The sequence below is a fragment of the Quercus robur genome, chromosome 1, assembly GCF_932294415.1.
Source record: "Quercus robur chromosome 1, dhQueRobu3.1, whole genome shotgun sequence".
NCBI classification, from domain to species: Eukaryota; Viridiplantae; Streptophyta; class Magnoliopsida; order Fagales; family Fagaceae; genus Quercus; species Quercus robur.
Window position 1 is genome coordinate 4,294,924 of NC_065534.1, and position 58,804 is coordinate 4,353,727.

Consider the following 58,804-nt stretch of genomic DNA (forward strand, 5'->3'; position numbering starts at 1 on the left):
TAGCCCCTCATGCAATTAGAGAGAGAAAGTGAAAAGTTTTTTTTAGAGAGAGAAAGAGAGGTGGACAGTGTGGCATTCTTATTAATGGGCGAAAAAGCAGAGGCAAAATGACAAAGAAAGAGAGAGAGAAAAACAAATAGGGATAGTTTTTAATGGAAAAGTAAGTGAGAGAAAATGACATAGTGTAGAGAGAGAAAGTTATTGGTTTTTTTTAAAGAGAGAGAGAGGTGGGCACCGAGCACTAGTGGGGTTTTGTTTTTATTGGGTTTTTTGTGGAACAAGAACCAGTCCCATTGCCAAAGTTGTGGGCTTTTGAGGTTTGGTGAGATAAGCAAAAAAGAGGGAGAGAGCTTCTTCATATTAGCTTAAGGTTGTAATGGTTGTGTAACTAGTAACAACAAAGCCTTTGCTTCAAACTGCACTGGTTTTGAGCTTTGTGTATAGTGTGAGAAAGCTACTAACTTTAGAGGTGGTGTTGAGAAAAAAAAATGGGTCTTTCTCAGTTTAGTAGTAGAGGGAGAACAAGTAGAGGCTTGGCAGTGGCTTTCTGCTTATGGGGTTTGATCTCAATGTGTTGTGCTGCTAGATTGAGTGCTTCAAGGCAGAAACTTGAGGTCCAGAAGCATTTGAACCGCTTGAACAAGCCTGCAGTGAAAAGCATTGAGGTCCCATTCTTTTCTCTACACTTTACTTTCTCTTTTCTCTAACTTTCTTGTATGTGTGTGTGTTTTTTAATTTTTAAAATACCATTTGGCCTCTGTTTGGACGGTGAGAAAATGAAGGAAAGTGAGAGAAAGTGAAGGACAGAATACCCTTTTTCTGATTGAAAGTTGGTGTTTCCTGTTGTTTTGGTGAAATGGGTGCCTTTTGTTTTTGCTATTATAGACAGTGAAGTATCAAAAATGCTTTTTTTTTTTTTTGTAATTTTTTAGTATGATGCATATATGCAAATGGGTATTTCTCAAGTTTCAGTCTTGCTCTATAATTTCCACCTAAAATATGTAGCATTTTTCGTGGGAATTCAGGCTTTTGAGGCAGCAATGATTTTCTGATTATATTTCGTTTTTTCTGACTTTCTCTCTCTACAATGATTTCTCTTTTATGTATTTATTGAACTTGAAACAATAATGAAAATCACCAAAATATATGATGGGGCAATATTCAGTATTTTTTTTTAATAAAAAAAATACTGTAATGATAATTGATTCACTGTCTCTGCAACCAAGCAGAGATGTATTGCATAAATACAACTGTGTACTTCAGTCAAAGTTATTTATTCATTTTAATCCTTGTAATTATTTTTTTCTTTTTGGGTTAATTTAATGGCTTCTAATTTATCCCCTTCACATCACTTGAAAGTAACTTCTTCATATTGTGAGAAAATTTGTGTTTCAGAAATGTTTCATCATAGTGTATCTCTCATGTTACTTTATTGACATTTTGTGTTTAAGCAGAGTCCAGATGGGGACGTCATAGATTGTGTTCACATGTCTCACCAGCCAGCTTTTGATCATCCATTCCTTAAAGACCATAAAATTCAGGTCCAGAATCTTCACCTATGTATCTCCTTGATTTTTTTCAAATTTTTTTTGTAAACTGCTACTAATTTGTTTGGTCTTTTTGGTCTATCAGATGAGGCCTAGTTACCACCCAGAAGGGCTATTTGATGAGAACAAAGTGGCAGCAAACCCCATAGAAAGATCAAGCCCAGTTAAACAGCTGTGGCACCAAAATGGCAAGTGCCCTGAGGGCACCATTCCCGTTAGGCGCACAAAGGAGGATGATATTTTGAGAGCAAGCTCAATCAAAAGATATGGAAGGAAGAAGAGAAGAACCGCCCCTCAGCCCAGGTCAGCAGATCCTGATCTCATCAATCAGAGCGGTCATCAGGTAATTAATTAAAGTTGTGACCTTTTTCTTCTTTTTAAAGTGGTAAAGTGGCTTTTCTCATTGTTATCATGTTTAATTGTTTCTAATTTCTTTGTTGCTTTTGTTTGGTCTTTTTCTTTTGGGGTTGTTTAGCATGCAATAGCTTATGTCCAAGGAGATAAATTCTATGGAGCAAAAGCAACCATCAATGTTTGGGAACCCAAAATACAACAGCCTAATGAGTTCAGCTTGTCTCAGCTTTGGATATTAGGAGGTTCTTTTGGCGAAGATCTTAACAGCATTGAAGCTGGGTGGCAGGTATTATTATAATAAATACTTGGACTTGACAAAAAAGTAATTAAACTGACAATTGGAAACAGGTAACACTGTTTCAATCTTTAAGCCCATTGCTAAATTACTACCTGAACATGCATGAAACAGGTTAGCCCAGATCTATATGGTGATAACAATACAAGACTTTTCACCTACTGGACTGTAAGCTACTAAGCTTTCATATTTCAACTTCTCCTGAACTCCAAGTCGTTTTGTGTATGCCTTTTGTTGATTTTAATAGATATGTTGATGGATTTTCCTCTCACACTTTGCTTTCTGTGAATGTATTTCAGAGTGATGCATACCAAGCCACAGGTTGCTACAACCTCCTCTGCTCAGGCTTTATTCAAATTAACAGCCAGATAGCAATGGGAGCAAGCATCTCTCCTGTTTCTGCGTTTCGCAATTCCCAATATGATATTAGTATACTTGTCTGGAAGGTAAAGGCCAAAGCACCCTCACTCGGCCCCTGATAAAATACTGATCACCCTTTATAATAATAGGATTGAGAAAGGTAGATGGAGCTGATACTGCCAAGGATGGATGCATGTGAGCGTCAATGTTGATTGTCCTTGTCATAGGGTACTTCCATTAGATGTGCAAATTGATCCTTGGCACTGTCAGCAGCAAAATCAGTACCTCCATGTATAATTGAGGGTAGGGAGTCAAAAGGCATCATTGGACAGTTCTGATGTTTAGAATCTTTTGCCAATTTCTTTTGATCATTGATTTGGATACTCACTGTAAATGATGAAAGAAAACTATTACTTACAGACATTGAAAAGTTTAGAGTTGCCTTTTTCTTTTTTTGCACATCATAAAACATTTTATAACACTATAATTTTATTCTAGCTTTTCATTGCCTTTGGTTAACATAGTTTGGGTGCCCCTTTTGAGTGAAACAAGTGCCCTGACAAAATCCTTTTTTTTTTCTTTGTTAATATCTTAAAAAAATTGACTACTTTTATAATTTGTTTTTGGGAACTTCTGCAGGATCCAACAGAGGGGCATTGGTGGATGCAGTTTGGCAATGACTATGTATTGGGTTATTGGCCTTCTTTCCTATTCTCATACTTGGCTGAAAGTGCTTCCATGATTGAGTGGGGTGGTGAAGTTGTGAACTCACAGACTGGTGGTCAGCACACCTCAACTCAAATGGGCAGTGGTCATTTTCCAGAGGAGGGGTTTGGCAAGTCAAGTTATTTCAGGAATGTCCAAGTTGTTGATAGCTCAAACAATCTCAAGGCTCCCAAAGGGATTGGTACCTTTACTGAGCAATCTAACTGCTATGATGTCCAATTAGGCAGAAATGGGGATTGGGGCCAGTTCTTTTACTATGGAGGCCCTGGTAGAAATGCAAATTGTGCTTGAAGAAAAACCCCATTTCACCCTCTTAATCTTCTTATGTATCATTCAATCTAGTGTAATGCCTCTCTCTCTCTCTCTCTTGTATACCCTTCTCTTTTTACTCTTTAGGTGGGGCTATAACCAGTAACCTTTTACCTTTCTGTAGTGGGAAGTTTTGACTCTGTTTTTTTTACTTAAAAGATTCTCCATGTAAGTGGTGGGAAGGTGGCCAAAGTTTCTCAAAAGCCTAAAAGAAACAGGCCTTTATAAATTTCTGTATTCTATTTGTTTGTTTACTCCTCTCTTGGGAGTGGTTTGTTAATGAATGAATATTGGTGTTTGAGCTGAAAAACCTTTACTCTGTTGCAAATTGGGATATTCTAATTCCATCTGTGTGGAGAAGCTTATATCTTGTTTCTTGAAGCAATTTCGAATTTGCTTTTTGATGAGAAGGGCCTGAAGAATACTGAAAAGATATTTTGATCAGTCTTGCATGTGAGTGGATGGCAGAACTTTTCATATCACTTGTGCATCTCCTTTTGTAAAGAGCCCCACTTCTGTTACCACCACACCCTAGCCAGTCACTTGGTATTAACAAATATTTATCCTTTCCGGCTTTCAACGTCTATGCTAAGTTCCTCCATTATCTGATCAGAAATGGGGCTAACAACTTAGATTCCTTCACCAAAAGGATCTTAAAAGCTAAATGCATTTATAGGATGATCTAGGTGTTTGTCATTTTCATCCAACCGCCTAAATTATATTGGAAGACAAGTGGCTACTTCATTTTCCTCAAAATAATTATTTGATTGAGAAGAATAGATGGCTCTATATGTGAATTAGTTTTAAGCAGTAATGATACTTGGGTTGACAGAAGCTCGTTTACGGTTGAGACCTACCATCGTCCATCATTGTTAGTTGAACTATGAAATTTATTAGTTTGCTTGTCTTAGAAAGTTTACATTCATTGCCTTATTAGACTTTAAAAAAATTAGTTGGATAAAAGTACAATTGTACCTTAAAAAAAAAAAAAAAAACCTTTAAAGGAGTTGTATGAGTTAAAAAAGCACCGAGCAAAAATCTTAACATGCTTTCCAGCATACCCATCAAAGAAGTAGTTTTGAGTGAAATGGGGTATTTCTTGGTACCTTTGTCAGCAGAAAAATGGCTACCTAGTCCTTATCAAAAAAAAAAAAATGCCTCTAGCAATAAATATTTATACTGAAAATTTGAGCAAATAGTACAAGTCTTCCCCATTTTCCTCTATAAGAGATGACAATTTGTTGTTTGTATTGGTAGAAGGGAAGAAACAACAAAACACTTTTTTAGCAAACAATTTTACCATATACATATAAGCTAAATAGTAAAATAAGTTGACTTTTTTTTAAAGTACTATAAATAAAGCTAAAAACTAGTTGAAATAGTACAGTGAGACCCATAAATAGTACCAAAAATTGTAATGAGACCTATGAATAGCAGCAAAAATAAGCTATATAGTAAAAAAAAAAAATTAAAAAACTATATTTTTCAGCCAGTACCAAACGCAACCTAATCCCAAACTGATTTTAAACTCTAAATAATAATCTAATCCAAAACTAAATAATAAAATGATTGATTTTAATCTCTAATCCCAAACGCAACCTAAGTGTCGAAAACTATTTGCTATATATAAAATACTTCTCTTATATATACAGAGGACCCACATGTATAAGCTCCCATACGTGTGACAACGATGCCTCTATATTCTTTAATAAATGCCTGATTTTGAAGCTTCGTCTCCCCCAAGTGTTTACACTTGGGAGGTGTGCTTCTCTATGCTATCGGTAAACACTTGGGAGGTGTGCTTCTCTATGCTATCGGCTTTGGAAAAAAGTGCATCTCAAGCCCACATAACCATTTTGTGTCAATAGAGTGGGTTTGGGTCCAAATGGCCCTTTTGACTCTCCTTTATCATGTTTGGTTGTGAACTTTATGATGCTCCACGAGGCACTTACGAGTAATTAATATCTGATAGTGTTCATATGGGCCAAGTTTAGATGTTGACTCCAAAGCCTCTATTTGGAAACCCACCTTCGCATGCAGTCACCTTGTTTATTTATGACATTGAATAGAAGGCCTTTGCGCCCTTGCCTTCTTGTGCAGTTCAAGGTTTTTTGTTTTGTTTTTGGAATTAGCATATGACACTTCATTGCATATTTATGTGCAAAACCGATAGTAGAAGCATTATTCTCTCTTTCTCTCTCTGCCCAATCATTATCATTGTCATTGTTCAAAATTTATTATTGTCCTAAATTTTCCACATCGCACTTGATCAATCATTCTACCCGCACCTTATTTATCCAATATAATATGATATGAAATGATTGAATCTAAAACAAAATTTGAAGTGTAGAGCACCTTGTAATCGGTTTGGGTGTTGGGTTTTCATTAACACATGTTAAACCCAACTTGATATGTGTTTTCTCTAAAAACCTTTCATTTACATGTCACATTCTAATTGGTTGTTCAATTTACTTCTCTCCAAAGAGTGACTTGTATCCATTATTATCCCCCCCACCACACCCCCCCCCCCCCCCCTTTTTTTTTTTTTTTTTACCTTATTCTCTAATGACTACCTTCATAGCCATCTTAACACTAAAGGACATGTGTGCTGTTAGCATCCCTACCAACCAGCCTTATATTGTTCTGCTTGTGTTTTCTCTGCCCATAAGAGAGGACAAGGTGAGAACATATTTTGCTTATCTGCCTACCCCAACAATTGCCTTAGTTTCTGATGTATCATATGACCATTCTCAACAGCACCCCTATACTCTTTTTCTCTAATATCTTTAACTCTCTCATAGTGCCTATGCCAAACTAGAAATTACATTTGCTCATCCAGTATGACGTAAATGCCTTGGATTTTTGAGGATTTGCTAGAGTGTGTTGGTCTACATTTTTATCTCTTAACAAAAAGAAAAGAAAAAAGTAAAGACCCTCCAAATTTCCTAGTCATGGTTATAGGAAATTTTGTTAGTGCATGACCATAGAAGATAATTTAAAAAAATAAAAAATAATTTAAAAAAAATAAATACCGTAGAAGGTAATTTAGATTTTAGATAACAAAAGGACAATCTAGTTTATACCATCGTATTTTAACTTATATTCATTAATTAATTAAAACGTGTTCAATTATCATGCATGGTGTCTATGTAACATTAAAAGAAACCTTCGACGACACGAATGAAGTTTTCTGACAGTGAAATGTTTAATTACAAAGTTGCCAAGTCAATTACTTTTTTCGCTAATTAATTCATTCACTTTTATTGTCCGTATTGGAATTAATATAATGATTGTTTCATGCTTTCGCAAGCCATAAATCTCTATTATTCATCCATCTTTTTGTTAAAAAAATTATTGTAGATGCTGTCTATGTACACAAACCCGTCCTTCAATTGTCCTATAGATGAAATAGCCAATCTTCTTCTTTATTTATTTATTTACTAATATTTATTAGATAAATTAATAGCCAATCTTACTCTTAATGCTAAACTACCCAATTCTATATTGAATACCTTCATAGCTACATTACTTCTATTCCAATTGTTTTAACAAAAAATGTCTTATTTTTTTCAAAATAAAATGACTTTATTTCTAGAAAATTGATTCAAGTGCAACATATAAAAAATCCTTGTCTCATCAAACATTGAAGGAAAAAAAAAAAAAAACATGGTACATATTTTGAATTTTGAATTTTTTTTTTTGGTGAAGAAATTAAACTATATAAATGATTTATATTGGATAGAAATGGATGCATAACTCATGGAAAACATTGATGTCTTCATAAAAGAGTGTACATTTATTTCTTTGTTGCGTGGTAATTTGATGGTCGAGACGTCGAGTTGCTTCCAAAAAAAGAAAAAAAGAATGGTGGTCGAGTTGGAACATATATAAATGCAATTTACTACTTAGGTGCAAATCATGATGTATTTAATGTTATGGGTCTTCCTCGAATACATACCACTCCCCGGATTTGAAGTGTCATTAATTGTAGTGTCTCACTATTCCTTAACAAAATATGAAAATGTTAACAATTTTATGACACAGTTGCTACTGTTGTCGCCAGAAAAAATGAAAAGGAAAAGAAAAAAAAAAATCTAATTTTTAAGTGGTAAAATTTTAATGCCACATGATCTCATTATTATGAATTTATGATATTTATAGGTGAACAGAAAAGTTGAACAATGCCACATGAATTATCCACTTTATCTTTCTTTTGTTTTAGACAAATGCTAAAGATATTATTAACTTATTATTCATTTTACAATAAAAATTTATAAATGAATGTAAATTGGGGTTAGATCTCTTGTCGTCGAATAAAAGATATAATGTTTAATTTTTACTTACATTAAAAACTAATTGATGTCATAATCTGACGATAAATAGAAATTATCAGAAATGGAACCCATAGTTGAAACCATCTCTAAAAAAAAGATATAAATTGATCATATTAATAACATAATAATAAATCTTTTAATTATTTTTTTGTTGTTGATTTAAAAATTCATACATAAATTTGTAAGGCTTACCTAATAAATTTGTAACATCCCTAATATAATTATTTGTTTATATTTTGCTTGAATCAGAGGATTACTTTGTCTTAAATTTAGATTTAGTCGTGTGAAAAAATAGTGGATTCATGTGTAAGTAATAAACAACCACTCACAGTTTGCTACATCACAATTGTGGCAAAGAAGTTGTTGAATAGTTTGTTATACTAGATTTTTTCAATTTGATTCGAATAAGAGCTTTATATATATATATATATATATATATATATTGATTGATAGTGCAAGAAGGGGAGGTGGGATTATCAATTGAACAAGAGAATTACATCATGATTTGGTGTCTTAAATTAAGGTTTAGTCATAAATAAGGATTTTGAAAAATCATTTCATATAGCTGACAAGCTCATAATTCAAGCATATTAATGCATTTCTCAAGGTTGAATTATTATCTATACCATTCAAGGGGCTTAACATGTTTGGACTTCCACTACACTCAAATCCACATGTTTAGAAAGTATATATATATACACTGTGGTTAAACATGTAAAATTACTAATTTAAATACTCTTAAATTTTAAATAAATTTTGAAAAGCAGTTTTTTTTCATCCAATTTTACATCTCCAATAAGTTTCTCTCTCCCAATATCATCATTTAGCAGTTACCAGCAGTTTCAATGTTATCCACACACCCTGCATTTTAATTTAAATTCAAATAAAAATAGTTACAACAATTTACATCCCAATACCCTTCTTATCTATTCATTTGTCTTCAAATTGAATTGAATTATTACATGGCTAATAGTCTTGGGGGCTCTTACAATGAAATTATGCTACTCTTTTAAGTTGTGTTAATAAACTGACTCTTAGAGCACCCACACTAGATGTGGGATATGTGCCAAATGTTAAATATTTGGCACATATCCCACACCAAACCCAATTTTAGCCCATTTAGTAGATGTGGTAAATTTTTTTTTTTTTTGCAACATTGAACAGTACCGTGGCAAATTTGCCACGGTACGGAAGAGATGTGGTATATTGTTTGTTGTTTGTTTATTGTATTGATATGTAGTAAATATTATTTTAATGTGTAGTAAATATTATTTTAATGTATAGAATTGAATTATAAAACATCTAATAAATAGGATGTTGTAAAATGATGTGGTAAAATAATAAAGTAGGCATTTGATGTGGTAAAATGGCATAATTTTTGGAACATCTGCTACGGATGCTCTAATAAGGCGGTTTGTAATATAAATAATATAGTCAATTACAAAATAAAGCTAATTTTGATTCATGGTTAAATCTAATATTCTGAAAATTTAGGTAGCTTTATCATTGATGACTATGGAAATGGTCATTGGCAGCAGCGGCTTTGAGAGAGGCAATATTGTGGTTTGGTTGTCTGTAGAGGAAAGATGAGAGAGAATTTTACATAATGCTGTAGAAAGTTTAATAATTTGCAACAAAAATAAATAACTACGTGGCAGCATTTTTGTTGAAATTGAGCTACACTGTTATCTATTTTACATTGTAGTGTTTTTGCATTTTGAGACGTGAATGCTCTAAGCAGAAGGGATAAAACCGTCAAACTCCATCATGGATTGTATTAAAAAAAAAAAAAAAATCACATATGCACTTATAACTTTGAAACAAACTTGATACATATTACGAGATATCATTAAAATTACATAGTTTATGATAAAATCCTCTTAATTGATTGTTTTAGCAATAAAATAATTTAAAGTGCTTTAAGTTTTAAATTTAAGAGAATTTTATTCCCATCTTTTGTTGCTGGTTAATTCGATAGTGGTATTTTATTCCCATTGTTTCAACCAAAGCTTAAATTTAAATGGATAAGGTTTTGCTTCACCTGTTTATTCACACAATATAGAAAAATGAGCAAAATATAAGTCAAACCTAACTAAATAGTATTCTTAAATTTGTATTATTTGAATCAAAACTTAAATGGATAAAGTTTTTTTTTTTTTGAGAAAATAAATGGATAAAGTTTGTATCGTATGTCTATGCACATAAGGTAGATCACGAATAAGATGTAAGTTAATCTATCTTAATCTTAATTTGTAAAACCTAATGTTTAAATTTTAAGTGCTAAATTTCTTAAAATTGTTAATGACATTAATTTGATGCTCTCTCTCTCTATATATATGATATACCAATTATTTTATTCTCTATATTTTCTCATATACTGTACTGTGACATGAGTATGTCTTACCAATTATAATTATTGGTTATCAATCTAAATAAATATTTGATCTAAAGCATTTTTTTAAACCAATGAATATATAATATTGGTCTTGATAAAATTAAAAACCTTCTCATCAAAAAAAAAAAAAAAAAAAAAACCTTTTATGATGGGTACAGGGCAAAATGGGAGAATACAAAGACCTTGACTGTCCATAGATTTGCACATTATTATATCACCCTCTGAGTCTTTTACTTCATAGAAGACCAAAAAATAGAGGAATAAAGTTTTTGTGCAAATGACCAAAGCTGTCAGCAAGTCAATTTCTATACAGGAAACAAAAACCAACCATCCCATATTCTTCACCTAATTAAACAAATGATGTCTGAAGACTTGCAAAAATTCTTCACCTACTAATTTAAGAAATTACTTTCCCACATCAACAAAAATTGACCCCATAAAATATTAAAAAGTAATATTGAAAGGTCACTTTGTGGTAAAAAAATTTTGTCCAAAAAATTATTTAATCCTTGTCTGTAAAATGGTTCCAAAAAATTTCACACACAGTCCAAACATGAAAAATCCCAATCCCACTCTCACTCAAAAAACTAGCGACACCACCCAGCAATCATGACCCACCAGGTAGACCCTTATGGCCTCATCAATACAACATCTTATTCCCAATTGGTGAGTGTTTTACAGTTGCATAGTGTTGGTGAGTGAAACCTCAGTCACAGCACAAAGATAGCTGTTATTGTATTTTATAGCCACTCTCCTATCTTTTCTCATTTTCTTAATGTCCTGTCTTTCTCTCTCTACACTTTCTCTCACTAAAAATCCCCTTTTTTTCACTTCACAGTTCACACCCACATAGAGACTAGAGTGTTAGAGAGAGAGAGAGAGAACAGTAGGGTTTAATCTGAAGAGAAAACCCAAGCAAGAAAATTCTAAGCCAAACCCTAAAATTCCCATCTTCTTCTTCATTTTACTTTTGCTAAAAATCATAGCTTTACTTTTGTTTGTTTGACTATTCAGCTAAACCCTTACTCCTTAGACTTCATGCCCAGCTCAAATTTCAGCTCCAAACCCTAGTTTCAGACTTCAAAACCCACTTACAAAATGACCCATTTGCCCTCAATTCACCATCATGTCATTGCCATTTCGGGCTAGGTAAAGCTCACCCACATTAATGTGCTCTATAAAGTCTTTAATTTTGATGTTTGTTTGTTTAAAATTTTGATCTTTATTTATTTATTTATTTTTAAATTTTTTGTTGTGGGGTTTTGATTTGGTGCATGTGGGTGTAGCTGAAAGAGAAAGAAAGAGGTGGGGGAAGCCATGGCAGGGGACGAGCATGGAGTTCTCTTGGCGTGTGTGATTTCAGGGACCCTTTTTACAGTTTTGGGTTCTGGTTCATTTTCTATTCTATGGGCTGTGAATTGGAGGCCTTGGAGGATTTATAGGTAACTAGTTTTTTTTTGAACTTTGGAAACTTTTGTGTTTGTTGCTATTATTGCCAAGATGGGATTAAATTTTAATCTGAGGTTGCATTATTAGGATTTATTGTATTTGGTTCTTAATTATCAGTTAAAGGTAGTTATGTATCTAAAATTTTTGGCTTTAGTTTTAATAGAATTTAAAGGCATAATTTATTGAACACTAAAAGGCTGAATTTGTTGAGACTCTACTTCCTTTTTTAGTTTTAAATTTTAATTTTTCTAATCTTCAATAGAATTAAGAATTTGCAATGAAAAGAACATAAAAACCAATTCCATATGTTTTTGGAACATTCTGGCCCCTTTAACTATCAAAATGACCTGAACATAATGAGTTTATTATTTATCTCATATATGGGCATGTAATTGGTTTTCTCAGAACTGTTTTTAATTCATGGATTTGATGATCCCAAAGTTTGATTGTTAGCTTCCTTACCATAACCAGAAAATATAATGGCAAGGGCGCATGTAAGAGGGGTGGAAAAATTGCAGTTTAAAGAAACAATTGGGTGAGTAAAATTGGAAATTACTTAGAATTTGACAGAAGCCTAGAGGAAAGCTGTTTGGAAATGTTGGCAAATGGATGTGGCACGAGAAAACAGTTCATTCCCTGTCCTTGGCTATTGATAAGTAATAAACTTTATACCAGTGTGCAGGATTCTTATATACAGTATAATTGGTTTGATTGTATCGTTTTTCTTGTTAAGTTGCATTATTGTATTGGTTTAACACAAAATTTGGCAGCCTTTGTCTTTATGTGTTTTAAATGCATAGTTAAATATTAAGGCTGCATATGGCTAGTGATCTGGAATTTACTTTAGATTTTTGTAAAGTGCTGAGAACAGAATATGGTATTGCGAACACATTTGGCAGGGCATTTTTGAGAAATGTTTTTATGAAGTCTTCTGGAGAAACATAGAAAATTGACAAGCTGTTTTCTATCTTTAGAAAAATAGTCCCTTTTTAGTAACTAAAAATTTATAATGGGCAAGTGCTTCAAATTTTTTTTTTTTTTGAGGGGGGGGGGGGGTGTTGCAATTTGTTTTCTGATCACCATATTTGAAAATTGTATTTGAAGAGCTGAAAATTGCATTTCACTTGCTTTCTATTTGTGAATTATTTCCTCATTTCCTGACTTGTGCTGCTACGATGGTAAGAATAGAAAATGGCAGCGAAATGGTAACAGAGGCAGGTAATTAGGTCCATACTTTTGTAGGAAAATGTAAAATTAAGAAAGACCTTGCATTCTAATAAGGAATCTTGAGGGAGAGATGATGGAAAAGATTGAGAGGAGGATATGATGGATGAATATGTGAGTTTTCTTAGTGGGAAATTTTCTTAGATTAGTAAGTAATGTATTAAAAAACACTAAAATGGGTGCAACCCTAGTACAGGGGAAGTATACTTAAATGAACATCTTCTGAGAATGACTGTAAAGAAAACTAGTGAGGAACTTTAGCAAAACAGAGGAGAAAGAGTAAGGGTTCAGTAATTGGAAACTATAGCAGAATATTTAAGGATGAACTTTCTGTTAGGTATATGGAAAGACTTGAAAAATGAGAACGTATGAATTATGTTTCTCTGGTTTCCCTTAAACTTGATATACTATTGCTGATTGTATTGTTTTTTTTTTTTTTTTTTTTTTTTTTTTTTTTTTCCAATATTGAAATATTCCTTGCTCATCCTGTAGCTTGCCCAAAATACATTATTGTGGCTTTTGTACTCAGTTTGTTTGTTTGTTTTTTTTTTCCCTTGTTTCTCTTTCCAGTTGGATTTTTGCCAGAAAATGGCCAGATATCTTGCAAGGGCCGCATCTCCGTTTACTTTGTGGTATCTTGAATCTGTCTGCATGGATGGTTGTTATTTCTCCAGTTGTGGTGCTTATTTCCTGGGGATGGTGGTTGATTGTAATATTGGGTCGAGATATAATTGGGTTGGCTGTAATAATGGCTGGTACTGCTCTTCTTTTGGCATTCTATTCAATCATGCTTTGGTGGAGAACACAATGGCAGAGCTCAAGTATGTATTCTGTTGACCTTTTTATTGTTGAACTAATTAAATTACTAGTTTTGGCTACTCTGATTTGTTAATCTTATTTAGTTGGCGATCAAGTTTCCTAAGTTAGCGTTTGTACTGAGTTTCTAATGTTTGGTAACAAAAATGATATTTTGCTTCAACTTAACAATTGGGCTTGTTTCGCAAGATGCATGCTGTTTTGGATGCAATTCCCGCTTCCAAAGTGATATTTCTGGTTGCTTGTACTTGTATGAGGTTCATATATATATGTTAAATAATTTTTATTTTTGGCTTCTTTTGAATAAGTTTTCAGAAAATGAGAATGTTTGGTAGTTCCTTTCAACATTTATTCTGCATAGTAGTCTATTAAATTTGAAATTACAGATGCCTTTTAAGTGATTGGAGATCATTTTTTAATGGAACTTTCGTAAAGGGATTTCAAATATTTCATCTGCAATGGGCTTTTGAATATTTCGTCTGCAATGGGAACTAAATGGAGTCAATTTACATGCTCAAATAGGCACTAAAAACCTGGAATATTTTTCTTTTAATAAGTTGTATTAGAATGAGAAGAGACCTCATGCATGCACAATGTTTACATAAGATTCTCCTAAATTATTTTCTTATTTTCATAAATAATTAAAAAAATTATTAAAGAAGGGGGAACTAAAGTACACAGTATAGTCCCCAAGACACAACTGCATGAATAAGGAATTCCAGAAATAAAAAACAAGAAGACATAGTGACATACTGCCTAAAGGAGCAATCCACTGATACAACAACCTCGGAAACCTATACTATGCCTGTTGAAATGTCTTATTTAGTTCCCCACCATATTGTCAACATTAGGCACAATAGTACCACTTTCCAAACACTGTGCTGTGTCACCCAAACCTCCATTATCAGCAATAAAAAAGAAAAACCCCCTGAATTTGGAATTTTTAATTTCAAACAATAGGAAAAATAACTACCACGTCTCTCTTTCAATATGGCAGCTAAGAAAATGGTGATCCCCACCATGCACTTTCAGTTTTACTTGACTTGCAGCACCAATTTCAGAAATCCTTTCTCCCTTAGTCAAATTATCTGCTCCAATGAGCTCTAGTTCAAATGGCACCTTCTTCCTTGTAAGAGCATGGTGGGTGAGGTCATGAGTTAAAGACCCCCAGCTTTACAAATAATAATATATAAAAAAATTCACCGTATTCTCATAGATGCTGTCCATGGACAAAAAAAGTCAACTTTTGGAGGCACCTTAGCCTGCAATATAGCATTCCAAGGGAAGCCAAATGCTGTAGTATCTAGCTCAGTAATGGAGGCTAAACGGTTAGACTTTAGTAGTTTATAGTTGTGCTGCATGACTCTAATTTGTTTGCTTAAACTGTGGTCTCTTTCCATCTAAAAACAAACAGCACCAATGTAAAAAAACCTTTTTTCCTCTTGATCAAATTATCCACTGTGCCAACGAACTCTTGCTTAAATGGCACTTCCTCCCCATTGTAAGAGCAGGAAGGTGAGCTCATGGGTTCAAGGCCCATCAGGTATGTGTAGCTTATCAATAAAAAAAAGTTTACCTGTAATGATTTCCCCATAGATTATGTCCATGGGGGTTAAAAAATTAACTTTTGGAGTTAGGAATTAGGATCTAGATCTAGCACAGTAATGGTGGCTCCACTTAAATTTTGGTAGTTTATAGTCCAGCTGCTTGACTATAATTTGTCTGCTCAGAGTGGTCTCTTTCCAACTTGAAAAACAGAAAGCATATGAAATAGCGATGGCAAAGTGATTATGAAAGCCTGCATAAGCTTTCTGAACATGAGTGGAATGGATCCTTACACTTTCAAATAAAGTGTGGTAAGAAAGCCCACCTCAGATGGCATATTTGAACTTTTATAGATTCATAGTGGGTAAGACAAGGTGAACATACTGCCTTAAGTATTTAGAGAAAAACATACTATTAAGGAGCAACTACTTACTATTTTATTATTTGTTGATTATGGTTTAAATTTTGAGGTGTGGATACAAAGAGGGATAGGTTAGGAAGAAGAAAGAATGAGAAAGGCAGAAGAAAACGGATAATAGGGAAATTAACAAGGATAATTGGTGGGTGGAGCAACCTATTAAGAAAAAGGAAAATGAAAGAATGGATAAAACGAGCAAGCAGAGAATTTTCTTTGTTAATTGTTGTAAAAATGTGTTCTTTGAGTAATGGTTGATGGGAGGTTATATTTTATTTTGTTAAATAGATTTATTTCTATCTCTCTCACTCTCTCTTTTATTTTATAGGTTAGTTAAGATCCCCGTGGGTCTTGAACCCATGACCTCACCTTCCACCTTAGTCTTACTAGGGAACGAGGTGCCATTCGAGCTAGATGTCATTGGCATAGATTTGTTTCTATCTTGTTGTTATTATCTCTAATTTAGTTGTTAAGCTTTCTTTTCAATGCTGATAGGGAGAATGAAGGATAGAGGGTGGGGGAATAATTTCTGTTATAGATTTATAGTATGTCTTATAAAAAAAAAAGATTTATAGTATATCTTAACATGTTTGCACACACACACACACGGATGCTTATAAAGTTGACTTTATCCATGCATTTAACTTCCTCCTTTTTGCTTTAACAGGGGCTGTTGCTATTCTACTTCTTCTGGCTGTCTTCCTACTCTGTGCATATGAACTTTGTGCTGTGTATGTTACAGCTAGTTCAAGTGCATCTGAGCGATATTCTCCTTCTGGTTTCTTCTTTGGTGTATCAGCAATTGCCTTGGCAATCAACATGCTCTTTATTTGCAGAATGGTATTTAATGGTAAGCCTTGTAATTTCTCATCCTGATGCTTGTTTCTTCACTTACGTGATTACAGGGGTATAATTGCACTGTGGTACTTTGAATTACTCAAGGCATGAATCTTGTAGTTACTGCTATTATTTTTCTTAATGACTTTCTTCCCTACTATACAGGAAATGGCTTAGATGTGGACGAGTATGTGCGGCGGGCATACAAATTTGCTTATTCTGATTGTATAGAAGTTGGTCCTGTGGCTTGTTTACCAGAGCCACCAGACCCCAATGAATTGTATCCTCGTCAATCTCGTAGGCAAGTCATTATTTTTGCGCTGAAGTTTAGCTATTATATTTAATCAGCTGTTGCTGGATCTTCATATTGTAGATAGCTGTTGGTTATTACTAGGATGGCAAGGTTCTTTAAGTTTGTGATTTAAATAGTTGCATAATTTGTTTCACAACCTTCTTCATGGTTCAATTTAGACGAGTTGAAAATGGGGATTTGTGCAGTATAGAGTAGGTATTATCATTGTACTTCATTGAGGTTGACATGTTTCTTCTCTCTTTCTGGGAAGGGAGGGTGTGGTTGTTTTAAAATTAGATTGGGTGTTAGACTTTGACTTGTTTAAAGCTTAAATTGCATATTTGGTCCTCAACCTTTGACATTTGTTTCAAAATCATCCTTATACTTTAAAATGTTTTAACAAGGTCCTTACCATTATTACTTATTAAAAAAAAAAAGGTCCTTACCATCATCTGATGGATGGAAAATGCTGACGTAACAGACAGAATTTGTGAAACTGTGATCACTTTGATGAAATGGCATGAATTTTCTCTGTCACATCAGCATTTCCATCAATCAAACGATGATAATGACCTTTTTGAAACAATTTTGAAAGTATAGGGACTAAATTTAAACAATTTTTAAAGAATAAGGATGATTTTAACAAAGATCAAATATTGAAGACCGAATATGCGGTTTAACCTTGCTTCAATTTCTACTTGACAATTATGGTGCATATTTGATTTATCTGAATTTTATTCTTCCTCTTGAATCTTGTTCCATTGTCTTCCATATTTTAATTTTTTTGCTTTGTATTTATAGGGCTTCACATCTCGGTCTTCTCTACCTCGGCTCACTTATGGTACTTCTTGTGTACTCCATCTTATATGGTGTAACAGCAAAGGAGGCACATTGGCTGGGAGCCATTACATCAGCTGCAGTTATCATTCTTGGTATGTTTTTAATCACCTCTATTAGTATGTAATGGGCAATTTGTATTACTGTCTTTGCTTCAACAACAAGATGTTATTACTTATTATGGTGCTAATTTATTCAAATGCATTTGTTGTCATGTAGATTGGAATATGGGTGCATGCCTGTATGGCTTTAAGCTTCTTAACAGTCGTGTTGCAGCATTGTTTGTAGCTGGCACATCTCGGGTTTTTCTAATTTGCTTTGGAGTGCATTACTGGTTTGTTATAGACTTTCTGATCTCAAACATCAATTGTAATGTCACTGGTTTTTATAATTGTTGTCACAGTCATTGTATTTTCTCTTCATTTTAGGTACTTGGGGCATTGTGTTAGTTATGCCGTTGTAGCATCTGTTCTATTGGGGGCTGCAGTTTCTCGTCATTTATCAGCTACGAATCCATTGGCAGCTAGGAGGGATGCCTTACAGAGCACAGTGATTCGTCTAAGAGAGGGATTTCGTAAAAAGGAACAGAACAGTTCATCTAGCTCTTCTGAAGGTTGTGGCTCAAGTATGAAACGCAGTAGTAGTGTTGAAGCGGGTCACCTTGGTAATGTAATTGAAGCAAATAGCAGAAGTATGGCACAATGCACAGTTGATGGTGGTTCTTGGAATAATGTTGTCCTGTGTCGAACAGCTAGTTCACAAGAGGGAATAAACAGTGATAAGAGCATAGATAGTGGAAGGCCAAGTTTAGCATTACGCAGCAGTTCCTGTCGTTCTGTCATTCAAGAGGCTGAGATAGGGACGTCGTGTGCTGATAAAAATGTTGATCACACTAGCTCCTTGATGGTTTGTTCTAGTAGTGGGCTCGAAAGCCAAGGATGTGAGTCTAGTGCTTCAACTTCTGCAAATCAACAAGCGTTAGACTATTTAGCTCTTGCCTTCCAAGAAAGGCTGAATGACCCTAGGATTACATCTATGTTGAAAAGAAGGGCAAGGCATGGTGACCTAGAATTGACTAACTTATTGCAAGATAAAGGATTGGATCCTAATTTTGCCATGATGTTGAAGGAGAAGAACTTGGATCCAACTATATTGGCATTGCTACAGAGGAGTAGTTTGGATGCAGATAGGGATCATCGTGACAACACTGATATCACTGTAATTGACTCAAACAGTGTTGACAATGCTATGCCCCACCAAATTTCTTTGTCAGAAGAGCTGAGACTTCATGGGCTTGAAAAATGGCTTCAATTGTCTAGACTTGTATTACACCATGTAGCAGGTACTCCAGAGCGAGCATGGGTTCTTTTTAGTTTTGTCTTCATCCTTGAAACAATCATTGTGGCAATTTTTCGACCAAAGACCATCAAAATCATTAATGCTACACACCAACAGGTAGTAGGATCTCTCTTCCTTAGACTAATTTTCATTTTATTTGGTGGCCGTCTGATGGGTTTTTAAATCATTCCAGTTTGATGGTGGGAACTAAATGGGTTTTTATACTTTAGAGGTGATTTTGGTATGACATTGTTTCACCTCATTTAGACATTTGGTGGAAATGTTGTGTTTGTAGTTTGAATTTGGCTTTGCGGTGCTGCTGCTCTCTCCAGTTGTATGTTCAATCATGGCTTTCCTACGATCACTTCAAGTGGAAGATGTGGGCATGACATCGAAACCCCGCAAGGTATGAGTGCATGTATTGGAAATGGAAATATGGTGGTTTTTATGTCGAAAGTGGTTACAGTTGAATTTTCTGCAGTGTGGAAGTCTTTGAAGTTGAGTTGGATATGTATATAGTCTTGTAATTAACCTGTAAAAATGAATAAACTGTTCGTTCTTGAAGGAAGCCTACTTGCTTGTCTTTCTGATCAGTTGTTTTCTGTAAGTTGAATGAAATTGCTTATCTAAATAAAGGAATATGTAGGAGAAAAGCTGCTATGAGCCTACAAGCATTTTGCGTACTTAATTTTTTTTCTTTAACCCAGCTTTCCTACACAGAGTAAAAGCCTTTTAACAAAGGCTGGCACTACCACTTACTCCATCTCTAATCTAAGGTGACTTTATAAATATGGTACTTCAGTTGCAAATTCCTGTACCAAATAGTTTATCTCCATCATAAAACTAATTGTTACTTCTAACTCTAATACTTAAAAAAGCTATCTATTGCAATTTGTAATTATGAATGCGTTTAACTTTGTGCATTAGTATCCATTATCAGCTATTTCTAATAGCATTATTGGGTGTTTTATCTTTATTTTGCAATTTTTTGCAGTATGGCTTTATTGCTTGGCTACTCAGCACTTGCGTTGGACTGTTGCTTTCTTTCCTGAGGTATGGTCCATATGTTTCAATAGATCATTGTTATCTGTTCGCATTCTTTCTACTGTGCTGATAATGTTTAATGGAGCGCATATCCTTTGATGTATAAACATAATGATTCTGTGAATTTATGCAACTGTTTTAGAGGTTCCTTTGAATGGTTGACTGATGTCAGTAGATCCTGACATCCAAAATTTGCTTGCCTTTTTTAATTAGCATATAATTTGCTTTCATTTTTCATTTTTAAAAATATTAAATTTTGTTCACATGTTTATCAATGTGAACAAAATGAATCCTCCATTTTCATAGTTATTTGTAGTTCCAAAATCGAGCTTTAATGCAGCATTTTTGAATTTGATTGTTTATCAGCTTAATTGATTATCTTACAGACACTTCATCATATATGAGATTATAACTGCAATAGGTTCTAGATGGTTGTGTAGTATGTTCATTGAGTGGCCTCTATCAATGCTTAGGCCATTGTCACAATGCATGGTGAATCAATGAAAAGACTGCAGGAATTGTAGTGGAGTTCCCTTTCATGTATGGTTCTTGATTTTTGCCCCCACGGTACATCCCCAATGTACTTGGGTTGGCTTCTTTTTTAATAAAGTTTTTTGTTACCTATAAAAAAAAAAATATGGTGTTTGAATTTGTGACAGCATTTTATAACTCAAGGAGAAACACAACAATAGTGAAGAAATTATTTAGTAACAGTAGAAATATTGCCAATCCAGCTGGACTTCAAGATTGATTCTCTGTTGTTATTTTTGTAAAAGATGGTACAGCTGAAGGAAAGATGCATAATACTCATCAGCGTCCTTTTTAATTTTTATTTATGGTTTATGTATAAATACCTGTGGCCTATCCTGACTAATCTATTGAGGATTCATAGTTTGATCCCAAAAATTTGGGACTAAGGCTTTGTTGTTGTTGGTTTACACATAAAGTAGAGGTATATAAAAGTGAGGTTGATAGAGAAGAATGATTAAATTAGAAGTGCATCATTGAATGGTGTGTCCTATGGATAAAAACCATACTAAATGGAAGAACTTATTAAGAGGCTACAAGGCTAGGCTCCAATTTATGTTCTATGATATACCGCAGGGTGTGCAGTTAGGGAGATGTATGTCTATAACAATTATGGGTAATTGGTCATGTTTGATTAAGATCAGTAAAGGCACCACATGGCTAGAGGATGGCCAAAAAGATAGACAAGTGAGGAAGATAGTCGAAGGCACCGCATGTGGCTTGAGGTTGAGCAAAGTGGCCAAAAAGGATCATGTAATTGATAAAATGTGTTCGGAATGGGGCTTGCTGCACCTTTACATATGCATCTAACTATTTATTTATTTATTTTTTTTGGGGGGGGGGGGGGGGAAGGGGTTAGACTCAATCTTTTTCTTCCTTATTAGGTGTTTCCATGGTTCTGTTTCTTACATGTTTTAGTGGTCTCTCTTTCTTTAGCCTAGGTCAAGTAACAACAACACTTTTTGGCTTGAGTGAGAACCGTGAGAGTTCTAATTTCCCAATCACCCCATTGTACTAGGCTACTAGCTATATGGTAGCATGGGAGTTTTAGGATAATGGTTAATACCCTTTCCTATTAGCTTAAGTCTTTGGGATTGACGGTAATTTGTTATGGTATCATAGTAGGTGAACTTGAGCTTGAGGGTGAGTTTGGCATCAGCTTTAAGCTTTAGTTTTTAGCTTTTAATTTTTATGTATAGCTTTTTAAAACTTCACTTTTTCCCGCTTTTTCTCTCTTTTTCAATGTACAATTATACTTTAGCACACTTAAATAAAAAAGGTTTCGGCAAAAAGCTAGATAAGCTGTTCTCAAATGGACCTTGAATCTTGTCTCCACTCTACCTTCCACTTAAATGGTTAAAATTTCCACTTGTTGGGCACTACTTATTGAGTGGGAATTTAGGCCCACATATGTGGGGCAGTGTAGGATTAATAGTTAAGTGATCAAAATCATTAATTTTACCCTTTGATTATCAGCTTGAACTTTTGGAATAGCATAATTTATCAGTTGGTTAATGGTCACTTTATACTGGCTAGTTTACATATGTTTTTTGTATTTAGGTCTTGAGGAACTCAAACAACTAAATTATAATTAAATATGTTATTAAGTGATTGGGGTAGATCATAGGTTCAAACTTACAAACAAGACAATACAGAAATGCAATATGATTACTAAGAACATTTTTTTAATCAGATTCTTTCGCATCCTGTTTATATTCATGAATCAATTTTGATGAGTGATTTGTATTTAAAATCTGAAGTAAAAACTTTTGTTTCTTTTTATTTTTGATGTGGCTGTTTTATTAGCTGAATACAATGTTTTGATTGATATCTGTGTTTGTTTTGCAGCAAATCTTCAGTTCTTCTTGGATTGTCTTTGACTGTTCCACTAATGGTTGCATGCCTTTCTGTTGCCATTCCTATATGGATCCGTAATAATTACCAGTTCTGGGTTCCTCGAGTACAGTGTGCTGGTAATGCTGGAAATCATCGAACTCCTGGGACAAAGGAGGTTTGATCTTTATCTCTCACCCTCCCTGCACTTATGTAACTACATGATTATTTTTAAAATATACAGTTGTAAATGAGATCTTGATATGTGTTCTTGTATGAAATCTCATGCACGCACTTTATTTTTATTTTTCAGTTGGTAAGATATTTCTATTAGTCATAATTAACATTTTTGGCCTTTCCACTGCTTTTAAGGTTCGTTGTCTTCTTATTTATTGATGTCCTATTGGAGAGGCTGGTGTTGGCTACATTGGTATTACCAGATGTGCTTCTGCTGTTTATATTAACAAATGTACAGAACATGTGCTCAAAAGTGTGGCTAGTGTAGATAGGATTAGTTTTGTTGAATGCGTGTTCATTTATTTTATGCTATCCATACATGTACTTTTCCTATGTAAATTAAATCACAATCCTCTGTTTGTTTGTTCCTTTGTATATTGCTTTCTCTTTTCTTTATTTATACTGCCTCTTCTCCTTCTCCTTGCTTTTTTGCTGATTTTAGATTTGCTACATTTTCCCGATATTTCTGGTCTTGACATGTATATATATGACTTGTGGTGTGGGGATTCCCCTCTAAAGGAGTTCCCGGAGTTATTTTTGATAAGTCGGGATAGAGATTCTTCCATTGCAGATTTACTGCAATTCAACAATGGGGCGATGCATTGGGATCATCATTTTTCCAGGTCGGTACAAGATTGGGAGCTGGACTCGTTGGGTGGGTTTATGGATTTAATTTATTCATCTTCTGTGCTTGGAAAGAGAGATGACAAGATGTGTCGGAAGCCTAATAAGAGTAGGGGTTTTGAGGTATTAGGATATTACCGGCATTTATGTCCCTCTAATTCAATCCATTTTCCATGGAAATCTATTTGGAGATCTATGATCCCTCCTAGGGTTGCCTTCTTCTCTTGGATTGCTGTGTTGGGGAGGATTTTGTGGAGGAGAGGTATTAGCATGATTGATGGGGACGTCATGTGTAAACATAATGGGGAAAATGTGGATCATTTACTTTTACATTGTCCTATAGTTTCCAAGATGTGGTCCTCGGTTTTTTGTTTGTTTGGTATCCATTTATGCCACTGAGGGTTATGGATCTTCTAGTCTCGTGACAAGGCAGTTTTGGTCGGCACTGTAATGCTGCAATTTGGAAGATTGTACCATATTGCCTAATGTGGTGCATGTGGTGGGAGAAAAATGCTAGAAGTTTTGAGGATCGTGAGTGGTCCATCTTAGAGCTTAAATCTTCTTTTCTCTCTCTGTCTTTTTTTTTTTTTTTTTTTTTTTTTTTTTTTTTTTTTTTTTCTGGATTCAGTTATTGCTCTTCAAGCTCTCTCTTGTGATTCTTTTTCAGATTTGTTAGAGCTATGTTCGGTGAGACGTTGATGTTGGTTTTTCTTTGTATACTCCGTGTACCTGAAAGTTTTGCTGCTTTAATAAAGATTTTTATTTACATAAAATCTAATAATATAGGCAGTAACAAATCTTTATTTGTTGAACGCCCATGTTACACTTTTCTTTCCACTTTGTTGTTTTCCAATTAAATTTTTCCATCCTTTCTTTCTTTATATACTGCTGACTGAGAGATCTCCTTGCTTCATTTTTCTTTCTCCATTATAACTTCTCTTTATTACTAATTACTTCAATAATCTTATCTGGCTGTTTACATAAAGCGCCTTAAATATAGTCTTTCTTGCAGAACTTTATTAGCTGTTTGTATTTTAGCTGTAACATCTAATGACACATCATATCATTCTTTGAATTTTAAGGCACTTGTGCATTTGAATTAATCCAATAAGTTTTTCACTCTTTACTCTTTCTTTTATCCTGGAATTTGTTTTAAAATATCTAGCTTTCCTTTCTCAGTTCTTGTTATAAATTGTTCTCTTTCAGGGTGTTGTTCTGGCCATTTGCATATCAGTATTTACTGGATCTGTATTAGCTCTAGGTGCAATAATATCGGCAAAGCCTCTAGATGATTTAGGATACAAGGGATTGAGTGGTGACCTGAAAAGCTTTAGCTCTCCTTATGTATCATCCGTGTACCTTGGCTGGGCGATGGCATCTGCAATTGTTTTAGTGGTTACTGGTGTGCTGCCAATTGTTTCGTGGTTTGCAACATATCGGTTTTCTCTTTCCTCTGCCATCTGTGTTGGGATATTCTCAGGTAGATTGTCTAAATTTTCTTTGGCTTTGATTTCTGTACCCTTCAATTGGAACTCCATTCGGTTATATTGACATGTTAATCCATGTCTTCTTTGCTGCTGCGATTTCTTTGTAGTTGTTCTTGTGGCATTTTGTGGTGCATCCTACTTGGAAATTGTCAAATCAAGGAATGACCAGGTTCCAACAAACACTGATTTCCTGGCTGCTTTACTGCCTTTGGTTTGTATTCCAGCAGTGCTATCACTTTGCTCTGGTTTTTATAAATGGTGAGTAACTGCTCATGTGAATTTAGTTTAGTAACTTAGTTTGTATTCCAGCAGTGCTATCACTTTGCTCTGGTTTTTGTAGATGGTAATTAACTACTCGTGTTAATTTAATTTAGTAACTTAGTTGTACCATTTAAGTTAAACAAACGCATTGTTCAGAAATTTTAAAGAAACAGCCACTCTATAGTATGATGGCTGCTTGCTCTCCTTCTAATGCGCTATGGTAAATTTTGTAGGAAAGATGATGATTGGAGACTTTCTCGAGGTGTATATGTATTTGTTAGCATTGGCCTTCTCCTTCTGCTTGGTGCAATATCAGCTGTTACAGTTGTTGTCAAACCTTGGAGTGTGAGGCTCACTTTGGTGTTTGCAGCTTATTTTAGATTAAAGTTGTAGTGCACTTGTCTAACTTGGTGCCTTTTTCTTTTTAATTGGAAACAGATCGGAGTAGCATTTCTTTTGGTTCTTCTCATGATGGTACTAGCTATTGGTGCTATCCACCACTGGGCTTCAAACAATTTTTATTTGACCAGAACACAGATGTTCTTTGTTTGTTTTCTTGCTTCTCTTTTGGCATTGGCAGCATTCCTTGTTGGATGGTTTGAAGGTGAAAAACAGAATCCACTACCACCCAATATTATTTTGCTACCCCCACATTGTCATAGTTTTCTTGCAAAAAACATCATGATGCTGCTTATGACATTTCCTTTTTGGCCTTTTCTGTTCAGATAAATCATTTGTTGGAGCATCGGTTGGTTATTTCTTGTTTCTGTTTCTTCTTGCTGGAAGAGCATTGACTGTGAGTTACATTGATCTAACTTCATTCAAACTTTGAATCTTTATGTTTGTATTTAATTTTGTCTTATTTCTGGTTGTTTTACCTTATCTACATTTGCATTATAGTAACCTATTCTCTGCAGGTTCTTCTTTCACCTCCAATTGTTGTCTATTCTCCAAGAGTATTGCCTGTATATGTCTACGATGCTCATGCAGATTGTGGAAAGAATGTCAGGTTTGTTGAGTGTCCTGTTTTAATTTTTCTTTCATTTTAGTGTATTCTAACTCTTTTGTAACTTATTGTGCTGTACTTTCGCTATCAAAATGTTGTGTAATGAGTTATCAAATAATTTATTCACATCTAATATCTGTCAATTAAATTTCTTGACAGTGCTGCATTTCTTATGCTTTATGGGATTGCGTTGGCAACTGAGGGCTGGGGGGTTGTTGCCAGTTTGAAAATTTATCCACCATTTGCTGGTGCTGCTGTGTCAGCAATTACTCTTGTTGTAGCCTTTGGATTTGCTGTCTCTCGGCCATGCTTGACTCTTAAGGTTTGTGCATTAACTGTGACCGATATGTTGAGGTCCATGTATGATTAAATGTCTGCCTTGGGCATCATTCCCTCATTGTCTCTTATTTGATTTCTTAGAGTTTTGAATATGAGATTGCAATTCTTTAGGAATGGTTGGTTACGCATCCTGTGTATGTGAACCATATCCTCTTTTGAATAAAATTATATTTATTTCTAAAATAATTTCCTCAATTGGCAGATCACCAGTCTTGTGTCATGATAGCATGAAAGGTGTTTTTGAGATTGTTATATGAAAGAACTGTGTTCATTGATTCATGTCTCTCTTCATATTTTTGCTTCCATTAAGAAGAATTTTTTTACTTCAATCTCCAGACGATGGAAGATGCTGTGCATTTCCTCAGTAAGGAAACTGTTGTTCAAGCAATCGCTCGATCTGCAACAAAGGTGTGTTCGATTTTGTTACAAGTTGGCTTTTGAACCTTATCCTAAGATTTCCAGATAATTACCAACAATCATTCCTTTTTTTTTTTTGGGGGGGTGGGGGGGTGTGGTTGGGATTCATCACTGTGGCTTGAGATTTGTTATATTTGAAGTGTAGCTTGTTCTTGATTATCTTGTCAACTCAACTTAACCAAGCATGATTTTCTGTGACTTTTGCAGTTTGGTATATCAATTAATTTTTTGTTATCTAGAGTTTCTGATCAATGCTATTGTTTGTCTTTGGTTTTCTTTCTCACCGGTACACTTGCATACATCTGTTAACACATGCTTGTGTGCGCACACATACACTTTATGGTTAGTCAGTTTTGTCTGTTTATTAGAACATTGCATAAACTTGTACTTAGATGTTGGTGAGATGCACCTAATACTGTTCTACTTGGTCTTTGTTTATTTCCTTACTTTTCCCATGTGCTTGTGATTATGGTGCTATGCTTGGTGTTCAAAGCTATATTCAAAAAATCTGACTGGTGTTGTCTAATATGGAAGCTTGCATGTACTACAAATTTTGTTATTGATATAACTGGTATTGGGCCAGGCAATATTAAAGAAGGTAGTCATTAATAAAAACTCCTTGACCACGGTATATAATTTGAACTAATTTTACGAGTTCTGCTTCTGCAGTGATATAGATTAAACTGCTGTTGAAATTAAAACATTGAAATGAGTGTACCCCACCCCTTCTCTTCCCCTCTCTTTTAGCCAAGGCATATATGGTGGTTCCCTTGCATTTCAACATTGCTCATGATTAGAGGTGGTGATACTGATTTTTTTGACAATGTGATGATTCGTAATGGTTACAAAATTGTTACAAAAGATATCCACCATAGTCAAAAACTTATTAGATACGTTGTTATAAATAATCCCAATGTGCTTTCTATTTGCTGGCACTACAATCATGGAACAGTTTTGGACAAGTTCTTGTTTCAATAAGTTAATAATATACAGATTGTCAGGCAGAGATATCAAAATGTATCTACATTTAAGCACTAAATTTTTTCTTCCAGCAAATGATTGGGAAGCGATACCTCAAACACAAGGGAATGGAGGCACATAGGGGAGTTTTCACCTAAGAATAATAATATTACAAAGGATAAAGATTAAGTAGTCCAAAACCAAAGCAGACTTTTTAGATGCCAAAAATACCAACTTGTGAAAACATATCTGAGAACCTATTAGAAGTGGTGCAACAAGAAAACTCAATTTTTTTGATTAATACAACAATGCTGGTGTTGGATGATGAACTAAACTGCCCAATGGAAATTTATTGATGTCATAAGTTATTATATCCTTGCATGATACATATTCGATGGTAGTGTCATCATAGCATTGACAACGATGTTAGATATTAGCCATATATGGTAGCTATGCCTTTTGCTAACAGTAATTTATATTTTTCAAAATATAACTAGAAACTTGTATTTGCTTTACTAGTTTACCTCTTATTTCAGGATGATAGCTCATTTTTCAGTCACATATTTTATTTTTTAATAATTTTGGCACACTTTTAGAAGGAAGTAATTCCTTTTTAATTGTGAGGTTCATTGGAGTTCAATTTATTTGTCTCACAGACCCGAAATGCACTATCTGGAACTTACTCGGCTCCTCAGAGATCTGCCAGCTCAGCAGCTCTTTTGGTAGGAGACCCTACCATTATGAGAGACAGGGCTGGAAATTTTGTGCTTCCTAGGGCTGATGTCATGAAACTCAGAGACCGTTTAAGGAATGAAGAATTAGTTGCTGGATCATGCTTCTGCAGAATGAGATATAAAAGAATCTTCCGCTGTGAACCTGGCAATGATGTAGATCACAGAAGAGAAATGTGTGCTCATGCACGTATTTTGGCTTTGGAAGAGGCCATCGACACTGAATGGGTGTACATGTGGGATAAATTTGGTGGTTATTTACTTCTTTTGCTTGGTTTGACTGCTAAGGCAGAACGAGTTCAGGTGACCTATAAAAACAAAACCTGAACTGCTTTCCATGCATGGTGTTTTTGATTGTAGATATTGATATAATTGTTTTTGTGCTGTTGTAGGATGAGGTTCGCCTGAGACTATTTCTTGATAGCATAGGATTTTCAGACTTAAGCGCCAAGAAAATAAAAAAATGGATGCCAGAGGACCGCAGGCAGTTTGAAATTATTCAGGAGAGGTAGTTACTTGTTGAAAAAGAAATACTTTGCCCCATGTAAATTTGGGTTTTGCTATTTTCCATATTGGAAAATCCTAAATTTTTAGTGTTTCTAAACCTCTATCTAAATGAATTTTATAGCTACATAAGAGAAAAGGAGATGGAAGAGGAAATCTTAACGCAGAGACGTGAAGAAGAGGGAAGAGGAAAAGAAAGAAGGAAGGCTCTCCTGGAAAAAGAAGAACGTAAATGGAAGGAGATAGAAGCTTCACTTATTTCGTCTATTCCCAACGCTGGCAACAGAGAGGCTGCAGCCATGACAGCTGCAGTTCGTGCAGTTGGAGGTGATGCTGTTCTTGATGATTCTTTTGCACGAGAAAGGGTTGCAAGCATTGCACGAAGGATACGCACAGCTCAATTAGCTCGCCGAGCACTTCAGGTTGAGTTTTTCAATTATAATTTGATTTTTGGTTGGCCAGTCAAACATTAATATATATAAAGTAAACAACAGGAGTGATTACGCCTTTGCCTCTAGGCACAATTACCACTTATATTAGATACTCTTTCTTTGGATTTTTGACAAATTACCACTTGTATTCAATGTCCCACTCTTGAAGTTTTCAAGATCTGTGCAAATTTTGTCCAAGCCATATCCACATTTCTTTTGACAGGAAGGTGATCCACTAACCCCATCTTATTGTCACCATATACATATCTACATGCAACGTTGAATCCAGACCATCACTTACATTTATTTCAATCTTACGTAAATATTTTGCCCGCCTGTTCTAGTCTAATTTATTTGGACCACCCTGATTTCTGATAGTCAATGGAGACCATTCATTTTTGGTATTCTCAACCAGTCTGACTCTGAAACTATTGCTTGTTAATGTCATTGGCAGACGGGGGTTACTGGTGCTGTATGTGTTCTTGATGATGAACCAACTGCAAGTGGCAGAAACTGTGGCCAGATTGATCCGAGTGTATGTCAAAGTCAAAAGGTCAGTTTTTCCATTGCGGTGATGATCCAACCAGAGTCTGGACCTGTTTGTCTATTAGGCACTGAATTCCAGAAAAAAGTATGTTGGGAAATTCTGGTGGCTGGTTCTGAACAAGGTATTGAGGCTGGACAAGTTGGGCTTCGACTGATTACTAAAGGTGATAGACAAACAACTGTTGCAAAAGAGTGGAGTATCAGCGCCACAAGTATTGCAGATGGAAGGTCTGGGCTTTTTCTTTATTAGAATGTACTTAGCACAATTCAGCAAGATTGTAGTGCATATGCTTTTCTTCTCTCTTTCATAGTGTTTATTTTGTACTCATTCATTTCCCATTTTGTGTCTCTGAGTCCTGGTTTCATTGTGCTGTTATTGTCAGTACTTCATTTACTAGAACTCACTCACTGGTGTTCTATAAATGCTTTGCAGGTGGCATATTGTGACAATGACAATTGATGCTGATTTAGGTGAGGCAACTTGTTTTCTGGATGGTGGTTTTGATGGCTACCAGACTGGGTTACCATTGCATGTGGGTAATAGCATTTGGGAGCAGGGGACAGAAGTTTGGGTTGGTGTTAGACCACCTATAGATATCGATGCATTTGGGAGATCGGATAGTGAAGGAGTTGAGTCCAAGATGCATATCATGGATGTTTTCATTTGGGGAAGGTGCTTAACTGAAGACGAGATTGCTGCTCTTCATGCTGCTGTTGGATCAGCTGAGTACAATGCCATTGATTTTCCAGAAGATAATTGGCAATGGGCCGATTCACCTTCTAGAGTATGTGCCTTTCAATGCTTTAATATATCACATCATAGTGTATTTGGTTGATTTCAAAAAGGCTGAAGATAATATTTAATGTGTTTTGCTGAACCTGTTCACTCTTTACTGCTTAATGTGCTCTCTATAGATTGATGGGTGGGACAGTGATCCTGCGGATGTAGATCTATATGATAGGGATGATGTAGATTGGGATGGGCAGTATTCAAGTGGGAGAAGAAGGAGGTCGGACCGTGATGGGGTTGTGGTTGATGTGGATTCTTTTGCCCGGAGGTTTAGGAAACCCAGGATGGAAACACAGGAAGAAATTAATCAACGGATGCTTTCAATGGAACTGGCTGTCAAAGAAGCCCTCTGTGCAAGAGGAGAAAGACATTTCACTGATCAGGAGTTTCCTCCAAATGATCAATCGTTGTTTGTAGATCCTGAAAATCCCCCGTTGAAGTTACAGGTGTGTTTTCCTGACTAATTGATTGCTGTTAGGTGTATTTTTATATTATTATATATATTTATGCTTTTTTTGGAGGGGGGATGGGGGGTCAGTGATGTGTTATTGACATGTTTGCTGCAATCTTATTGGCTTCCCAATATAGGTTGTTTCTGAGTGGATGAGACCTACTGAAATTGTGAAAGAGAGCCGTCTGGATTCTGGTCCATGCTTATTTACAGGGGCCGCAAATCCTTCAGATGTTTGTCAGGTTTGGTCCATTTTGCAACATGTTATGCAAAGCTTTAGTCTGAACCATGTACATTTTTGTTGAGTTACATCTCTTGAAAAAGTTGGTTGAGTGCTTTTCTTGCTTTACTAAATTGCTCAATTGTCTATTGAACAGGGCCGATTGGGTGATTGTTGGTTTTTGAGTGCTGTAGCAGTTTTAACGGAGGTTTCACGAATATCAGAGGTGATTATAACTCCAGAATATAATGAGGAAGGAATTTACACAGTCCGCTTCTGTATTCAGGTAATTAGCTTTGTTTTTTTGTTTTGTTTTTTTTTTTTTTTTTGGGTGGAGGATGGGAACAACCAATGGCATGTTTCCTGTTTTTGACTTCTCTTGTAATGTAATGAACAAATTTAATAACCTTTTCTGGTACAAGCAGAAAGGCCTTTGACGTGTTAGCTGAAAGAACCAAAAGTTCTAAAAGCACTTAAAAAGCTTGAAAACTATCTCTCAATATGTATATTCCCAGTTCCATCATAGAATTTCAGTATATGATTAGAAGGTTCAAATGCTATAAATTTGTTGCAGAAAAGTTATTCAATGTCTATAATTTTGGAATTGAAGTTGTCTCCATGCAATCAAGCAGGGTAGTTTTCTTTTCTTGGTCTGCTTCTTTAGGTAGGATCCTAACTATCAATAATCTTTGGAAGAGACGTATTTTAGTACTTGATTGGTGCTGTATGTGCAAAAGGTGCGTGGAATCGGTGGACCATCTACTTCTTCACTGTCCCATAGCATATAAGCTGTGGTCCATGGTCTTTGGTTTGTTTGGTATTAATTGGGTTATGCTGGAGAGGGTTATTGAGCTGTTTGCTTCTTGGCTGGGTAAGTTCAGTTGACACCGAAATGTAGCTCTCTAGAGGCTTGTGCCTCATTGCTTATTTTGGTGTCTTTGGTGGGAAAGGAATGCTAGATGCTTTGAGGATTGTGAACGGTCAATTTCTGAGATCAAGTCTCTTTTCTTTCTTACTCTCCTTCAATGGAAGCTAGTTTTACCTGCTTTGGGCTCTTGATGCTCTGCCCCTGTAGTACATTTCCAGCGTAATTGGGTGGTTTTATTTATATAAATTTCATGTTGCTTAAAAAAAAAAAAAAAAAAAAAAAATCTCTATCTAGGGCAATTAGCTGATAATTGCATTAAGACATTGGGCAATGCCAATGCCCCGCTTTCCACCAAAGGGACTAGGGGGTGTATCTTCTCTTCACCAAGTTTAGAAAGATCCAATTGGTCTGGTTTTGGTTATTTAGTAGTCGGGGTGTAGACCCATTTTAGAGGAATCCCTCTTGGCTTTGCTTGAAGAATTACCTTGCTAAATTTCTTTCCACGAATATGGATTTTTGCTAGGTTGTGGTTTCCACTCTTGACAACTTATTGTCATCAATCATGATATTGAGTGCTACATTATGTCTTGCCATGATACCTGATGTTTGTTACAATAGTTTCTGTTGGTTATTTTTGTGATTAGTATGGTAGCAACTGCATATTATGGTTTTTTGTCTCTGTTTAGGGTGAGTGGGTTCCAGTTGTTGTCGATGATTGGATTCCTTGCGAAGCACCAGGTAAACCAGCATTTGCTACCAGTAGGAAGGGAAATGAGCTCTGGGTTTCTGTATTGGAGAAGGCGTATGCCAAATTGCATGGCTCTTACGAGGCATTAGAAGGCGGGCTTGTTCAGGATGCTCTAGTGGACCTCACTGGCGGCGCTGGTGAGGAAATTGACATGAGGAGCTCCCAGGCCCAAATTGATCTTGCAAGTGGTAGACTCTGGTCTCAATTGTTGCGCTTCAAACAAGAGGGGTTTTTGCTTGGTGCTGGGAGTCCATCAGGTTCTGACGTGCACATTTCTTCCAGTGGCATTGTGCAAGGGCATGCTTACTCTTTATTGCAGGTATGTTTTGAAGCTACTTATCTGATAATATCTGTCATATACGCACTTAAAAAATTGATGGTGATAAATTTTCTCTAATTAACAATTATTTAGGTTAGAGAAGTTGATGGCCACAAGCTTGTTCAAATTAGAAATCCATGGGCTAATGAAGTTGAGTGGAATGGACCTTGGTCTGACTCATCTCCTGAATGGACTGATAGGATGAAGCACAAGCTGAAGCACGTTCCACAGGTAGTTATACTGCTTCCGTATTATATAAGAGGAGTCTTATGTGGTTTTACTTTTTTGAGTTTTGTTTTTTCTTTAGTGTTCTGCTATAATTTAGATCATATTACATTGGACATAATCTGATTGTTTTTTCTACCAGATAAATGCATGAATCATGATCAGGATTTTGCAACTATTTTAATTTGTTGTCTTTAGTGAAATCTTATTGCTAATTGCCTGAATTTCTACTTCTCAAACAGTCAAAAGATGGTATATTCTGGATGTCTTGGCAAGACTTTCAGATTCATTTCCGATCAATATATGTTTGCCGTGTATACCCCCCAGAGATGCGCTATTCTGTTCATGGCCAATGGCGTGGTTACAGTGCCGGTGGGTGCCAAGATTATGATACGTGGCATCAAAATCCACAGTTCCGATTGAGAGCCAATGGACCAGATGCATCATTACCAATTCATGTCTTCATTACCTTAACTCAGGTATACTTAGAAATGAATCTTCAGTCAATTTTGTATCTATAGAGAGACCAATGGTTTTTCACTGGGTCTTTTCCAACATTTCTGTATGTAGGGTGTGGGTTTCTCAAGAACTGCAGCTGGTTTTAGAAATTATCAATCCAGTCATGATTCTATGATGTTTTACATTGGAATGCGGATACTTAAAACCCGTGGCCGCCGTGCTGCTTACAACATATACCTGCACGAATCAGTTGGTGGGACGGATTATGTCAATTCTAGAGAAATATCATGTGAAATGGTTCTGGACCCTGATCCAAAGGGTTATACAATAGTGCCTACAACTATACACCCTGGGGAAGAAGCACCATTTGTTCTTTCTGTCTTCACAAAAGCATCAATAAGCCTTGAAGCTTTATAGTACGCAGATGGCTCTTCATTTGGTTTTCTGTCCATCAGGCTGAGGGCATATCTGCAGAATTTTTGAATTGCTTGTGTTGTCCGTGGATCATGAACTCCTGAAGGCAGTTTTTGTTGGACCCCCTTGTCCACAGAATCACTAGGTAATTTTCTGTCTTCTCTTCTGCCATTTTATTTTTGATTGGATTATTTAGACTCACTCTCACTAGCATATCCAATTCTTACCCCATAAAAGTACGAGGTTATTGAGGGATGAAGCATAATGTGTAGCAATGGGGGTGTTTTTGTTGACTCCAATACTGGACTTTAATTATAGGGTTTTTATTTTTGTGCAGGTTATATGATGCGATTCTTCTGTATGAGGATGGCCATCAAGTTTTCTATCCATCGGACTAGTGCAACTATAATCTTCATTCTTTCTGCAAGTTCACAACTTGAATGATATGATTCCTGAAAAAGCTGCAGTGCATTTATCTGGACAAGAGGGTGTTCATGAAAATCTTGTGGCTTGTGGCCTGTCTCTTGGGTTATATGCTTCTTCTGCAAGGCTTTGAAGAGGGTTCTTGGGGTTTTCTGTACATAGGTGGGTAGTGTAAGGAATATAGGGGGGGTGTAATCATGTAAATGATGGGAAAAAGAGAAAGTAAAAAAGAAATAGGAAAAATAAGTAGTAAATGCCTAGTTAATGGGGAACACAGTAAAGCATTGTTAGCTGAGAAAGGATTTCAGCTGCAGTTTTGAAAAGTGCTTTCTAATCGGAAAATATTTGTACAAATGTATGTTGTTTCAATATAATCCCCAATTTATTTTTTTAAATGGTGAAAATGTACTTTTGGTTCCTATATTTTGGGTCATTTCTCATTTTGGTCCCTAAACTAATTTTACTTCTAAGTCAGTCCCTGAAATCAGAAAATCAATTCTATTTAGGTCCCTGTCGTCAACTCACTAACAAAAATACATACTTGGAATATACAGTTTGCTAATGTGGCTAATAAAATAATAATAAAAAATTATATTTAGCATTTTCTGAATGCCACATCACATTTGAATTAATAAAAAAATGCCAGCTCAGAAAATTAAAAAGAAAAATCTAATTCTTTTTCTTTTTAAAGAAAATCATTATCTTAGTCTTTTTCTTTTTAATTCATTTTCAATTTCTTCTTATTTCTTTAACCTGCATTTACTGATGTCAAATTCTCTCTTTTCAAAATTCTTTTTCTTTTTCTTATTTCTTTAACCTTATCTTTTTAAGTCTATCTCTTTTTCTAATCTCAAATATTCTCTCTCTCTTCACTGTCCATGGACGGATTCTCTCTCCATTGTAACTCCATGGCCGGAGCTCACAAGTTTGATGCGGAGAAAATGATTTGTCATGGATGATATCTTGATGCGGTCTTGGGTCTTGGTTCGGCGGAGTTTCCCTTGAGGGTTTTAACGTGGGAGGCTCGTTGGTGGAGGTGGCAACACACCTATTCTTGATCTGCCATGGACGAGCCACCCCAAGCCTTATCTCCTCCGCCTACGGCTTCACATGTAGTCCGATTTTCCTCTCATTTTTCAATTGCAAAACTTTGTTCCTCTTGCTCTGGGTTTGTTTTTGGTTTTGTTTTTTTTGGAGAGAATGTGGATTTGTTTGATTTTATGGGTTTTTTGTGTGTTTGTTTCCCAAGAAAATTTCTAGGTTTATGGGTTGTTGGAGATTTGGTTGGTTACTATGTTTATGAGTTTGTTTCTTGGGTTTATTTATGGTTTGGTTTTTTGGATTTATTTTTCGTTTTTCTGGATTTGATGGAGATTGGATTTGGTTGTTGGATTTGGATTTGGGGTTTGCTAGAGATTGATTTGGTTGCTTCTTGGACTTGGGAAGAACATGAAGAATATTTCTTGTTAGTATTTAATTTAATTTTTTCTTCATTTCATTTGTGTTCTTCTGATATGGGTTTGATTTTTTGGTAGCTGGGTTTGTGTTATTGTGATTTGAGTTTTTGGTTGCTGGGTTTGGTCTGTGAAGAACATGAACAACATTATGAAAAGAAAATTTAATTAAATTAAATTTAAGGTTTTTCTTTAATTTTTTTTTTAATAAATTTTTTGAGGTGGCTTTTTGCAAACTAATTGAGCAATGGGAGGGATTATAATATGACGTATTTGATGTTAAAATAATTGCAATTTTAATGTGGAAATTGTTATATGAATCTATGGTATAACCATCAGGTTACTATAAACATTAATTTTTTGTTCAAATATACTATGGAGATTATATTATTTATATATATAATATTATATCATGATTAATATGAAATTAATTAAAATTTTATTTGTTAGTGCTTTATAAAGAAAGCAAATACGTATAATATATTAAAACAAAATTGTTGAACTTTTCCATGCATAGCATGAGTTAGCGACTAGTTTTAATAAAAGAAAAGATTTTACATGGTTTGAGTAGGTTATTACAAACTAGAGAATGACCCTAATCATAACACAATAACGTAATTACATCTTTCTAAGCAATTCAGTATCTAGTCTTACACCACATCCTTACTGAATTTAATATCTTGTTTTTATTCTATAACTTTAAAATCAAATTAATTATTTATATGAAACAAAATAAAACAAAAACTTATAATAATCACAAATTTGTCATGTGTGACTTTTTTATACGTGTAAAAATTCATGGCGGGCTTAGGTCCGATCCAGTTTCTAAAAGATATAAAAATCACAAACGAGCGGAATCCTATTTCAAAATCACAAATCCTATATGCTAATGTAACAAAATAACAAAAGTGAGGAAATTGGCACAAATTATGGAAAGCAAAAATTTGTGCAGTAAGAGTGGCGGTGATAAAAATTAATGGAGGGCCTGGGCCCGGCCCAGTTGTAAAAGACAATAGACAAAGGCGGTTGTTCAGCCTAGTCTATATATATAAAAGGTCAGAAAGAGGCGTTTCAATCCCCGACTGGAAACAGAAAATATCTCTCACTCTCTGTCTCTCTCCCAATACCAAAACCAGACCCTAGAACTAGAAGATCAAAAGCTCCTGAAGATGAAGATACATTCGGAATATGAATATGAATTTGAGATCGCTTTCTGTGGGCGTATTGGTCCATCCGCAGAGTGGTATGCAATGAAGGTGACAGACAGGGGCGGCTTGATGCATTGAGAGGCCTAAGGCGAAAAAAAAAATTGAGACCTTTTATATATTTAAAAATGACTTTTAAAAAAAATAATCTAAATATTGCTTAAAATCTATTCTCTTGTTAGATTCAAAATTACTAATTAATATGAACCACCTAGAATATTTTTTTTAGAATGTCTGTAGACGCAAAAAATTTGACAAAACATTTCACGCATGTTGATGTGGCAGATTAATAATGGTAAGTAAAATAGTGACATTAGTGGTGGACTTGGATGAGAATAAGTAAAAACTTGCCAACTCAATTGTTATGAAAAATCTTGTGAAAATTTTTGTGTATTACTCTTTTTTTTTTTAGAAGTGCTAAATTCATAACATTTTCACAACAAATTCTAGATATTAAGTTGTTACTAGTTCTAATTTGAATTCACCATTGAAATTATTATTTTAACCACCAATAACAGTTAGTAACGTCCTGCTATTTAGAATTTATTGTAAAAATATTGTGAAAAATATTGTGAACGTAGAATTTCTTTTTTGTAAAAAAATACTATTTTATTTATTAGCTAATATTTGGGCTTAATTAATAATATTAAAATGAAAGAAATAACTCTATTGGTTAAAATTAGGGGGCCTTTTTTTTACCTGGGGCCTTAGGCGACTGCCTCTCTTGCTTATATGCTAGAGCCGGCTGTGGTGACAGAACCATATTTCAGTTCATCTTCTTCGGCGAAGTATAAGTATGGGAAGAACAAAGAAGCGAGGAGTATCGTGAGCAAGAAGGAGCTGTTAGTTCCGATTTCGGTAAGCAAATTTAGTTGCAGCTGCAGACGCGGGCTACCCGTAGCAGTTCTAGGCTCTCATATGTATTGTCTTGGTCCCATAGTGTCTAATCCCTCTAGCAATAGCAACCAAGTGTGGACTCTAGACCTTACTAGTACTAGTACTAGTAGTAGTAATTGTTGGAAACCTGGTCCTCACACGAATTTTACCAGATGGAATCCTCATGTGATGGTCCTTGACAACAAGCTATATGCATTGGGTTCTTGTCATCCCGATTTTGAAGCCGAGAGCAGTGGCTGTGGTTGGATGGAGGTTTTTCACCCAAAGTTAGGAACTTGGGAATCCTTGCCCAATCCTCCATCTCGATGTTTCCTACAGAGAATTATGCTTTCCGCACCTCTCCATGATAAAAAACAGATTGTTGTAGCTGAGCGTTGTAATGGTTGTGTTACATTCCATATTTATAATGTGGAGACTCGACGTTGGGCAACACTTGATCCTCCAAGGCGAGATGTTGTGTCTGCCCAGTTCAAGGGACGTGACGGGTTTCCTAATGACGACACCATCACTGCTTTACGACCTGCAGTTGTTGGAAATACTCTCTATTGGGGCTTCCTTGATGACCAGAAGTTATGCCTACAAGCATACAATTTAGATACGGATGTGTGGTTCTATGGTCGTCTCGACTTGTGCTCCTCAGTTTTATGGAAGGGTGAATTTTTGCCGTGTCAATTATCTACTTCTTTGCACCACTTGGCTCATCACAAATTCTGCTTTCTCTTCACGAGCCTCGGCAGAGGAAGCTTCCTTAATTGTCTCATATTTGACGTTTCTCCAATTTCCCGCAAAAATTATCATTATCACGCTAATGACGAAGATGACGACTTTTCCCGTAACCTTTACCGTGATGGTTGGGAAAAGGATCGGCCTTTCTCCAAAGCTTTCTCCAAATTGGGTATTTCCATTGTCTCCATCCATAAGTATCCCGTCCATGGTAGATTAAGAGTCCACCACACCGTGTTGCTGTAAGTTTACTTACTACATTCTTTCTATTTCCCTTTACTTTGTCATGCCATATCATTTTTTTTTTTTTTTGGTTATTGTCTTTTTTAATGCCCAAACAAACAAACATATAGTGGCACCACCAATTGTATCTGGGTGTTTTGACTACCATTAACAACAAAACACCAAGTGTTTGATATCTACACAAAAATTGATCTTGCAAATCCTTTATCACATCCCCCCTTCCCCTTTATAATCTTAAAGCCCCAAGCATTTATTTGATGTGCACCATTGAAGAATAAAACAGTACAGTCATTTATTTGTACACCATCTAACTTGTAGTTTAACTTGCAGGGATGCTGGATTTTATACATCAGAGAAGAAGAAACCAAAGTTGTCACGTAAACCAATTGAGAGCCCAACTTGCAGGGATGCTGGATTTTATACCCCAAAGATGAAGAAACCAAAGTCATCACATAAGCCATAAGCCAAGTTAGACCGTCAATGATATTTATCTTAGTAGGTTGCTTCCTTGAAGACTAAGTTTCTAATGCTTATGATTTTATAGACCTTGATGAAAGATTTAATCTTTGTAGTTTATTTAGAATCATTACGGATAATCTGTATTACAAACTCAGTTAGAACTTAATGATTATGAATGAATCGAGCTTTTGTTTTTATGTTCATTTTGTCTATTGTTTTCCGTGGATGTTAAGAACATTTTTTACCATCAAGGTGATTTAAGGCTCCATTGAAATTAATATTAACATTAGTAATAGCAATCAAATTTTGTTTTCACCAATGTCGTTTTCAAAAATAAATAAATAAATAAAATTTGTTTTCATTACTACTCAATGTTTTCGTGCACAAGCACAGGTTACATGCGAGTATATATATATATATATATCTCCAAAGTTCAAAGAAAATCCAATTAGATTTTAATTGGATTTTCAATTTTGTGTTATGTGTCTTGTTTAATTTTTAATTTTGTGCCATATAAATTATTGAGTGTAAAAATCTAAAAGTTCAAATTCAATTAGATTCTAAATTGGATTTCAATTGGAGTCCAATTTTTTGCCATGTGTCCATCTAAGTTTTTAATTTTTGTGGCGAGTGAATTATTGGGTGCAAAAACCAAAAAATCTAAATCCAATTAAATTCTAAATCATATATATATATATATATATATAATGAGAAACCAGTATATATTTTAGAAATTTATAGTTTTAAAAAAGTTTAAGCTAATGCCATGTATAATTTGAACTTTTTCTCAAAAAAATGTATAATTTGAACACTATTACCTTAATTATTAAACCCCGTCAATCCTTAATCTCCTTGATTAACTTAGATTTAAATCCACACTTAATAACACCGAATGTTAATTACACCTTAACATTATGAATTACTAGTTGTTTTCTAAATTCTCTTATCAATTAAAACTTCATTTTAAGCATAGCACTAACTAATGATTGTGTTAAATTTAATAATCATCCCATTAACTTGCTTAATCAATAATTAGATTGTTACCTATACAACTCTATATGTTCTTAATATACATGCCATTTTAGGGTTGAGTTCATAAAAATAATATATTAATCATGCTTGACAAATAAACATTACCCTTTAATTATACTTAACCTTACATCACTTAGTGATTAAGGATTATTTAGTTTAATAAAAAAAGAAAAAAAGAAAAAGAAAAGAGTTCTCTAGTTTAACTTAAGGTCCTAAATGGTGCGGGGGCGCCATATGTTTGGTCTGTTACCAGCTTCGATGTAGGTTATCAATGAGTTCGCTTGTCATAGGTTGATGGCTAATGGTGTTTGGATCTTATCGAAGTAAAGTTTTACTGGTGCGTTACCTACCGCAGTTCGAAGCGAAAAAAATGTCTCTTGGAACTAGAGACATTTTTCCACATGACCATGTCAAATTAATAAATGGCGCAGGGGCACCACATGCTTGGTCTGTTACCAACTTCGATGTACTTTATCAATGAGTTCGCTTGTCAGGAATCTTCCACTGGATTAGTACACTTTCTAATTATAGCAACTCCCTATGCTATGAGGTTGGTGTACCGAAATTGTAGCAATATACTTTTTTGTTGTTTTATATGTTACTTAATAACAAGGCATAGCTTTGATAGATTTTAGTAAAATTCTTGAAATTATTTATATTCATATTTGAATATTAAAATCCCATCATTGTATTAAGTACGACCATAATAGTTATTGTGACACAAAAGAAGACTATCTTCCTGCTAAAGAATAACAATATTTTTGTTAATTTTTATTTAATTGTCGCCTCAAATTCGCTTTGTTATTCAATTCAATTCTATTCCAAGCTTTTTTTTTCTCTCCTTTATTTTGACAGATTTGTAATGGTTTATAAATTTTGGTAGTTTTGTTTTATAATTCCTAATTATAGGTTCTCTCTTTTCGTCACTTTGGTTTTTCCTACTCATAAATGCATTAAAATGGGTGGACAAATGGACGGAAGGGGATTAAAATAGGCCGAAATGGACTAAAGTGGACGAAAATAGGCTGAATGCATGGATCGAAATGAACTGAAAAAGGTACCACAAAAAGTGCTAATACCACTAGACTATCACATTTACTTTTTTTTTTCTTGTTATTTTTATCATGCGCATATGTTATATACAGATTTTCGTTTATTTTAACACTAAAATATAACAAATTAAATCACAAAAAAAAAAAAACACACACACACACACACACACACAAGGGGATTCATATTTTAAGAGTAAACTACAATTTACTCCTTCCTTCCCCATTTGGAAATTCATAACTTAAACTATTACAAATATAACAAAGTTTAATTATTTTGGTCATTTTACTCCTCAAACTTTAACATTTATGTCAAATTGACTAGTCTGTTCATTGCCATCTATAAAATTACCATTAAGTCCATTAATATGACAATCACAACAAAACAATTCAAAAAAAAATTTAACATAGAGAGCCTGAAAATAAAATACGCATATTGAAGTAGCATAAAATATAATGATCAACATTCATTCTCAAGCTCTTAATTTTGCATACTACAATTTTCTTTAGCCATGGTGAGGAATCAAACACAAGACCAATACTACAAGGACCAAATTAACATGAATGTTAAAGTTTAAGGACTAAAATGACAAAAAAGAAAATTTAGTAATGAAAATGACAATTCAAAGGTGGAATTTGGATTTTAGTCAGTTTTATAAAAAAAAATGAATATATAAAATGGCCTTTTCTATCTTCTGTTAATTTTTTTTTTTTTTTTTTAGAACACATACTTAAAAAATGAAAAGAGCCTTCTTCGAGATGGTCTGGTTTGTGGACTTCTAACTGAGTTGCTTGGATTTTTTAAAAAAATAACTATAAATCCGAAACAATTTTATTAGTTAGGCAACTTTCCAAATTATTTGCATTTCTAACAAATCGAGTCTAATAGACTCGATTTTGCCCTTTGAAAATACACACTCGATTTTCAAACTCGAGTGTCTCACACTCGATTTCTAAGCGTATTTTCAAAGGGCAAAATCGAGTCTATTAGACTCGATTTATTAGAAATGCAAATAGTTTGGAAAGTTGCCTAACTAATAAAATAGTTTGAAAGATTTTGTTATTTTTTAAAAAAATCCGAGTTGCTTCGAGGTGAGAGGGGCTTGCCGAATTGGCTCGAGATGAGCTAAGTCGAGGTGCTGGGTCGGGATGGGTTTTGTAGCTGCGTGAGGCATCTCGATTGCAATGATGGCTGTGTCACTTTGATGAAATCAGGCGGTTGTTCAGCCCGGTCCAGTTGTAAAAGACAATAGACAAAGACGGTTGTTCAGCCTAGTCTATATATATAAAAACTCAGAAAGGAGGGAGGCGTTTCAATCCCCGACTGGAAACAGAAAATATCTCTCACTCTCTGTCTCTCTCACTCTTGGTCATTTTGCTACATTCTTTCTATTTCCCTTTACTTTGTCATACCATATCAAAATTTTTTTTTTTTGTTTGTTTATTGTCTTTTTTAATGCCCAAACAAACAAACATATAGTGGCACCACCAATTGTATCTGGGTGTTTTGACTACCATTAACAACAAATCACCAAGTGTTTGATATCTACACAAAAATTGATCTTGCAAATCCTTTATCACATCCCCCCTTCCCCTTTATAATCTTTGCCCCAAGCATGCATTAGGAGTCCTCCTATCTGATGTGCACCTTTGAAGAATAAAACAGTACTGTCATTTATTTGTACACCATCTAACTAGCAGTTTAACTTGCAGGGGTGCTGGATTTTATACATCAGAGAAGAAGAAACCAAAGTTGTCACGTAAACCAATTGAGAGCCCAACTTGCAGGGATGCTACATTTTATACCCCAAAGATGAAGAAACCAAAGTCATCACATAAGCCATAAGCCTAGTGAGACCATCAATGATATTTATCTTAGTAGGTTGCTTCCTCGAAGACTAAGTTTCTATTGCTTGTGATTTTATAGACCCTGATGAAAGATTTGAACTCTGTAGTTTATTTAGAATCATTATGGATAATCTGTATTACAAACTCAGTTAGAACTTAATGGTTATGAATGAATCAAGCTTTTGTTTTTATGTTCATTTTGTCTATTGTTTTCCGTAGATGTTAAGAACATTTTTTACCATCAAGGTGATTTAAGGCTCCATTGAAATTAATTAAAAGCCTTCTTAATTTGGAGATTAGTTAATATGCTGCAATTGAACATAGCTTAAGTCCAACTATTTTATGGTCATTGTTCTTCACAAAGATTGAATTCAGCACTGTCGACCTAGCCATATCATTGCTAGGTTGTAATCTTTGTAAGACGTCTATCCTTTGTGTTGGTGACAATGGTACTACCAATTCCTTACTGCTCTTGCATCTTGGTTGATAAGGTTAAACCAAATTGATGAATCCGTCAAAATCCTTTTGTTCATGGTTAAAATAGCTTCTTTGTAGTGGTAAGGGCCATAGGCTCTCGAGTAGTGGATGATTTGAGCAGGTCATTTTCCTTCACCAATGAAGTCAGCCCCATAATTTGCTTTCAAACTGCCTGCTGTGTATCAAGCTGCTATCAAGATTCAAACATAGTCCCCATACGCAAAGCTCATAGCCCCTTTGAATACTTGAATTTGTTAGCTATGATAGGTATGTTGAAAACATTTCAAGAGGATTGCTTGCTTGCGCTTCTCTCCTGTGTTGATTTGTTTGGAATATCATTGGTTTGGGTATTCTTTCACCCAGATGCCCCATCTTGAGTATACAGATCAACTGCAACTTCTCTTGTACCATAACTATTGGATAAGCTTAGCAGCAGTATCTTTGCCTTATAGATAAGTTACTGTGAGCCTTCATTTCAGGATGATTTAGATACTTATTTTTTTGGTTCAGCTTGAAATTTTAACATAGGACTCTATTGTAGATAAGTTAGCCATTCTATGGTCTTTACTTGTGGGGAATCTATCGTATCATAACTTGCTTCAGCATTAGCTGTTCTCGGTAATAAATGATTGTTATGCAGCCTGGATGATTGTTATGTAGTTGTTCTTGTGGTATTTTGTGGTGCATCCTACTTGGAAATTGTCAAATCAAGGGATGACCAGGTTCCAACAAACACTGATTTCCTGGCTGCTTTACTGCCTTTGGTTTGTATTCCAGCAGTGCTATCACTTTGCTCTGGTTTTTATAAATGGTGAGTAACTACTCATGTGAATTTAGTTTAGTAACTTAGTTTGTATTCCAGCAGTGCTATCACTTTGCTCTGGTTTTTGTAGATGGTAAGTAACTACTCGTGTTAATTTAATTTAGTGACTTAGCTGTACCATTTAAGTTAAACAAACACATTGTTCGGAAATTTTAAAGAAACAGCCACTCTATAGTATGATGGCTGCTTGCTCTCCTTCTAATGCGCTATGGTAAATTTTGTAGGAAAGATGATGATTGGAGACTTTCTCGAGGTGTATATGTATTTGTTAGCATTGGCCTTCTCCTTCTGCTTGGTGCAATATCAGCTGTTACAGTTGTTGTCAAACCTTGGAGTGTGAGGCTCACTTTGGTGTTTGCAGCTTATTTTAGATTAAAGTTGTAGTGCACTTGTCTAACTTGGTGCCTTTTTCTTTTTAATTGGAAACAGATCGGAGTAGCATTTCTTTTGGTTCTTCTCATGATGGTACTAGCTATTGGTGCTATCCACCACTGGGCTTCAAACAATTTTTATTTGACCAGAACACAGATGTTCTTTGTTTGTTTTCTTGCTTCTCTTTTGGCTTTGGCAGCATTTCTTGTTGGATGGTTTGAAGGTGAAAAACAGAATCCACTACCACCCAATATTATTTTGCTACCCCCACATTGTCATAGTTTTCTTGCAAAAAACATCATGATGCTGCTTATGACATTTCCTTTTTGACCTTTTCTGTTCAGATAAATCATTTGTTGGAGCATCGGTTGGTTATTTCTTGTTTCTGTTTCTTCTTGCTGGAAGAGCATTGACTGTGAGTTACATTGATCTAACTTCATTCAAACTTTGAATCTTTATGTTTGTATTTAATTTTGTCTTATTTCTGGTTGTTTTACCTTATCTACATTTGCATTATAGTATAACCTATTTTCTGCAGGTTCTTCTTTCACCTCCAATTGTTGTTTATTCTCCAAGAGTATTGCCTGTATATGTCTACGATTCTCATGCAGATTGTGGAAAGAATGTCAGGTTTGTCCGAGTGTCCTGTTTTAATTTTTCTTTCATTTTAGTGTGTTCTAATTCTTTTGTAACTTATTGTGCTGTACTTTCGCTATCAAAATGTTGTGAAATGAGTTATCAAATAATTTATTCACATCTAATATCTGTCAATTAAATTTCTTGACAGTGCTGCATTTCTTATGCTTTATGGGATTGCGTTGGCAACTGAGGGCTGGGGGGTTGTTGCCAGTTTGAAAATTTATCCACCATTTGCTGGTGCTGCTGTGTCAGCAATTACTCTTGTTGTAGCCTTTGGATTTGCTGTCTCTCGGCCATGCTTGACTCTTAAGGTTTGTGCATTAACTGTGACCATTATGTTGAGGTCCATGTATGATTAAATGTCTGCCTTGGGCATCATTCCCTCATTGTCTCTTATTTGATTTCTTAGAATTTTGAATATGAGATTGCAATTCTTTAGGAATGGTTGGTTATGCATCCTGTGTATGTGAACCATATCCTCTTTTGAATAAAATTATATTTATTTCTAAAATAATTTCCTCAATTGGCAGATCACCAGTCTTATGTCATGATAGCATGAAAGGTGTTTTTGAGATTGTTATATGAAAGAACTGTGTTCGTTGATTCATGTCTCTCTTCCATTAAGAAGAATTTTTTTACTTCAATCTCCAGACGATGGAAGATGCTGTGCATTTCCTCAGTAAGGAAACTGTTGTTCAAGCAATCGCTCGATCTGCAACAAAGGTGTGTTCGATTTTGTTACAAGTTGGCTTTTGAACCTTATCCTAAGATTTCCAGATAATTACCAACAATCCTTTCTTTCTTTTTTTTTTTTTTTTTTTTTTTTTTTTTTTTTGGCGGGGGGGGGGGGGGGGGGGGTGGTTGGGATTCATCACTGTGGCTTGAGATTTGTTATATTTGAAGTGTAGCTTGTTCTTGATTATCTTGTCAACTCAACTTAACCAAGCATGGTTTTCTGTGACTATTGCATTTTGGTATATCAATTAATTTTTTGTTATCTAGAGTTTCTGATCAATGCTATTGTTTGTCTTTGGTTTTCTTTCTCACCGCTACACATGCATACATATGTTAACACATGCCCGTGTGTGCACACATACACATTATGGTTAGTCGGTTTTGTCTGTTTATTAGAACATTGCATAAACTTGTACTTAGATGTTGGTGAGATGCACCTAATACTGTTCTACTTGGTCTTTGTTTATTTCCTTACTTTTCCCATGTGCTTGTGATTATGGTGCTATGCTTGGTGTTCAAAGCTATATTCAAAAAATCTTACTGGTGTTGTCTAATATGGAAGCTTGCATGTACTACAAATTTTGTCATTGATATAACTGGTATTGGGCCAGGCAATATTAAAGAAGGTAGTCATTAATAAAAACTCCTTGACCACGGTATATAATTTGAACTAATTTTATGAGTTCTGCTTCTGCAGTGATATAGATTAAACTGCTGTTGAAATTAAAACATTGAAATGAGTGTACCCCACCCCTTCTCTTCCCCTCTCTTTTAGCCAAGGCATATATGGTGGTTCCCTTGCATTTCAACATTGCTCATGATTAGAGGTGGTGATACTGATTTTTGACAATGTGATGATTGATGATATCGTAATGGTTACAAAATTGTTACAGAAGATATCCACCATAGTCAAAAACTTATTAGATACTTTGTTATAAATAATCCCAATGTGCTTTCTATTTGCTGGCGCTACAATCACGGAACCAGTTTTGGACAAGTTCTTGTTTCAATAAGTTAATAATATACTGATTGTCAGGCAGAGATATCAAAATTTATCTACATTTAAGCACTAATTTTTTTCTTCCAGCAAATGATTGGGAAGTGATACCTCAAACACAAGGGAATGGAGGCACATAGGGGAGTTTTCACCTAAGAATAATAATACTACAAAGGATAAAGATTAAGTTGTCCAGAACCAAAGCAGACTTTTTAGATGCCAAAAATACTAACTTGTGAAAACATATCTGAGAACCTATTAGAAGTGGTGCAACAAGAAAACTCAATTTTTTTGATTAATACAACAATGCTGGTGTTGGATGATGAACTAAACTGCCCAATGGAAATTTATTGATGCCATAAGTTATTATATCCTTGCATGATACATATTCGATGGTAGTGTCATCATAGCATTGACAACGATGTTAGATATCAGCCATATATGGTAGCTATGCCTTTTGCTAACGGTAATTTATATTTTTCAAAACATAGCTAGAAACTTGTATTTGCTTTACCAGTTTACCTCTTATTTCAGGATGATAGCTCATTTTTTCAGTGTCACATATTTTATTTTTTAGTAATTTTGGCACACTTTTAGAAGGAAGTTATTCCTTTTTAATTGTGAAGTTCATTGGAGTTCAATTTATTTGTCTCACAGACCCGAAATGCACTATCTGGAACTTATTCGGCTTCTCAGAGATCTGCCAGCTCAGCAGCTCTTTTGGTAGGAGACCCTACCATTATGAGAGACAGGGCTGGAAATTTTGTGCTTCCTAGGGCTGATGTCATGAAACTCAGAGACCGTTTAAGGAATGAAGAATTAGTTGCTGGATCATGCTTCTGCAGAATGAGATATAAAAGAATCTTCCGCTGTGAACCTGGCAATGATGTAGATCACAGAAGAGAAATGTGTGCTCATGCACGTATTTTGGCTTTGGAAGAGGCCATCGACACTGAATGGGTGTACATGTGGGATAAATTTGGTGGTTATTTACTTCTTTTGCTTGGTTTGACTGCTAAGGCAGAACGAGTTCAGGTGACCTATAAAAAGAAATCCCTAACTGCTTTCCATGCATGATGTTTTTGATTGTAGATAATGATATAATTGTTTTTGTGCTGTTGTAGGATGAGGTTCGCCTGAGACTATTTCTTGATAGCATAGGATTTTCAGACTTAAGCGCCAAGAAAATAAAAAAATGGATGCCAGAGGACTGCAGGCAGTTTGAAATTATTCAGGAGAGGTAGTTACTTGTTGAAAAGGAAATACTTTGCGCCATGTGAGGTAGTTCAGTTGTTATATAATGTCATCAAAAGCAACCCCCCCTCTTTATGGTCATAAAACTCATGTAGTTTCAATGTGGGATTCTTCTCTTAAGAAACCCTGCTGAATAGGAAAGAGGCAATATCTATAGGACAATTGGATTCAATTACAGTGATCTATCTGGGACATCTTTTGGTTTTATTCTGGATTTGTGGCTTCATGGAAGTATCATCATATTGCTTGGTAACTTTGGATTTGGGACTTGTGTGGTAATTAGAGAAAATGAACTCTTCATAACCACTATTATCTTTGCATACAATTGTTTGCTTGGCTGATTGAATCTCTTGGCCTGCCATTGTGGGGAGTTTTTTTCCCACCAACTATTACACGTTAAAAGGAATCACACACAACTTGATATAGATATATATATATAAAAGAGGTTTCATACTCAGGATATAGACCCCAATCAAGCCAACCCCTCCCAAACAAAAATTAAAAAAAAAGAAAGAAAAAATTGTGACAGGAGAATGTTTTGGTAGTTGAGACAAGAAACATGTAGAGATCATTTCACCAAGGTCATATAATATATAGTTTTGAAAGCCAAATTTGTTGAATTATCCCCCCCCCCCCCCCCCCCCCAAAAAAAAAAAAATAAAAAAACAAAACAATTCATGGATATCAAATTGAGATGCGTAGGATTGACTGGAACAGATATGCACAAATTTGGATGCCATTGAACATATGCGAGGCATTGAACTGAAATCTCAATGGGTGAGGTTATATTGAATGAGAGCTTAGACGGTAGTTCATCAGTGACTTATCTGATAGTTGCATATATAAATGGTTAACCAATTTTAAATGTTCAGTCACTTTTCGACTCTGCTATTCCTCTTTAACTAGATGGCCTATTTCAGCCCCACCCCCAAACACTGTCTAATAAGTAATTGGATGCTCCAAATAAAGCAAAATGGTACAGTTCTGTAATCGACAAGCACTTCCACAACCTGGTTTACACTAAAATAAGCTAGTAGATTAAACACATTAACCTAATTATACACTCCATAAAGAAAGAATTACTCCAATCCTGTTCTATTAATATATAGAGTAGCTGCACAATCACAAGTAGATTGGCGACATTGTTTATGCTGTCGTAAAAAAAAATTATTTCTGAAGTAGGTGCAGCAAGCGAAGTGAAGATCTGAACTTGAGAATGAATAAATTTCCTTCAATCCATAGTGTTATATACTTATATGTATGAGTATACTTTGTTCAGTTTGTGCTCCATTCTAAATTTTGAACCAAATTGAATCACAGTTTGATGCTTGAGAGAAAAGGGAAGAAAGATGTTTAAGTGAGAGGAGTTCAAATTGGCAGTGAAAAGGTATATAGTTTAATTTCAATTTAATTTGAATATGGATTTTATAAGGTTGGTTCAAACGCACAATCACCATTTTGAAAAGCCAATAAATTACAATTGTATATAATACAGAGACAAAAACAATGGAAATTAGATCCAAATGTTAATGATCCAGTTATTCCTACATCATTGGACAATGCTCATGGAAAAAAAATGGAAGGGGGACAATCTGAAAGTAGGTCTTGTTGCTTATATTACAAGAATCATTAGCATGTTTGTTGTCCAATTTTCTATCATGGAAAAAATTTTAGCAGTATATTTTCCTATGGCAAAATATCCAGCCGAACCAAAAAAAAAAAAGTATTCAAGTCACCTCGAAATGAAGGCTCACAGTAACTTACAGGCATTATGGTACAAGAGAAGTGGCAATTGATCAGGGTGGGGCATCTGGGTGAAAGAATACCCAAACCCATGATATTTACAAGCAAATCCCTCTTGAAATGTTTTCAACATACCTATCAAGCTAACAAATTCAAGTATTCAAAGGGGCAATGAGCTTTGCGTATGGGTACTATTTTCGAATCTTGATAGCAACATGATACACAGCAGGCACTTTGAAAGCAAATTATGGGGCTGACTTCATTGGTGAAGGAAAATGACCTGCTCAAATCATCCGCTACTCGAGAGCCTATGGTCCTTACCACTACAAAGAAGCTATTTTAACCATGAACAAAAGGATTTTGACAGATTCATCAATTTGGTAAAAGAAAAAAGAGTTTGGTTGAAGCTCTATCATGCCTAAGGCGAGTATCACATACAAAGCAGGAAAAGAAAAAAGAGTTTTGTTAGAAGCTCTATCGTCTAAAGAGTTTTCGTTTGCCCTAGGCGAACGAAACAATCCTTTCCGACCATATATCAAAGTTAATTCATGTTTCTTTCCTATCCTGCAAAGTTAATTCATGCAAGTACGTATAAAACAAAACAAATAGAAAGAGAGAAAAAAAATTAGCAAGGAGTGTATAAACAAGCAAGGAGTGAAATCTTCCGTTTACACAAGTTCCAATGCTTGCTGGAATTACATAAAACTAATTTTCCACAGAGCAACATTATTCCTTTTCATAAAAGGCTGAGAGCGCATATTCCTTGGTTGAAACTGTTAGAAATACAGAATAATTGTATTGTATTTCATAAATAAAAGAATATACATCACTGCCTTTATATAGGAGGCATATGTGTGCAATACAAGTAGAATGTAGTACAAGTACAAGTGTGCTATACAAGTAACCTAATTGGGCCTAAAGCCCATAACATAATATACATTAACAGCCCCCCTCAAACTCAAGGTGGATGTGAGACCAACTTGAAGTTGTCAACCAAATCACGAGTGCGTCCCTTAGGAAGTGACTTGGTGAAGATATCTGCAAGTTGATCTTTGGAGGAGACGGAGAAAAGCTTAAGAGCACCATAGACAAGATGATAACGGATAAAATGACAATCAATCTCGATGTGTTTAGTCCGTTCATGAAAGACATCATTATGAGCAATATGAATGGCACTCTGGTTGTCACAATAAAGGGGAGTAGCAGTGGAGGTGGACACACCCAAATCCTTAAGGAGCCATCGTAACCAAAGGAGCTCAGATGTGGTATCAGCAAGAGCACGATACTCTGCTTCAGTACTGGAGCGGGCCACAAAAGTTTGTTTCTTACTTCGCCAAGAAATCAAAGAAGAACCAAGGAGAAAACAGTAACCTGTAGTAGACCTGCGATCAGTAGGATCTCCTGCCCAATCAGCATCAGAGAATGCACGGAGTACAAGAGGAGACTGAGCTGAGTAGAAAAGGCCATGAAAGAGGGTGCCCTTCAAGTATCGAAGAATGCGCAGAACAGCAGCATAGTGAGTTGATCGTGGAGCAGACAGATACTGGCTCACCTGATGAACAGCATAGGAGATGTCTGGACGAGTAACTGTGAGATAAACTAGGCTGCCAACCAATCGTCTGTAAAGAGAGGGATTAGACAATGGTTTCCCCCCTGAGGGAGTCAGATGCGCATTAAGCTCAACTGGAGTGTCAACAGTCTTGCTATCAGTGAGTCCAGCTCGAGACAAGAGTTCAGAAGCATATTTAGCTTGAGTAAGATAAAGTCCATCAGTAGAATGAGTGATTTCAAGACCCAAGAAGTAGCTGAGATGTCCAAGATCTTTCATCTCAAATTGCTGACTGAGAAAATTCTTGAGTTCTTGAATGCCACTGAGGTCATCACCAGTTATGATCATATCATCCACATACAGGAGAAGTAAAATAGTGCCTTTGTCAGTGCGACGAAGAAATAAGGCAGAATCATAATGACTGGCCATGTAACCCAAATGAGAGATGGTAGAGCTGAATTTGGCAAACCAAGCTCGTGGAGCTTGTTTAAGGCCATAAAGTGCACGTCGAAGGTAACAAACCTTATTTGAGTCAACAGAGAGACCAGGAGGAGGTTGCATATAAACTTCTTCATGTAAATCCCCATTAAGGAATGCATTTTTGACATCCATCTGAAAAAGATCCCATTTACGGGCAGCAGCAACAACTAAGAGGGCACGGACAGATGAGATACGAGCAACCGGAGCAAAGGTCTCTTCATAATCAATCCCATACTCTTGTGTAAAACCTTTTGCAACAAGACGAGTTTTGTAGCGCTCAATGGACCCATCAGAGCGAGTCTTAATCTTGTAGATCCACTTACAACCAACCACAGATTTCCCGGGAGGGAGTGTCACCAAATCCCAAGTATGGTTTTTAGATAATGCATCAAGTTCCTCTTTCATTGCAATTTGCCATAAAGGGTCAGTGGAAGCCTCACGATAGGTGTGAGGCTCATGTAATGTAGCAAGAGTAGTGTAACAATGATAGTCAAGTAAATGTGTGGGAATAGATTTTACTCGAGTTGAGTGACGAGGTGGAATGTCTTGTGCAAGATCTTCAGGCGGAGCAGGAGCAGGGGACCCAAGCTCAGGGTTGGGGTTGGGTAGCTCGTCTTCAACCTGTTCATCTTCCACCTGTTCATTAAAGGGTGAATTAGGAAAGGGATCAGTGATATCTGGTGGTTGGACAGAGAAGTTTACAAGAGAATTAGGAGCAACAACAGGAGGATCAGGAGCAGCTACAGAAGGAATATGTGCCTCATCTGGAAAAAGATCTAAAACAGAGGAGGAAGATAGGGAGGCACGAAAGTGAGAGAGCTCGACAAAGAGGCGATGTTCCCAAAAGACAACATTGCGGGAAACACGAAGACGATGAGAGACAGGGTCATAACACCGATACCCCTTTTGAGTTTCGCCATAGCCAAGAAAACAACAAAGCCTTGACCGAGTCTCAAGTTTGTTATGCTCATGTGGCTGAAGAAGAACGAAACAAGCAGAACCAAAGGAGCGAAGGTGGTGATAGTCTGGAGATGACCCAAAAAGGCGCTCATATGGAGTTTGATTTTGGATAACCGGACTCGGAATGCGATTAATAGTATGACCAGCATGAAGAGCAGCTTCGCCCTAAAAAGGAGCAGGAACTTTGGCAGAGAGAAGAAGAGCACGAACAGTGTCAAGAATATGACGAAGTTTCCGTTCGACTCTACCATTTTGCTGAGAGGTACCTGGACAAGTTAGTTGATGAACAGTGCCATAGGAATGCAAAACAGCTTGGAAAGCATATTGAGTATATTCAAGAGCATTATCAGATCGAAAAATTTTGATGCGTTTGGAAAACTGAGTTTCAACCATTTTTGCAAAATTAGAATATACTTGCAATAATTCAGAACGATGTTTCATATTAAAAATCCAGCTATAGCGAGAGTAATCATCAACAAAGACAACAAAATATCGAGACCCACCAATACTAGAGACAGAAGAAGGGCCCCAAACATCAGAATGAATAAGGTCAAAGATATCAGTGGATATTGATTCACTAGTATTGAAAGGCAAAGCTGGTTGTTTTCCTAATTGGCATGAAACACAATCAAAATTTTTTGTAGACACTGAACCTAACAAACCTCTAGAAGCTAATTGTTGTACCCGAGAGGAGAATGCATGACCAAGTCGAGCGTGCCAAAGTGCAAGGGAAGGAATTGAAGAAGCTGTAGCAGCTGCAGCAACAGAAACAGGAGCAACAAGTGGAAGACGAAGGTTGTCCACGGGAAACATACGCCCAACTCTGGGACCAGTCCCAGGCTCCTGTCCCGTCCTCGGATCCTGCACAATACACCCAGAATAATCAAAGATAATGCGATAACCCAACTCAGCCAATTGTCCAACAGAAAATAAATTATAAGAAAGATCAGGAATATTAAAGACTCCAGGAACTGAGAGATTGGAGGTCACAACGGAACCTATATTATGACCAGACATTGTGGACCCATTTGCTGTGCGAATATTAAGAGGGTGCGGTGCAGGTTTAAGGTCAGAAAATAAGGACGAGTGAGGTGTCATGTGATTGCAACAAGCAGAATCCATAAGCCAAGAGGTAGGAGACATACCAGATAAAGCTGAGAGAGAAGAGGAATAAGATGCATTACCAACCGTACGAATGACATTGGCGATGATATTTATAAGGTCATCTCTGGAAATGGTGAAAGTGGATTCAGAAGAATGAGACTTTGCAGAGATGGGAGCCATAGGTTGGACACTCTCAGTGTTAGCAACAGTAGCAGCAGAAATGGAAACAGCTGATTTGTTGCGTTGATAGCAAGTCTCAATATTATGGCCAAAACGTTTGCAAAAATTGCAAAAAAGTTTGTTGGATTGTCGGCGACGATTGTTGCAAGAGGTAGAAGACTTGTCCTTATTCTTCATTTTGAAGCAAAATATGCAAAAATGGAGCGCAAAAATGAAATCTACGCGAAAAACTGGGTAAGGAGGACCCGGACTGCAAAAAGTCAACTATGGTCAAAAGTCAACGGTCACTGGCGAAAGTCAACGGTCGGTCAATGGTCAGCAGATGACGTCACAGGATGACGTGGCGATGACGTCAGCAGATCAGTGGATGCTGACGCAGCTAGGGCTGACGTGGCACAGGTGATGACGTCAGCGGACAGATCCGGCGCGTGGAAGCGCGTGACAGAGACAGGCCGCGCGTGGCTGTGACGCTGAGAATTCTGGTGGCGCGTGGGGGCGCGTGGGAGGTCCGATGAAGACGAAATTTCACAGAAAGGCAGATCGGAGAGACTATTTTCCAATGATGCTATCTGTGGTCTGATTGGAGAAGCGGAAGCAGTGGTGGCGGCAAGGCAGTGGTCTTTGATGTACTGGAGTCGCGGTGAAGGCAGCGGTGCTGCTCACAAAAATGGCTACAGAGGACACCCAAGAAAACAAGATTGCTTAAGAGCGGCACACCAAAGGATCAGAGCAGTGGCTCTGATACCATGTTAGAAATACAGAATAATTGTATTGTATTTCATAAATAAAAGAATATACATCACTGCCTTTATATAGGAGGCATATGTGTACAGTACAAGTAGAATGTAGTACAAGTACAAGTGTGCTATACAAGTAACCTAATTGGGCCTAAAGTCCATAACATAATATACATTAACAGAAACAACAGCCATTAAGAACTGAACAAAGGCCGAGAGCACTAAATCCTAACTGAGTTTGATTCATTCATAACCATTAAGTTCTAACTGAGTTTGTAATACAGATTATCCATAATGATTCTAAATAAACTACAGAGTTCAAATCTTTCATCAGGGTCTATAAAATCACAAGCAATAGAAACTTAGTCTTCAAGGAAGCAACCTACTAAGATAAACATCATTGATGGTCTCACTTGGCTTATGGCTTATGTGATGATTTGGTTGTGAGGAGCTTAGAATTTATGAACACCAGGGTAACTGCAAACATTCAAAACATCCATTAATAAACTGCAATATATATATGTACGGTATTATTTGAGTATATAATGGATTATTTGAGTACCTGTACGGTAATATTTTGAAACCACAGTGAATCAAACGCCTCTTATAATATCTATAAATTCAATGGATTGAAACACTAGGAAACAAGAAACACATATATACCACAAGCAAAAAGTTATATAATAAATTATAAATGTGTGAAAACGAAAGTATAGAAACTTACCGTCCAAAATGTAAAGAAATAAGAATACCCAGTAGTCAGTACCATTGAATAGACTTGGAGAAACCTGTTTAAATCAAGAAGTACACACATTATTCTTTTGAAAAATCTGATCATGTTGTTCCATTTGTATTTGATTGTCAATCTTCTGATAACCGTTTCTTTACCAATTCATTTCTCTCATTTTGAACCCATGACTATTAGAACTTGAACTTTTTTTTAACCAGTATGAATGATATCTTATTCATCAAAGAAAACCTCCCTTTTTTACTTTGTTGAAAATGCCAATTGTTTACTGCAAATTCTTGATTGGACAATTTTATTAATCATCAAAGATTAAGGTGTGAAACTGTGAATATCAACAAAATAAGTATAAATTTAAATTACCATCCATCCCGTTGTGATAGAATTCAAATTATCATTTGCGCCATTCGTGACATACATTAGGGCATAGCTGATTCCCCCCTTAAATTGAGGATTATAGACACTGATTCTTCCTTCAACTGCAATGTAACTGTGATGTTCTAGAATACATTACTATTTCCTAGTGAATTTAAAATGGTCAGTTATGATACATCATTCTCACATGAATCCATTATTGACATTACCTTCGTTTACATGCTATTGTCACCACTTTTGTTATTTGTTAAAATGTTTTATTATAAAAGAATTATAAATAATGTTAGGGTAAAATATAGTTAACACCCTTAAAGTTTTGTCTAATGCCAACTAAGTCCAAGATATTTCAAAATTGACCAACTTGGTCTTTAAATTGTTACTTGTTTTACTGCTATGTTACTGTGATTAGAGACCAAATCAGTCATTTTTGAAATGTCTTGGATCTAACTAACATGAGCTCAAACTTAGTTCAAGAAACTTCAAAACTGATCAAATTGGGTTCTAAAACGTTATCCATTTTTCTACTATGTTAGTGATTAGATACAAAATTGATCAATCTCAAAATATCTTAAACCTAGTGAACATTAGCCCAAACCTAAGGGGTTGACTGTATTTAACCTATAATGGTATATAAGAAAAGTTAATGGATGATGAGTTCCAGTTTGCTCAACTAGTGAAGTCTTTGATAACCCAGAATAAGAAATCTGGGGTTCAATCTCCGCTTAAATTAAAAACCGATTTGTGTCTTAATGTGATAATAGATAGCACAATCATTAGAAGCAGGCGCCATAAATTAACACTCTATCAAAAAATGAAAAGTTAACGGATGCCTAAAAATATTGGTTTAGAAAATATTTTTAAAATCTTTTTATGAAAAAAGTAATTAATTTTTTAGGGTTCTTCATATTTTCCATTGTATATATGTGTCCTTATACTTATCTATACTACTATTTAAGTGGTTTCTGCGGTTTGAGATTCTTAATTTAGATGTCCAAAATACTCTTAAATTCATCCGCTTCTAAGGCTTAAATCATAGGATTAAATATGTAAAATTAATAATTTAAAAACTCATAATTTTTAGCTAAATTAAAAAAAAAAAAAAACAATTCTTTCTTCACCTTCGCATTTCTCTCTCATGTTAGTTTTTTTTTTTCTTTCACAAATGTATTTTATTTTTTTATCACTAAACTGTTTTTCTCCACCTCCACATTCCTCTCTCATATTATGAGTCAAGTACTAATACAACTTCTTAAAAAATAAAAAATAAAAAACTTCAAATAAATCCAAAAAACAGTTCTTTACATTTCTCTCTCATTTTATGAGTCAATGTGTTCAGAATTGTATACCAAACGAGTGTTTTCTCGTTCGGCGCCGATCCTCACCTTCTCGAACTCAGTGACTCTCACGCTCTCTTTCTCTCACTCTTCTTGCCTCTCTGAAACCCTAATTTTCACTCCCATTTGTCCTTAATCCCCAAATCAACCACCTACTGTTTCTTCCAACAACACACACTTCGATCAATCTTCCTCAATGTCCGAGCCTCGCGCTAAGCTAGCAAGAATCGAAGGGTCCGTACGCTTCTCACTCTCTCGGCTATATTTATATCGTTGTCTGAGATCTTGTAAGCGTTTTGAAGTCCACGATTTAGTCTGTGATGTGTTTTTGATGTTCCGAACCAGGCAGGTTCCATGGGCTACCTGGCTAAAAGCCAATCCTAACTGTTATTTAAATACACGTTGAGTTATCAAAGTTTCAAAAATCTTATGCCTTTATTTTAAGGCATTGA

At 35.5% G+C, this 58,804-nt stretch overlaps 3 protein-coding genes across 18 annotated transcripts; all 3 read left to right on the plus strand.

Moving 5' to 3' along the window:
* The first annotated feature begins 220 nt into the window (after positions 1-220).
* LOC126716997 (uncharacterized) lies at positions 221-3,901 on the plus strand. Its single transcript, XM_050418135.1, has 7 exons — positions 221-665; positions 1,455-1,541; positions 1,633-1,890; positions 2,023-2,187; positions 2,311-2,364; positions 2,496-2,642; positions 3,196-3,901. Exons 1-7 carry the CDS (start codon positions 489-491, stop codon positions 3,571-3,573), a joined length of 1,266 nt encoding a protein of 421 aa, XP_050274092.1. The 5' UTR covers positions 221-488; the 3' UTR covers positions 3,574-3,901.
* A 7,190-nt stretch (positions 3,902-11,091) lies between these two features.
* LOC126717005 (calpain-type cysteine protease DEK1) lies at positions 11,092-35,333 on the plus strand. The gene is made up of 32 exons (XM_050418145.1): positions 11,092-11,469; positions 11,607-11,762; positions 13,564-13,814; positions 16,437-16,619; positions 16,772-16,907; positions 17,700-17,830; positions 17,955-18,069; positions 18,164-19,190; positions 19,369-19,479; positions 20,068-20,126; positions 22,494-22,656; positions 24,546-24,819; positions 24,934-25,084; positions 25,321-25,432; positions 25,526-25,691; positions 25,813-25,883; positions 26,005-26,096; positions 26,253-26,415; positions 26,769-26,840; positions 28,466-28,843; positions 28,933-29,048; positions 29,169-29,466; positions 29,930-30,249; positions 30,455-30,806; positions 30,937-31,257; positions 31,400-31,504; positions 31,640-31,768; positions 33,037-33,417; positions 33,511-33,648; positions 33,885-34,121; positions 34,213-34,660; positions 34,853-35,333. The coding sequence occupies exons 2-31, from the start codon at positions 11,638-11,640 to the stop codon at positions 34,516-34,518; spliced, it is 6,483 nt and encodes a 2,160-aa protein (XP_050274102.1). The 5' UTR covers positions 11,092-11,469; positions 11,607-11,637; the 3' UTR covers positions 34,519-34,660; positions 34,853-35,333.
* Positions 35,334-37,381: 2,048 nt separating this feature from the next.
* LOC126717007 (calpain-type cysteine protease DEK1-like) lies at positions 37,382-49,398 on the plus strand. 16 transcript variants are annotated; one of them, XM_050418189.1, is made up of 11 exons: positions 38,344-38,566; positions 39,062-39,459; positions 43,714-45,136; positions 45,373-45,484; positions 45,578-45,743; positions 45,865-45,935; positions 46,059-46,150; positions 46,308-46,470; positions 46,811-46,882; positions 48,549-48,926; positions 49,016-49,398. In XM_050418189.1, exons 5-11 carry the CDS (start codon positions 45,608-45,610, stop codon positions 49,133-49,135), a joined length of 1,032 nt encoding a protein of 343 aa, XP_050274146.1. In that variant the 5' UTR covers positions 38,344-38,566; positions 39,062-39,459; positions 43,714-45,136; positions 45,373-45,484; positions 45,578-45,607; the 3' UTR covers positions 49,136-49,398. The 16 variants fall into 16 exon arrangements, 8 of the variants coding, with proteins under 8 accessions (XP_050274164.1, XP_050274173.1, XP_050274146.1 ...); XM_050418207.1 differs by lacking the exons at positions 38,344-38,566; positions 39,062-39,459 and adding an exon at positions 37,382-37,447; XM_050418216.1 differs by lacking the exons at positions 38,344-38,566; positions 39,062-39,459 and adding an exon at positions 37,486-37,503.
* The last annotated feature ends 9,406 nt before the right edge of the window (positions 49,399-58,804 follow it).

Excerpts from the sequence above, each read along its gene's own strand:
- LOC126716997 (XM_050418135.1), top strand. The coding sequence starts at position 489 with ATGGGTCTTTCTCAGTTTAGTAGTAGAGGGAGAACAAGTAGAGGCTTG. Across the intron at positions 666-1,454 it reads CTGCAGTGAAAAGCATTGAG|AGTCCAGATGGGGACGTCAT; the intron begins GTCCCATTCTTT and ends GTGTTTAAGCAG. Across the intron at positions 2,188-2,310 it reads GCATTGAAGCTGGGTGGCAG|GTTAGCCCAGATCTATATGG; the intron begins GTATTATTATAA and ends TGCATGAAACAG.
- LOC126717005 (XM_050418145.1), top strand. The coding sequence starts at position 11,638 with ATGGCAGGGGACGAGCATGGAGTTCTCTTGGCGTGTGTGATTTCAGGG. Across the intron at positions 25,692-25,812 it reads CCTTGTTGGATGGTTTGAAG|ATAAATCATTTGTTGGAGCA; the intron begins GTGAAAAACAGA and ends TTTTCTGTTCAG. Across the intron at positions 26,416-26,768 it reads GGCCATGCTTGACTCTTAAG|ACGATGGAAGATGCTGTGCA; the intron begins GTTTGTGCATTA and ends TTCAATCTCCAG.
- LOC126717007 (XM_050418148.1), top strand. The coding sequence starts at position 38,516 with ATGTATTGTCTTGGTCCCATAGTGTCTAATCCCTCTAGCAATAGCAAC. Across the intron at positions 39,460-43,713 it reads GTCCACCACACCGTGTTGCT|GGGTGCTGGATTTTATACAT; the intron begins GTAAGTTTACTT and ends TTTAACTTGCAG.